The following is a 63266-nucleotide window of genomic DNA, read 5'->3' as shown; positions in this document are numbered from 1 at the left end:
TCTCTCCTACAAGTAAAGAGATGGCCATAGCAGGCTGTTGCAGTCATGGCTTGGAACTGCTATAAACTGGATATGGTAGCAACTCCCTTTAGTGTTGCCAGACTAGATGGCTGGCACCATATAGTTGCAAGACTGACAATCACACACTTTGGTGGGACAAGACTATAAATAAATAGGCAACTGGGACCCAAGTAGGTCTCATAGAAGAAGAGCAATTTCATGTCTTTCTCAAAACAAAGTTCTTCTGAAACAGAACTATGATATCAAATTGGACTTAAATGTCAACATAAATAGAAAAACTAGCATGAGTAAAGTATCATGTTGATTTTGTATGTTATATTCTTGTTGTTCTAATAAAACCTCTTGCTTATGCAAAGAGAGACGGGGTTGTTTTCATCTTAAGAAATCCTTAAGGAGCAAAATTGATCCACATGGATCAGATGGAGGAAGTCCCTATATAAGACATACACTGAAGCTCACAGTTCATTTTCTAACAGCTATAAGCTAAGGAAGTATCCTAGCATGGATTGTCTCACCCCTCAACTTGAGCCTCAGTCTAGGACACAATTGGAAATAAGACTCTATCTGGGGCTGAGATACAGAGGGGAGGTGTCCTTGAGCCTAAAGAGGAAGTAGTGGGTTCTGAGAAGTCCTGCATCTCAACACACCTACCAGTCCAGTATCCTGACTATCCAGATGCTATTTACAATTTGCTGTATTGTCTGTATTAGTTTCTAGATGTCCCTTTTTCTCTTGAGGTCCCTACTTTTACCAAAAGGCAAGCAGGTATACCTTCTCTAACAATTTTGGTATCTGTGGCTTTCAGATCTCTGAAGGCTCTGGAATTACTTTTCATCACACATGTCATCCCTGGGGGTAGTTTTTCAACGGAAGACCATGCATGAGATGTTCCTGTTTTAACAAGTTAAACACCTTTAATGAAGGCTCTAGCCTCCTTTATTAATTTGATTTACTTTTACTTTAAAATTATAATTAGGTGTAATTCATCATTAATTTCTCATTGTTTTTTTTCCTTTTGGTGTTCAGCATGTGTCCTTTAAAAAAATTTGAAAGTATTTTTAAGTGAAATATGTTTGATGTATAACATTGTGTTAATGTGTACAACATATTGATTTGATACCTTTATATATTGTGACATGATTGCCTTTGTAGCAATAGTTAACACCTCTATCACATCACATAATTATCATTTCTTATTTGTGGTGGGAATAATTAAGATCTATCTTTCAGCAAGTTTGAATATTATAATATAATATCGTTGTCTACAGTCATTATAATTTACTTTAGATCTCTAGGACTTATTTACTTCTAGTTGCAAGTTTGTACCCTTAAACATCTCCCTTATTCCTCCACCCTCATGCTGTGGCAATCATCATTTTACTCTCTGTTTTTATGAGTTTGGGTTTTTCAGATTCCACATATAATTGATATTATACAGTATTTGCCTTTCTCTACCTGTCTTATCTCACTTATCAGAATGCCCTCAAGATTCACTCATGTTGTCTCAAATAGCATGATTTCCCTCTTTCTCATGGCAGAATAATATTCCATCGTATACATACATATGTATATACATATATATATCCATTGTGTATATATATATACCACTTCTTCTTTATTCATTCATGCATTGATGAACACTTAGGTTGTTTCTATATCTTGGCTATTGTGAATAATGCTGCAGTGAACATGGGTATGCAGATATCTCTTTGATGTCCTGCTTGAATTTCCTTTTAGTGTATACCCAGAATTGGGATTGATGGATCATATTGTAGATCTATTTTTAATTTTTGAGGAACCTCCATATTGTTTTCCTTAGTGGCTGAACCAATTTACAATCCCATCAACAGTATGTAAGGATACCTTTTTCTCCACATCCATGCCAACACTTGTTATCTCTTCTTGTCTTGATGATAGCCATTCTAATAGGTGTGGTGATATCTCCTTGTGGTTTTGATTTGCATTTCTCTGATGATTAGTGATGTTTAACATCTCTTCATGTACCTGTTGACCAGTTGGATGTCTTCAGCCTGTTTCCATAAAGCTGAGTTTGATAGTATCTTTCCTCCACCCTCAGAGGGTAACCTGCCTCTTATAAGAGTTTTAGCAGGATTCAGAGTAGGATGGGGAGGAGTCTCAATTCAGTAAATCTTTCTGTGACATTATCTGCCTGTCTATTTTGGGTTCCACAGAGAGAGGGGAAGATTGTTTTACAGCATACTCTTAGTTTTCTTGATTTCTATCACTTACGTTAACAGGACCTTCAATGATCTACTATCTGAATAACGCCTGGCACATTGTATGTGCTTAATCAATATTTGTGGAATGAATTAACTTTTGTATTTTAGTAAAAATCTTCATATTTGGTTCTTACTAAGTCAAAATTATTATTCATGGGGCCAGCCAAGTGGTGCAGCAGTTAAGTGTGCACGTTCTACTTCGGCAGCCTGGGGTTCACTGGTTTGGATCCCGGGTGCGGACATGGCACCACTTGTCAAGCCATGCTGTGGTTGATGTTGCACATATAAAGTAGAGGAAGATGGGCATGGATGTTAGCTCAGGGCCAGCCTTCCTCAGCAAAAAGAGGAGGATTGACAGCAGTTAGCTCAGGGCTAATCTGCCTCAAAAAAAAAAAAAAAACACTAAAAAAATTATTATTCAGCACTGTAATTCAGGAACTTAGCTTCAGGAAAGTTCCTGAAAGTGTTTAACAAAAAATTATATAATTCATGGGACAGGTAAGTTCTCAGTAGAGTTCTTCTGAGGTAAATATGGTCATCATGAATATTTAACTTCTGGGCTCTATTACGTTGTAATAATATACATTACTTTTTTTGTTTTAAAAAGAATTGGCCTTTTAGGGTAAAATTAATCAAATTGTGTTTCAACAAAATTGTTTTTCAGATCAATTAAAATGTATAATTAAAATTATTTTGGATTTTGTTCATGGGATACAGAATTTCTCAGCTTTTCAGTCAACTCCGATATACTGCAATTTAAATTTTTAAACTATAGGCTAATTATAGTTTTGGAACAAAAGAAAAATGTGGTTTTATTCTGTCTTAACTATATGTACATTTATGTATGTGTATGTATTTGTTACTCAGATATAAGACTTTGGGAACATTAAAAAATGTGGTTGTGAGTAATCACCAGGTTATAGATATTAGTAAGATAACAGTGTAAGCTAATTACATTTTTATGAGTAGAGGTGAAACATTTGGATGAAATTGATTGAAAATATATAAACATACAAACAAAACATTTCATTTGAACGGTAATAAAGGAAAATTCAAACAATTTCTCTACCTAAGGAAATATCAGTAAAAAAAGAAATGATGGGCCAGCCGGGTAGTGTAATGATTAAGTCTGTGTGCTGTGCTTCAGTGGCCCAGGGTTTGTGGGTTTGGATCCCTGGAACAGACCCACACATCACTTATTAAGCCATGCTGTGGCAGCATCCCACATACAAAAAGTAGAGGAAGATTGGCACAGATATTAGCTCAGGGCAATCTTCCTTACCAAAAACTTAAAAAGTTAAAATAATTAAAAAATTATATTTTCATGGGCCGGCCTGGTGATGCAGCAGTTAAGTTCACACGTTCCGCTTCTTGGCGGCCGGGGGCTCGCCAGTTCAGATCCCGGGTGCGGACATGGCACCTCTTGGCACCCCATGCTGTGGTAGGCATCCCACATATAAAGTAGAGGAAGATGGGCATGATGTTAGCTCAGGACCAGGCGTCCTCAGCAAAAAGAGGAGGACTGGTAGTAGTTAGCTTAGGGCTAATCTTCCTCAAAAAAAATTATATTTTCTCAATGTTGGGGAAAATACAATGAACAATGTTATATAATTGCTTATTTCTGGTGAAGATATAAAACGGTTTAAGGAATTTGAAAATATAGTTATGATATTTTGTTAGACATCATGGGCTGAATCCACACATTTGTCTTTATTCCTTCCTGAAGCCCAACTAAAATGACAATAACAATTTAAAAAAAAACCAAACAAATTATAAAATCACCAAGATATGGATAACAAAAGAAATGACAACAATAGTTGCACCCTGTACAGCAGAGGTTTGAAGAATAATCAACAGACTCAAGAAATCAGGAAGTTATGGGTCCTGAGTAAAGCGATGAAGAAAAACCAAGAAAAAGCAAGTTGATTCCCATTGCAAGACCCCAAAAAGGATCAGAATTGAAGGCACAAGGCACTTGTATAGTGGGTGGGCTTAAAACTTTAGATTTTGTTGAAAAATATATTAAGAACAACTGGACTCCTAGACCAGCCCCTCCCCTCCTCTAGCATCGTGGAAACTCCTCCTCTTCCCCCATTATCCCTTCCTCACTCTAATAGAAGACTGGAGGTTTATTCTCTGGAGAACTGGCCCAAGAAGTATCGGCTCAGTCTCATCAGACATATCTAAGGGGAAATGCTAAACATAGAGGAATTAAGATAATATCAACATAGTGAAAAGGGAGATTCTCCCTCCACCACACACCTACTCCATTCATTCATTCAACTCTCAGAACACTCCCAGCTGGGTTGGCATCTCCTGGGCAGGAGACTGGAGAATTCCTGTGTGGAGAAAAACCTGCTCAAGAGAAAACACCTTCTGATGCTTTCAGAAAGGGTTCATCAGAACAACTGTGAAGTCCTCCCCAGATGACCTAGCAGAAAGCCCACAAGGAGACAATATCTGGCCATAAACACCAAGCTTCAAATCTTGCTTTTCAGTGCCTCACTTTGCAAAAGGAAAAGACAGCCAAAAATCACCAGACAGAGGCTCTAAAATAAACAAAGAGGAAAAAGAAAAGACAACAATAAGGTGATAAAAAGATAAGGCAGGAAGCATTAGAATATGTAAAAAAAAAAAAAAACCCAAACCTCCAAAATTAATACCCTCAGTTAAAGAAGATATTGTGGAAGAAACTAGACATTTATAACATTATTTGAGCCACTGGATCAAATTTTCTCTGACTACTTCAGTTTTATGAGCTAGTAAATTCACTTGATTGTTTCAGCCAGTTTCAGTTCTTTTCTTCTGTCATTAAAGATGAAAGATCCCTAATTCTGAAAATAATTTTGTAATATATACCAAGAATCACAAAAATTTGACTCTTCTTGAGTAAGTGGTATCTATTCATAGTATATTAATTAGCTATTGTTGAGCAAGAAATTACTACAAAACTTTGTGGCTTCAAACAAAAATAGACATTTATTACCTTGTACAGCTTCTGTGGGTCAGTTATTCAGGAGTAACTTGGCTGCGTGGTTCTGGCTCAGGGGGTTCTCATGAGGTTGCACTCAAGTAGTTGGTCAATGCTTGAGTCCTCTGAAGCTAGACCAAGACTAAAGGGTCCACTTCCAAAATAGATCTCTCATGCAGCTGTCACGGTGGTGCTGGCTGAGAGCAGGAGGCCAATATCCTTGGTTACATGGGTTAGCCATATTAAACATAGGAGAGTTCTACACAAGCCCATGGATACCAGGAAGCCAGGGTCATTAGAGACCATCTTGGAGGCTGCCTATCACACTCAAATGTAAAAAATGCTTCAGAGTAAATATATTCAAAACATTCATCAAAAATTTGGAAACAACCTATATGCTACATGGAGAAAATGGTTAAACACATTAAGATGTAGCCAATTGGTCTATTATAATACACTTGAAGGAAAATAGTACTTATAATGCACACATGAGGTTTTGACAATCAATCTACAAATTCAGGTATTCAAGAAACACAATTTTCACTATCTTTCCATAATGCTGTTTCTACTTTGTACTCTCCTTATTTCTCCACTGAGGAAAATACTTAGTCAATTCAAGAGTCCTTTCCTCTTTTCCCTAGGTTTGTGTCTAAGTTCTAGAGGGCTGAATAATGCCATGACAATGGGGGCATCTGGTGCTTGTCCTCTCTCTATAGCAGCATCTCCTGAAATATCTATTGCCTCAACAGATCCCCATCTGTCAGATGGCAAATGAATTGCTGCTGAATTTCATTTATCCCCATCCTCAAGACCTGCTAGGTCTGATGACTCTGCTATTGACAGCCATTCTTGGTTAAATGGGAATTGGTCTGTTGCTCTCAAACTCAACTACGGCACAGGAAATTCTCTAGAGCTCAAGCTTTCAGTGCCCAGTGGCTGTCTCCCTGGACCCCTATGACCACGTTTTCTTAAGTTTCTGCCTACCAATCCAGGCCCTAACTATCTTTTGGTTAGGGCCCCTCTGTTCTTGGTGTCTCTAAACTTATTTGATAGTTGTGCTGTCTCTGAGACATTCTGAAGACTCACTTATGTTTTTGGCCACATCACCTCTGTTTCAACTGCTTTTAGCTGTTATATCCCTTCTTTGAGGCTTGAGAACCTAACAACTTACCTGCTTGAAAGAAGAGAATGGTCAGAGATGAGAGGAAGGAAATATTATGTAAAAGGCTGGATAACATTTTGAAATATTTTCTATTAGCTGTTCCATACAGCTAAGTGAAAAATTTAAAAGGAGGGTTGGATGGGGATAAAAGAAGACATTAAAGACATGTTAGAAGAATGAGCAGACTTTACTTTCTAATATATGGTAACTGTCTGTTTGGCCTTCTGCATAACCTGGCCTCTTCTTTCCCGTCTAAGATGTCCTTCTCATGTAGTGTCTAGAGAAAGAAAAGTCAGACCTTGAGGACCAAACACAAGGACTTAGTGTCTGGGACTGCAAAACAAGAATTGCTTCTATCAACATATGAATGGATAAAGAAGAAGTGATACACACACACACATATATATAATACAATACTACTCAACCATAAAAAAGACAAAATTGTGCCATATGCAACAACATGGATGGACCTTGAGGGAATTACGCTCAGCAAAATGGAGAAAGACAATTACTGATTGACTTCACTCATATGTGGAAGATGAACAAACAAACACACACACAGATATGGAGGATAGATTGGCGGTTACCAGAGGGGAAGATCGAAAGTGGAAAAAAGGCACATATGTCTGGTGAGCTAGACTTCTGGTGGTGAATGTGATGCAGTCTATACAGAAGTTGAAATGCAGTGATGTATACTTGAAATTTATATAATGTTATAAACCAAAGTGATCTCAACAAAATAAATTTAAAAACAAAGAATTGCATCTCTTTTTGTACACTTGGAGAGAGAGGATAGCAAACTGGAGTGGAGGGAGGGGAAAGGGTTCCATCTTGGTGTATGTTTTGGGAAGACTGAACATTATTTATCTTTTCAAAGTTTCTTACACACTGTGCCCAGTTGTCCCTCTTTTCCTCCCTGTCTCTGCCCTTCTTCAAACAGTTCTTCTCTCCTACTCTCATTCTTTCTCTTCTACCTATTTTTTCCTTTAATCCAAGAAGCTGGAGCCATGGGGCATAAGCAGAGAGCTATTTATGTTTCTTCTTCTCGACTTCAAATCTCTATAAGGTCTTTATGAACATGACCCATCCATTCAGTCCGATATAAAAGCAAAAAAAAAAAAAAAAAAAAAAGCAAAAAACTAGACAAAAATAAGAAGATAGAGAGTTGAGATTCCCTATACCACAGAGAACGTGACTCAGCATTGCTGGAGGTTCACTATTTCCTGGTGTGTTTCCCAGATGGAGATCTCTGATGATTGTTGCTATGTTTTTGTGCCATAATTTATTTTTTGGATAATAATGATGGAAGTGATCTCTAAATCAGCCCCATGATTCTTCCAGGGTGAATGAAAGGACCTTCATATAAAAATATCTCAAAAGATGAACACCCTGAAGGGAGAATCGGGAGTCTAAACAAAGGACCAATTAACAGAGTTGGTCTCCCTTCTATGACCCAGGAGGGAGGTTATTTACATTTTGCAGTGTTTTAATTGCTCCTTCTTTGTTGGGAGTTGTGCTCCCAAGTTCTCTCTAGATGTGAGAGAAGGCTCATAAGCTTTCAAGGTCCTTTTCTCCCACAGGTGGATCATTTCTGAGGGAGGCTGAGTGAACCAAACATTACTAACAAAAGACCATGAGCTCATCTCAGAGTGCTGATGGAGTAGGATACTCTCAGAAGCTGGAAATTGAAATATCTGTTGGCTATCATTGAATACCTGGGTACACCATGAAGAAAAAAGAGTTAGAGCATAGCAGAGTAAAGCTTTACAAAACTCTTGGGTGAATCCTTAGGAGCTCTGCTCTAAGGAATATGAGGGCCTAGGACCCAGGAAGAATTTTAAAGATTTGAAAATAGCTCAATATCATTGTACTTGAGGTCTAAGTTTTATAAAGGGTCATCTTCCATGGCAGCTCATTTAGTGTGAAAAACAAATCTGTAGAGGGATGATCTAAATATATAGGCTGTGTCAATACACTTTGGCATAAAATGGGGATCTGGAAAACCTCTGAGACCTTTGATTAGTGTTAAAAAGGAGAAAACACAGGCCCAGAGGAAAAGTTGTGAGTGAATTTTGAGGAGCCTATACTACTTGATTTGTTGTGTTTAAAAAGTCAAATGTCAGCATTCTATGGAAGACTCCAAAATGGAGTGGATATAATGCAACTTTGATGAACATGACAGTTCTCGAGGAAGTGAGGGACCACTAGTTGAGAATAAAGGTAACACCTGATCTTCTGAGAGTGATCCTGTCCACGTTGTTTCTGATAAACAAAGCTCTTCAGATTTTGTTTCCTGCCCTACAAATATGCTGAACTTTTCCAAGGTCAACTAAGTAAACATTAGGAAGGATAATTGATAAAATATCTTTTAAAAAAGAGGCGTGTCCAAGGGGCCACTTTTTCATGTTCTCTTTCCATTTCCTTCTTTTTTTCATTTGCTAAGCAGGGTCAAATGGAGGTAAGTATGGGGATGGGGAATATCTGATGCCAAGAATGGTGTGAGAGAAACTGAAGGCAGGGAGCCCAAATAAACCTTATTTCAAGATAAACTTTATCCAAAAGAAAAAAATAAAGCTTAGGAGTCCTTGATAAATAAGAGTCAAGTAAAAATAAAGTTGAATTAGAAATGATAGAATCTGGGCGGGGGAGAAAAATAACGTGGGAATTAGACAGTGCTCTGGGATTAAGAATAACATCAGTGGCCTAACAGTTCTCTGTGTACAGTAGGGTTTGCTGTGCATTAGGGTTAATTTTGTCTCTTAGGCACCTATGGGCAAAAGCTTTTCAGTGGTTCCCATCTAAAGGCTGAGATTTCCCTTTCCCTGAGTTACATCAGCATGTATTGCAAAACATTTTATTATCTCCTTGTTTCTTACTCCTGAAAGAAGATAAATTCTCCGCGAGTTAGTCTCACTTACTTATCAAGCAGTCAGCATTACAGCTTTTCTGTTCATTTCCTGAAAGAGCATCTATGTGAAAAGATGTGGTGATCATGTTATTGACAGCATCTTCAATTATGCTGTCATTGCCCTTTTCAGTTGTACAATAATGCATTGAGATGATCTCTGCCATTCTAGAGATCTTCTATGAGAAATTCTTGCAAAGAATATGCAGAGGCCTTCCCCAATCTCTAACTTCTTGCTCACATCCAGCTGGTGATCACCCACTAGAATTTATCTCTCTTTCCCATGCCACACATCATCTCTTGCTTTGTATTATGTCTCTATGGGCACATTATTCATCTCCCTTTCTGAGCTATAGGCCTTTATTGGATCATTTACATCATCCAAACACCAAGTATAATGCTTTGCACTCTATAGTGTTCAGAAACAAGACTAATGCAGAAATTAACATATTTTAGTGAACGATTCAATTCAGATATTTAAGATGTGACTCTGGAGCTAGACTACCTGGATTCAAATATCAGTAGGTCCTTCTGACCTACTTGTGCAACCTTGAGCTATTTACTGCTCTGACACACAGTCTCCTCATTTGTAAAATGGGCATAATAAGAGTACATATCTCATAAAACTGCTGAAAATGAAAATAAGGTAAAACATAAAAGTACTCAGAATAGCACCTGGAACATAGCACACACTCAATAAATATTAGCTACTTAATACCATGCCTTGAGTTTCCAGGAAAATTTAGTCATATTAGAAGCAAAAATAAATAAATAAGCAGATCCAGTAGCTAGGCATTTTAGAGAAAAAATGGCCAGCGATAAGCTGGAGTAACCAAGACCTTCATGGAAATATTATTTATAAAGGTGTTTATAGTACTATGGTGGCTGTTATATACCAAGAAACCAAGAATGCTAGATAAAACCTAAAACGCATTTTTTTCATGGCTGAGCCAGTGAGAAAGCAAATAAGTTTATCAAGGTTCAGAAATGACAAGAAAAAGCACAAAACTCAGAGGGTAGTGGGCTGCGGCCAGCATTTTCCCAGGAGGATCTACTAATCTCTGGTAGCCTCACCCTGGGTTTTAGTGGGCAAATGTATGAGGGGCAGGAGAAAAAGACAATGTGTGAGATTGCCTTACAGATAACACCCCTTCCGCCCAATGCCACTGAAAATGGTGACTCTCAAGGGGTGACATTCTTAGAAGACAAACTAGAAAAAAACCTTCTTCACAAAATGAGACAGTGATATGCACACCTCTCTGAGTTTTAGTTTGAGAGAAAGAGAGAAAGCAAAAATGCCTTCCCTGATAACACTTTTTCTGAAGTTTAATTTTATTGAGGTAAAATTAACATATAACACTGTGTAAGTTTAAGGTGTTTGATGTGTTGATTTGATACATTTACATATTGCAATACGCTTACTGTCCTAGCATTAGCTAACACCTCTATCATGTCACATAAGTAGATTTCTTTTTTTGTGGTGGGAAAGATTGAGATCTAGCTTATATAGAATTGGAAATATAATGGTGTACATCTGAAATTTATATAATGTTATAAACCAATGTTACCTCAATAAAAAAATTAAAAGATCTAGTCTCTTAGGAACTTTGAAGTTTATAATGCAGCATTGTTGTCTATAATCACTATGCTGCACATTAGATGTCTAGGATTTATCTGGTAGTTACAAGTTTGTACCTTTTAACAACATATTTTCAATTCCCCCACCCTGCAGCATCTGGTAACTACCATTCTGTTTGCTGTTTTTACATTTGGCTTCTTTAGAATCCACATATAAGTGATGTAACACAGTTTTGTCTTACTGTGTCTGATTTATCCCACGTAGTGTAATTCCCTCAACGTCCATCCATGTTGCTGCAAATGGCAGGATTTCCTTCTTTCTCTTGACTAATACTCTGCTGTGTGTGTGTGCACGCGCGTGTGTGTGTGTGTATAAATATGTATACCACCTTCTTTATCCATTCATGCATTGATGGACACTTAGGTTATTTCCATATCTTGGTTATTGTGAATAATGCTGCAATAAACATGGGAGTACAGATTTCTTTTTGATATCCTTTTTTCATTTCATTTGGATATATACCCAGAGATGGAATTGCTAGATCATATGGTAGTTCTATTCCTAAGTTTTTTCAGGAAACTCCATACTTTTTTCCACAGTAGCTAAACCAGTTTACATTCCCATGACAATGTATGAGGATTCCCTTATCTCTACATCCTCTCCAACCACTTGTTGTCTTATGTCTTCTTGATGATAGCAATTCTAACAGGTGTGAGATGATATCTCATTGTGGTTTTGATTTTCATTCCCCTGATGATTAGTGCTATTGAGCATCTTTTTATGTACCTGTTGGCCATTGAATGCCTTCTTTGGAAAATGTCTATTTAGTTCCATTGCTCATTTTTAAAGATTTTATTTTTTTCCTTTTTCTCCCCAAAGCCCCCCAGTACATAGTTATATATTCTTCGTTGTGGGTTCTTCTAGTTGTGGTATGTGGGACGCTGCCTCAGCGTGGTTTGATGAGCAGTGCCATGTCCGCGCCCAGGATTCGAACCAACAAAACACTGGGCCACCTGCAGCAGAGCACTCGAACTTAACCACTCGGCCACGGGGCCAGCCCCCCATTGCTCATTTTTAAATCAGATAGTTTTATATTCATCATTGTATGAGTTGTATGAGTTCTTTAACTATATTGGATAATAACCCCTCATCCGATATACAGATGACAAATATTTTTTTCATTCTGCAGGTTGCCTTTCATTCTTTTGATCATTTCTTTTGCTGTGTAGAGGCTTTTTAGTTTGATGTAGTCTCACTTGTTGAGTTTTGCTCATCCTGCTTGTGCTTTTGGTGTCATGCCCAAAAAAATCATTCCCAAGATCAATGTCAAGGAGCTTTTCCTAGAATTTTCTTCTAAGAGTTCCACAGTTTTAGGTCTGATGTTTAAATCTTTAAGTCATTTCAAGTTAAGTTTTGTGAGTAGTGTAAGTAAGGGATCTGGAGTTTTCTTTGCTTTTGTGGGTACACCTGCTCCACTTTTTTTTGGTGCTTTTAAAAAAAAATTTATTGAGATTATGATAGTTTACAACCTTGTGAAATTTCAGTTGTACATTATTGTTTGTCAGTCATGTTGTAGGTGACCACTTCACCCTTTGTGCCCACCCCCACCCCCCCTTTCCCCTGATAGTCACTAATCTGTTCTCTTTGTCTACATGTTTAACTTCCACATGTAAGTGGAGTCATACAGAGATTCTCTTTGTCTATCTGGCTTATTTCACTTAACATAATTCCCTGAAGATCCAGACATTTCTCCAAAGAAGATATACAGATGGCCAACAGGCACAAAAAACGATGCTCATCATCACTGATCATCAGGGAAGTGCAAATCAAAACTACACTGAGATATCACCTTACATCCATTAGAATGGCAAAAATAACCAAAACAAACTAAAATATGTTGGAGAGGTTGTGGAGAAAAAGAAACCCTCATACACTGCTGGTGGGAATGCAAACTGGTGCAGCCACTATGGAAAACAGCATGGAGATTTCTCAAAAAATTAAAAATAGAGATACCATATGACCCAGACATCCCACTGTTGGGAATCTATCCAAAGAATTTGAAGTCAGCAATTCCAAAAGTCCCATGCACCCCTATGTTCATTGCAGCATTATATACAATAGCCAAGACGTGGAAGCAACCTAAGTGCCCATCAACTGATAATTGCATAAAGAAGATAGGGTATATATATATACACATATATATATATATATATGTGTATATATATATACATATGCAATGGAATACTACTCAGCCACCTGCTCCCCTCTTATTACTCCCTCTTGTGGCTGAATTCTTAAGCTACTGTTTCTTCTCTAGTTGTTACCTCTCTCCAGGCTGGCTACTGGAAATCTCTTTTTTGTTTTCCAGAAGGTGACATTCCAGTGTGGTTTGTGGTTTCTCCTGTGTCCACAGACTGGTCCTGTTTTTCTGAGAGCAGTCCATTTACTAGAGTTGCTCTCACTGCTACACTCAGGAATGTGCACAAAGAGCCAATTGCAGAGTGAGGAGAAGTGTGGGTTTAGCACTGGGAGGTTGAGATTTCCTGTGGATCTTGAGGGGAGATCCTCTGATGAGGTACTCCTAGAGCCTCACAGGTGGACTTCCTGTGAAATCCCGAGCCCCTGTCCTCCCTTAACTCCCCTTGATATTCCTGTCTGTCTTTTACTTGATTTCCCTTCACCCTCCACTTGCGATCTAGTCACCTCAGTAGTCTACATACCTCTTTAGAGAAAGGAGTTCCCCAACTGAGTCCAGCACTGCTGTGGTAGCTGGGAGCTTGCTCATTGCTCTTTTTCCTTCACAGGAGGGTTTGCCACTACTGAGTGGTTCCACCTGTGCAGTGTTGTCTTCAAATGGGTGGTAATGGGGAAGCTCCTTTCACTGTTTCCACTGCAACCAAATCACACCTTTTTTTCTGCTTCAGTTGTGCACTGGAATCAACTCTCAGGAACCTGGGCTTCCACAAAGTCTGTCTCATTCACTATTTTCTGCTCTAGTTAGCACTCTCCAGGCTTTACCTGACCATGGCCGAGATAGATTGAGGCAAGTACTTAGCTCCTGTTGGTTCTGCAGCCCATACCAAAAGTCTGTCTGCCTATTACTGGATGCACAGGTGGGTGAGATTCCTCCTGGGTCCCTTGGAAGTTAGTGCTGTATACTGCAACTCCCACAAAGGCTCTTATGTTCATGGATGTCACTTCATTGTTACGAAAGTGGAAGAAAACGGAGAACGCCTTTTCGCATTATGATGCTGATGTCACTCCTTCCTCCTATAAGTTTTAGTCTCATCCATCTACTTATGTGGATATGCAGCCTAAATATTATCACTATTGTGACACCAAAACACAGCAAGTCATATATTTTTTTAAAAGAGATTCTGGTTTGGTGTTATCCACAAGATATCTGACAGAATACCTTGAAGAAACAAATTTTAAATACAAGCATCAATGATTTCCACAAATTTTAAAGAAACATGAACTTAAGATTAAAAAAAAACTAAGCACATAAATAAAGAGGGCACTTTGAATAAGAGTCAGCCATATCATTAAACTATGAAATCAGACTTACAAACCGTGTATTGAAATTATTAGATAGCAGTAATTTCAGTAAGTATGTTTAATATGTTAAATAAGGATACTATTGAAAATATGATGAAACAATAAGAGACTGTCAAAGCTGACCATTTGATCAAAAAACCAAGTGAAACTTAAAGAGAGAAAACAAAATATTATGATTGAAATTTGAAATTAATGGATGAGTTAAACAGCGAATTAGCACAACATGGTAGAATGAATTTACTGGGAGAGAGATCTGTAAAAGTTAAACAGAACACAGTAGAGAGAAAGAAATAATTAATGCTTCAGTGGTGTAGAAGGTAAAACAAGAAGATTCAACATATGCCTAATTCTAATTGGGGTTCCAGAGGCATATAATAGAAATACAGAGGCAATTTTCAGAGGAGTATCTCTATTTGTGGTCATCGCTTTCCCACTTAAATAAGCCCCTTCAGCATTTCTTCTAGAACTGGTTTCTTGGTGATAAACTCTTTTAATTTTTGCTTTTCTGGGAAGCTCTTCATCTCTCCTTTCATTCTGAATGAAAACCTTGATGGATAGAGTATTCTTAGCTATAGGTTTTTTCCTTCTAGCACGTTATAAATACGTTGTGCCATTCTCTTCTTGCCTGTAGGGTCGTGGCTGAGAAGTCCCCTGACAGCCTTATGGGCTTTCCTTTGTATGTCACTTGTGGCCTTTCTCTTGCTGCTTTTAGGATCTTCTCTTTAATTTTGGACATTTTAATTATAATACGTCTTGGTGTGGACCTCTTTGGGCTTCTCTTGTTTGGATCTCTCTGTGCTTCCTGTACTTGGATGTCTGTTTCCTTCCTTAGGTTAGGAAAATTTTCCTCTATTATTTCTTCAAATAAAATTTCTGCCCCTTTGTCTCTCTATTCTCCTTCTGGGACACCTATAATCCGAATGTTGGCATGCTTGATATTGTCCCAGAGTTCCCTTAGACTGTTCTCATTCTGTCTAATTCTTTTTTCTTTTTTCTGTTTAGCTTGGGTGATTTCCTCTAGTCTTCCACCTAGCTCTCTGATCCATTCTTCTGCATCCTCTATTCTGCTACTGAGTCCCTCTAGTGAATTTTTCATTTCCAGTATTGTATTCTTCATTTCTGATTGGTTCTTTTTTATAGTTTCCAGTTCTTTGCTGATGAGCTCACTGTGTTCATCCAGTCTTCTCCCAACATCTGTGAGCATCATTATGAGATTTTGTTTGAACTCTTTGTCAAGTAGGTCACTTGTTTCTGTTTCATTTAGTCCTTTTTCTGGGGTTTTGTCCTGTTCCCTTGCTCAGAAAGCGTTCCTTTGTCTCCTCATTATGCCTCTTTCTCTGTGCTTATTTCTATGTATTAGGTGAGTCCACTATGTCTCCTGATCTTGGAAAAGTGGCCTTATATATGAGATGCCTTATGAAGCCCAGCACTGTGCTTCCCTCTCATCAGCAGTCCAAATGATCCAGGAGTGACCCCTTTGTGGGCTACTTGTGTCTTTCTACTGTGGCAGAGTTGCTCTTACTGCAGGTACCCAGGGAGTCTAGTCTTTCCTTCCCTGGCCAGCTGTTTGTAAATCCGGTTTGGGGAGCCTCAGCATCATTGGCTACATAGTCTATCAGTACACTCCTATTGCAGTTTTCCTCTTAATTGGGTTGGTACCCAGTGTAGCTGGTTGCTAGGCTCAGGGACTTACAGTTGCCATAGGCTTCAGGCCTGCAAAGCTGTTGTCAGTTCTCTTAGGAGTGCAGCTGAGTGGGGCTGACCCTAGGCATGGGAGCACCCAATTGTTTCAGACCTTGGAAGGTGGGGCTGATCCTTTTTATGGCTATTTGTGAAACACAGGTCTTCTGCCACTGATAAGCCTCACCCTTCACAGGACCACAAACACCATCAACACAGTCCTGGTCCATGCACATTTCCCAACCCCCTGGAGTGTACCCAAATGCCACACTGCAGAGGTCCCCACCTCTCCACCAATGCCCCCCACAGTTCATCTGGTCCTCACACAGGCCCTGCCCCACAGAGGTAGACACACTTGCGTGCCTGTAGAGGATCCAGGCACCCAGTGAATGCTTAAAAGTAGCCTGGGGGCTTGCTGTGGGGTGGGGCCAGTCCCTAGGGCAGGCTACCTGCCCTGGCTGAACTGAATTAAATCTGTACGCTAGTGGGCATGGCAGACCACTGGGCTAACAGGCCAAGGGAAGAACCTCAATGGCTCCCACCAAGGTCTGTGTCAGCATGCCTGGACCAGGTCAGAACAATGGCCCCCACCAATGTCTCAGTCTCCAGTGAGGTCCCTCCTCTCACCAAGATGCCCCAAGAGTCCAACACTAGAGTCTTGTTTCACCAAAGGACTGTCAGCCTTCTCTCTGGTGATTTTAGGTTGCTGCAATGAGCGAGTTTGTGCATAAGCCCTTTAAGACCCGGGTCTTTTCGGCTTTCAGCTGATAGCTTTTCTAGGGGTATCTTCATTGCAGTTAATAGCCAGCGAAGCCAGACCGTAAGACACTCATCTCAGTTGTGCTGAGTCTGAAGGATGCTCCAGTATTGGCCTTGCTCCAGACCTCATTCCTCCAGCAAGGGCTGTGTACCTTATGATGTCTCCCGCCTGGCCAGCTAAGAAGCTCTGCTGCTCCCAAAGGTGGCTCTTTTCCTCTCCATCAGGAATTTCTGGCTCTTCTGCCTTATTCAGGACTGTCCCTTGTTGTGAGGGTTCTTTATATCCAGTTTTCAGTTTTCTATCCAGGGTGATTTTCCCAAAAATAGTTTTAACATGTTTGTGTTTGTGGGAGGAGATGAGTTCAGAGTCTGCTTACACCACCATCTTGACAAGATCTCAGGACTGGGATCCTGCTTTTGCTTTGCATTTCCCAAATGACTAGTCATGTTGAACATCTTTTCAGGTGTCTGCTGGCCATTTGGATGTCTTCAGCATGTTTCCGTAAAGCTGTTTGACAGTATCTTTTCTCCACCCTCAAAGGGTAATTTGCCTCTAATAGGAGTTGATAGCAGGGTTCAGAGTAGGATGAGGACGAGTATCAGTTCAGAAAAACTTTTGGTTACATTATCTACTGTTCATCTTTGATTCTGAAGAAAGAGGGAAGATTGTTTCACACCACACTCTCAGTTATCTTGGCTTCTGTCACTTACATTAATGGGACTCTCAGTGTTCCAGTATCTGAATATTGTCTGGCACACTGTAAGCACTTAGTCAATATTTGCCAAATGAATGAACATTAGCATTTAATACAAATCTTAATGTTTTGGTTCTTACTAAGTCAAAATTATTTTTCAGCACTGTAAGTTAGGAACTTACCTACAGTAAATTTCCTGAAAGTGTTTAACAAAAATTAAAATGAATAATGCATGTGTCAGGTAAGTTCTCTGTAGACTTCTTATAGCCAATCTTGCTTAAATGTGGATTGTTCTGTTGTTCTCATCCTCAATAGGGCACAGGAAATTCTGTAGAGCTCAAGCCCTCAGTGTCCAGTGGCTGTCTACCTGGACCCCTATGACGACAGTTTCTTAAGTTTCTGCTTGCAAACTCAGGCCCTATCCATCTTTTGGTTAGGGCCCCTCTGTTCTTGGTATCTCTAAACTTAGTTGATAGTTGTGCTGTCTGTAAGTCATTCTGAAGGCTCACTCATGTTTTTGGCCACATCACCTCTGCTTCAACTTCTTTTAGCTATCACATCCCTTCTCTGAGGCTTGAAAACCTAACAGCTTACCTGCCTGAAAGAAGGGAACGGTCAGAGATGTGGAGACATAAATATTAGGTAAAAAGCTAGATAATATTTCAAAAATATTATCCATAAGTTGTTCCACACTGCTAAGTCAAAAATTTAAATGGAATTTTGGTTGGGGCTAAAAGAAGATAATAAAGATGTTTTAGAAGCATGAGCAGACATCATTTTTTAATATATGGCAATTTACTGTTTGGCTTTCTCCATAGCCTGATCTCTTCTATTCTCTCTAAGATGTCCTTTCCATGGAGTGTCTAGAGAAAGAAAACCAGACCTTATGGACCAAAGGACAAGGACTTAGTGTCTTGGGATGCAATATAAGAATGGATTCTTTCAATGGATAAGAAGATAAAGAAGATGTAGCACACATATATACAATGAAATACTACTCAGCCATAAAAAGATGAAATCATTTCCTGCAACAACGAGGATCGACCTTGAGGGTATTATGCTAAGCAAAATAGGTCAGATGGAGAAAGAAAATTACTGTATAACCTTACTCATAAACAAACACATAGATGCATATAACAGATTGGTAGTTAACAGAAGGAAAGGGCAAAAGAGGTGAAGGAGCACATATGTATAGTGAGCTAGATTTCTGGTGGTAAACTCGATGCAGCCTATACAGAAGTTGAAATGCAATGATGTACACGTGAAATTTATATAACATTATAAACAGTGTGACCTCGGTAAAGTAAATTTTAAGAAAACACCAAAAAGATGAAGAATTGCTTCTCCTGTACATTTGGAGAGAGAAGAAATCAAAGCGGGGTGGAGGGAGGCGGAAGGATTCCTTCTTGGTGTGTGTTTTGAGAATTATGAATATTATTTATCTTTTCAAATTTTATTACACACCTTGCTCAGTCTTCCCCCTTTTTATTCCCATCTCTGCCCTTCTTCATACAATCATTTTATCCTTCTCTTTTTCTCCCTCCTCTACTAATCTTTTCCTTGAAACAAAGCAGCTGGAACCATGAGAGAGAAGAAGAGATCTATTCATGTTTCTTCTTCCCTGCTCCAAATGTCTGGAAAGTCTTTCCAAATATGAACAATCCATGGAGTCCCACATAAAAGCGAGAAAAAAAAATGTCAAAAATAAGAAGTTAGAGAGTCAAGATTCCCTCTACTGTCAAGAGTCTGACTCAGCATAGCTGGATGCTCACTACTTCCTGGTGTGTTTCCCAGACAGAGGTCATGATGATTATTCCTCTGCTTTGGTGACATAATTTATTTTATAAAGAAAAAAGTTGAAATTGTTTGTTAAATCGGCCCCATGATTTTTCCAGGCTGAATGTAGGGTTGTTGATGTAAAAGTGTCTCAAAAGATGAACACCCCAAACAAGGGACCAATTAACAGAGTTAGTCTCCCTTCCATCACCCAGGAGAGAAGTTATTCACCTCTTGCACTATTTTAATTGTTCCCTCTTTGTGGGGAGTTGTGCTCTGAAGACCTTTCTTATTTATGAGAGAAGGCTCATAAGCTTTTAAGCTCCTCTTCTCCCACAGCTGGATCATTTTTAAGGAAGGCTGAGTGAGCCCAACATTACTAACAAAAGACCATGAGTTCGTCTCAGAGCACTGATGGAGTGGGATAATCTCAAAATCTGGAAGTTGAAATATTTGTTGGCTGTTGCTGAATACCTGGGTACACCACGAAGAAAAAAGAGTTGGAACACAGGAGACTAAAGCTTTATACAACACTTGGGTGAGTCATTAGGAGCTCTGCTCTAGGGAATGTGAAGGCCTAAGACCCAGGAAGAATTTCAAAGATTTATAGATAGCTCAATATCATTGTACTTGAAGTCTAAGTTATAAGGGTCCTTATCCATGGCAGCTGATGTATCCTGAAAAGCAAATCTATGGAAGGATCAGCTAAATATATAGGCTGTGTCAATATACTTTGGCATAAAATGAGGAGCTGGAAAACCTCTGAGACCTTTGATTAGTGTTTAAAAGCAGAAAACACAGACCCAGAGGAAAAATTGTGGGTAATTTTTGAGGGGCTTATACTACCTGATTTGTCCCATTTAAAAAGTCAAATTTGACCAGTCTACAGAAGACTCCCAAACTGAGTGTATCCAAAGCATCTTTGATGAACATGTTGGGTCTTGAGGAGGTGAAAACATAAAAGTAATACTTGGTCTTCTGAGAATAATCCTGTCCACACTGTTCCTGATAAACAAAGCTCTTCAGATTTTGTTTCCTACCTTTCAAATATGTTGAATTTATCCAATGGCAAGTAAATAATTATTAGGAATGATGATTGATGAACTATCTTAAAGAAGAGAGGTTTGTCAAGGGGCACTTTTTTGGTGTGTTTGTGAGGAAGATTGGCCCTGAGCTAACATCTGTGCCAATATTCCTCTACTTTGTATATGGGACACTGCCAAAGCATGACCTGATGAGTGGTGTGTAGGTCCATGCTGATGATTGGAACCTGTGAACCTGCCAAACTGGAGCATGCATACTTAACCACTACCCCAGCACCCAAAGGGGCAACTTTTTCATGTTCTCTTTCATTTTTCTTCTTTTTTCCATTTGCTAAGCAGGGTCAAATGGAGGTTAGCAGGGGCTAGGGAAATATCTGATGCCAAGAATAATGCGAAAAAATACTGAAGGAAGAGAGCCAAGATAAACTTTATCCCAAGATAAACTTTATACAAAACAAGAGAAGAAAGCTTAGGAGTCCTTGATACAGAAGAGACAACTGAAAATAAGATTGATTAGAAATGATAGGATCTGGGGTGCTTGAGGGAAACAATGTGGCAATTAAAAGGTGCTCTGGGACTAAGAACAGCATCACAAATTTAACAAAGTCTCTGTGTACAGTAGAGTTTGCTGTGGTAATTTTGTCTCTCAGGCAACTGTGGGCAAAAGCTTTGCAGCGGTCACCATCTAAAGGCTGCGATTTCCCTTTCCCTCAGTTACATCAGCATGTATTGCAAAACATCTTCATTTCTCCTTATTTCTTCCTCTTGAAAGAAGATAAATTCTCCTCCTGTTTGTCTCACTTATTTGGCAAGCAGTCAGCATTACAGCCTTTCTGTTCATTTCCTGAAAGAGAATCTATGTGGAAAGATGTGGTGATCATGTTATCGACAGCATCTTCAATTACATTGTCATTACTATGTCCACCTGTACAATAATGTGTCTTAAGTGGTCTCTGCCATTCTAGAGATCTTTTGTGAGAACTTCTTGCAAAGCATATTAAGGGGCCTTCCCCACTCTGAAACTTCTTGCCGACATCCAGCTGGTGATCACCCACAAGAATTTATCTGTCTTTCTCACGCCATACATCATATCTTGTTTTGTATTATGTCTCTATGGGCTTTCTCACCTCTCTTTCTGGTCATAGGCTCCTTATTGGGTCATTTACATCATCCAAACACCAACTATATTGCTCTGTACTCTATAGCTATTTAGAAATAAGATTAATGTAACAATTAACACATTTTAGTGAGCAGTTCAGTGGAGATATTTAAGATGTGGCTCTGGAGCTATACTGCCTGAATTTGAATCCCAGTTCTGCCCGTCATGGGTTGTGTGACCTTGAGCTATTTAATGCTCTGACCCAGGGTGTCCTCAACTGTAAAATTGGAATAATAAATGTCTTATAAATTTGTTGAAAATTAAAATAAGGTTAAACGTAAAAGTATATTCAGAATAGCACCTGGAACACAGAACACACTCAATAAATATATCATGCCTTGATTTTCAGGAAAATTCAATCATATTAGAAGCAAAGAAAAAATTAATCAAATCTAGTAGTTTGGGGTTTTAGAAAAAAAGTGATAATTTGGATTAACCAATTCTTTCATAGAAATATTATTTGTAAAGGTGTTTCTGGTAATATGGTGGATGATATGTTCAAGGAAACCAATAATGCTAGATACAATCTAAAACACTTTATTTCATGGCTAAGCCAGTACTTTATCAGTACCTTGATAAAATAAATTTATCAAGGTACAGAAAAGAAAAGAAAAGCACACACCTCACAGGGTGGTGGGCTGAGACCAGTATTTTCCCAGGAGGGATCTACTAATGGCTGGCATCCCCAGGCCTGAGTTTTAATGAGCAAAGTATGAAGGGTAGGAGAAAAAGACAATGTGTGAGAATGGCCCAGAGACCATTCCTCCCCCATAATGCCACTTAAAATAGGGACTCTCAAAGGGTGATATTCTCAAGGGCAAACTAGAAAAAAACTACACAAAATGAGAGTGATATGCTCACCTTTCTCAGCTTTAGTTTGAGAGAGAGAGAAAATGTAAAAAAGTCTTCCCTGGTTCTTTTTTTTTAAATTTATTTTTTGAGATAAAATTGACTTATAACATTGTGAAGGTTTAAATTGTTGAACAGATTGATTTCATACATTTGATATTGCAATATGCTTACCATCCTAGCATTAGCTAACACCTCTACCACATTACACAAGTATGTTTCTTCTTTTGAGGTGGGAACAATCAAAGTCTAGCTTATACAGATTTTGAGATGTAATGATGTACATTTGAAAATTATATGTTAGAAGCCAATGTTACCTCAATGAACAAAGATGTAGTCTCTTAGGAACTGTGAAGTTTATAACAGAGTATTGTTGTCTATAATCACTAGGCCGTGCATTGTATCTCTAGGATGTATTTGGTAGTTACAAGTTTGTACCCTTACAGAATGTATCTCCAATTCCCCCACCCCTAGTATCTGGTAACCACCATTCTATTTGCTGTTTTTACAAGTTCAGCTCTTTTAAAATCCGCACATAAGTGATATCATACAGTTTTCTCTTACTCTATCTGACTGATCTCACTTAGGATAATGCCTTTATGTTCCTTCCATGTTCCTGCAAATGGCAGGGTTGCCTTCTTTCTCATGAATCAGTAATATTACATTGTGTGTGTGTGTGTGTGTGTGTGTGTGTGTGTAACATCTTCTTTATCCATTCATGCATTGACGGACACTTAGGGTGTTTGCATATCTTGGCTTTTCTGAATAATGCTGCAATAAACATGAGATATCTGTTGTTTATTTCATTTATATATACCCAGCAGTGCAATTGCTGGATTATAAGGTAGTTCTATTGCTATTTTTTTGAGGAAACTCCATATTTTATTCCACAGTGGCTGAACCAGGTTACATTCCCACAACAATGTGTGATGGTTCCCTTATCTCCACATCCTTGCCTACACTTGTTCTCTCTTGTCTTCTTGATGATAGCCATTCTAACAGGTGTGAGTTGATATATCATCATGGTTTGGATTTGTATTTCCATGATGATTAATGATATTGAGCATCTTTATATGTTCCTTTTGGCTATTGAACGTCTTCTTTAGAAAAGATGTCAATTTAGTTCCACTGCTTATTTTTTAATCAGGTTGCTTGATATTTGTTACGGAGTTGAAAAATTTCTCTAAATGTATTAAATAATAACCTCATATCTGATATATGGATTGCAACTGTTTTCTCTCATTCTGTAGGTTGCCTTTCAGTTTTTCGGTTGTTTCTTTTGCTTTGTAGAAACTTTTTACTTTGATGTAGTCCCACTTGGTGATTTTTGCTTGTGTTGCTTGTCCTTTTGGTGTCAAATCCAAAAAATCATTGCAAGATAGATGTCAAGGAGCTTTTCCTATATTTCTTCTTCTAAGTGTTTTATGGTTTTAGGTCTGATGTTTAAATCTTTAATTCAGTTCAAGTTAAGTTTTCTGAGTAGTGTAAGTAAGGGGTCTCCAGTCTTCTCTGCCTTTGTATGGGGTCATCTGCTCCACTCTTCTTCCTCCCTCTTGTGGCCAAATTCTTAAGATACTGTGTTTTTAGTTGTTACCATTTACCAGGTGGTACTGGAAACTTTTTTTTTGTTTTCCAGAAGGTGGCACTCCGGCTCATGTTTGTGGTTTCTCCCTTGTCCACAAAACAGATCTGTTTTTTTTGAGATGACTCAATTTACCAGATTTGCTCTCACAGGAATGTGCACAAAGAGCTAGTTGCAGAGTGTAGGGGGATATGGGTTTAACACTGGGTGGTTGGGGGTTCCAGTGGATCTGGAGGGGAGATCCTTTGCTGAGGTACCCCTTGAGGCTCATGGGTAGACTTCCTGCTGAAATTCTGAGCCCCTGTGCCCCTCTAATTCCCTTTGATATTAGTATCTTCCTCTTACCTGATGTCAGTTCTCCCTCCACTCGTGATCTATCCACCACTGTAGTCGACATACCTCTAGAGAGAACCGGGTTCTCCAGCTGTGTCCAGCCCTGCTGGAGTAGCCTGGGCACTAACTCACTGCTGTTTTTCTCTGGCAGGACAGTTTGCCACTGCTGAGTAGTTCATCTTCTGCAGTGTTGCCTTGAAGCTGGTGGTGCCAGGAAATCTCCTTTGCCTATCTTTACTGTGACCAAACTCACACGTTTTTTCTGCTCCAGTAATGTGCTGGAATCACATCTCCAGAAGACTTGCCTTACACAAATTCTCTCTCATTCACACTTGTCTGCCCAAGTGTGCACTCTCCAGGCTTACCTGACCACGGCCAAGATGGTTTGGGGCAGGTTTGTGGGCTCCTGCTGGCTCTCTAGCCCATACCAAAGTCTGTCTGTTTATTACTGGATGCACAGGTGGGTGAGATTCCTCCTGGATCCCTTTGCATTTGGTGCTGGTTACTACAACTTCCACACAGGCTCTTTTGTTCATGGTTGGACGTCCAATTCTTTATTACTAAAGCAGGACAATAATGGGAGACGTCTTTAGTCACTGTAATGCTGCTATCAGCCCTTGTCTTTATAATTTTTACTCTCATCCATCTAATTATGTAGATTGCAGCCTAAATATTATCACTATTCTGTTGTCAAAAAAACACCAAGTCAGGGGCTGGCCCTGTGGCCGAGTGGTTAAGTTCGCGCGCTCCGCTGCAGGTGGCCCAGTGTTTCGTTGGTTCGAATCCTGGGCGCAGACACGGCACTGCTCATCAAACCACGCTGAGGTGGTATCCCACATGCCACGGCTGGAAGGACCCACAACTAAGAATATACAACTATGTACTGGGGGGCTTTGGGGAGAAAAAAGGAAAAAAAAAATCTTTCAAAAAAAAAAAAACAACACCAAGTCAAAATTTTTGTTTCAAGGGATTCTGGATTGATATTTTACCCCTGGAATCTGACAGAAGTGATATAAACCATTTCTGAAGAAACAAATTTTAAACACAAGCATCAATGATTCCTACAGATAAATTTTAAAGAAATATGAACTTAAGATAAAAAATTCACTAAGCCTACTAATAAACAGGGCGCCTTTGGTAAGAGTCAGAAATATCCTTAAACCATGGAATCAGATTTGCAAATATATGTATTTAAATTATTAGATAATAACTTCAATAAGTATGTTGAATACATTTAAATAAAGGATGCTATGGAAAGTATGAAGAAACAACAAGAGACTATCAAAACTGACCATTTGGGAAGAACAAAATGGAAAATCTCAAGAGAAAAAAAATGCGATTGAAATTTGAAATTAATGAGTGAGTTAAATAGCCAATCAGCACAACTTATGATAGAATGAATTTATTGGAAGAAAGATTTGTAAAAATCAAACAGCACAGAGTAGAGCAATACAAATAATGAATGTTTCAGTGATGTAGCGGGTAGAGCAAGTAGATCCAATGGTGTACATCTAATTGGGGTTCCAGAGACATATAATAGAAATGTAGAGGCAATTTTCAGAGGAGTATCTGTGTTTAGTAGACAGCATATGAGGGTTATGGTTACCATGTTGAACGAATGGACATTAGAGGAAGCTGTGAATACATCTGTGAGTACAAAGAGAAGAACAGCACATGCTGTAGCTGCTCAATAAATCATTTTGTTGTCATGATTATGGGTTAGGTTGATGACGAAGAATGCAATTTTCTGCTCTGTTCTCACAAAATTCTCCTTCCATTCAGTTTCCATGTGGACAGAATCACACCTAAGTCTGAGATGGTAAACGCATAGTTTGTCTGCTACCATTTCTCCTTCTGTACTGATGGCAGACTTCTTGACTTTCTTTTCTAATTAATGTCTTCATTCCTTCAGATTTCTTCTCGAAACAGTGCCCCCAGAAGCAATGATTGATCTGATTTTGGGAAATGAACACTTTTACATTGTTTCTCAGGCTATACCTCATGCTTCCATGGTGATTTTGTCTTTCCATTCACTTTTGCAACTAGGAGGCTGGTAAATGGCTGGGAGGGAGGAAGACATTCTGGACGGCTAATGCTATATTTATTTGTAGTTCATACACATAGCTTATTCCATTAATATCATAGCCTTTCTCCAGGGAAGTCTCCAAGACTTCTACTTTTACCTGTATATGGAAAATCCGGGCTACATTTAACATCTCTTTTCTACCTTTCATGGCCCCCATGATTTTATTTCTAGTGTAGTTCATCTGAATAAAAAATGTGTTTGCATTGGGACATGTCCTAACGACCATCTAGAGAGAAGACAGCTGTTTCATCTTGAAGAGGGCATACAGAGCCTAGTGCAAAAATATTGTTTTGCTTATTTACCATTTTGCCTGAAGACTTAGTTCTTGCCTTCCTTGAACTGGCTCCAAAGAGAAAAAGAGAAAGAACTTCCAGAAATCCTGCCTCTGTTTCCTAGTCCCCATGCCCATTGCCTAAGCGTTCTAACCCTTACATGAGTTCAAGTTACTCTACTTCATAGGAGAAGACTCGAACCTAGGAATCAATAATAAAATCCAGGATGATTGAGAATCCAACAAAACCATATGCAAGGTGTTAAGTGGTTGTAATTTGCTGTGTAAAGGTTCCAGAGTTTCCAACAGATTTTTAAAGTATCACTGACTCAAAGATGATCCAGAATCATTGCTCTAGACAGTTTAACTCATAAGTATCTCTGATTTGAGGTAATAAAAATCTGCACCGGCAAGGATGGGCATATAATGACCAGGCTTTTACAACCTGGTCTTGTCTAACTTCTCAGGAGACTTCATAGAGCCATTAAGTTTAAGTCACATCGAGCTCCAAGCTATTTCTTGGTGCATGACTCTTCCTACCATCCCATTGCATTATTCTTATTTCTCTCCAGGCTCTATGAAACCAGAAATGCAGTTATAGAATTGTCTACCCTCTCTGACTGCAGATTAATTGAATATTAGTTCCCAAAGGGATTTTAAAGAGTATCTATTTTACTATCCTCAATTGACCATGAGGTCCAGCATGATTCAGGGGTTTTTTCAAGCACTGAATTAATTTCACAGGCGTGGCTGATCAGAATCATTCTGTTTTACCATATAGAGGGAGGACAGTATTTTCCTAATTTAATCTATTTCCACTTCTCATATATTTGTAAAACCTGAAATGGTAAAACATGAAATTAAGACATTTTAGGAGATAACGTACCAATGATGTTCATTACTGTCTTTTGCCCCAAAGAGAATGACTGTACTTATGAAAGAAAATTTTTCAGTTAAGTTTGGTGATTATACATGGAACAAAAAGATTAACCCAACATTGATGATTTAAGATGTATATCTAGTCAGCTGCATGACTGGAAAGAAATGAAGAGTATTTCTTTGTGCTTTTTGAGAATAAAACCATTTCCTTCTCTCATCGTTTTCTCAGCAGCTGTCACCAAGCAGGTCCATGGAAGGGGATAGAAATCGTACCTCTGTGGACATGTTTGCTCTCCTGGGACTCTCAGATGAAAAAGGTGTGCAGCCTATCCTCTTTCCAATCTTCCTAGGGATCTACCTTGTGACTCTCATCTGGAACATGGGTCTTATCATCCTAATCAGGATGGACTCCCACCTGCGCACACCTATGTACTTTTTTCTCAGTTTCCTGTCATTTATAGACATCTGCTATTCTTCTTCCACCAGCCCAAGGATGCTTTCAGACTTCTTAAAAGAAGAAAAAATGATTTCATTCATTGCTTGTGCCACCCAGTATTTTGTTGGGTGCTGGATGTGTCTGATGGAGTGCTGTCTCTTGGCTGCCATGGCCTATGACAGATATGTTGCTATTGGTAGGCCTCTGCAGTACTCAGCGGTCATGGCTCCTGGCCTCTGTCAGAAGATGATTGCTGGGGCCTATGGGAGTGGTTTCCTTAGTAGCTTAGCTGAAATAATCCCTTGCTTTCATCTCTACTACTGTGGGCCCAATATCATTCCAAATTTCTTCTGTGACATAACCCACATCATATCCTTGTCTTGTTCCAATCCCTTCATCAGTCAAATGATTCTTTTTCTCATAACTTTTTTTGTTGGATTTGGTTCTTTCCTTGTTATACTCTTATCCTATGGTTTCATTGCAGCTTCCATCCTGAAAATATCCTCTATCAAAGGTAGTGCCAAGGCCTTCAATACCTGTGCCTCTCACCTGTTAGTAGTAACAATCTTCTATGGCACAGGCCTCTCGGTGTACACGCATCCTAGTTCTACTCACTCCAAGAAGCAGAACAAGGTTCTGTCAGTGTTCTATGTTATCCTTATCCCCATGTTAAACCCTCTTATCTATAGTCTGAGGAACAAGGAGATCAAAGAGGCCTTCCAGAGGGTGATAAAGAGGACCACACATTTACTTCAGTAAGAACAATATTTGTGCAGGTGTTATTTTCCCTATAAGGAAAAGAGGGATAAGAATATGTAAATAACATTTTGTATGTCGCAAGAATAGCTAAGTAGAGAGAAGATGTGACAACCTGGCTTCTGGGTCCCTGGTGCCATTATGTTTAGCTGCCACCACCAAGTGATCTGTCTGAGGCAGTGTCATCAGCATTGAACTGCATTTAAAAGGCTTGTTTACATAACTAGGCTCAGGTAGATAAAATCTGATGTTTGGACAACAGAGGTTCTGATAGATATTATATGTAGATAAATGACAAGACCTAGGAAGTCATGCATGGTTCTTCCCTCTACAATTTTTAAAATGTCGTTTATTTATTTTTGGTTGTTAAGCACTTTTTATATTTAAATAGAAATAAAATTACTTATAAAATCACATATGTATAAGTTAACAATAATTTAAAAAAGAATACCTTATCATCTGAGTTCCAAACACAGAGCGAGAAAGTCAGTGTGAGAAAGAGGAACACAGAAAGAGATAGGTAGAAAGAGAAATAGAGAGAGACACAAACACACAGAGGGAAAAGAAAGAGAGAGTGAAAAAGTGAACAGAGAGAAGGGAAGGGGAAGGGAGGAGAGGAGACAAAAGAAGAGGAGAGGGGAAAAGATTGATCTGTCTTTATTCCAAAATAACTTTGTTCCCTCCATCTTACTCCTTGAAACTCCTTATGAAGTGAGTTGTGAAAAACAGATGGGAGAAAGGAATAGTAGAAAGGAGGGGCACTTTTCAGGTTAAGAGTTGGGGAGATTCTCAGAGGCTAGAAAGAAGTCAAAGTCATCAATTTCTGGGCACAGGTGGCCTGAAGCATGCTCCATGGTAGCTTCCCAGGGACAGCGAAAGACTCAGAAACAAAGGCTGTCATGTTATGTCTAGGGACTCACAGTCTGAGTCCCAGAGATGTGAGCCCCCTAGGAATTCCAAGTCCTTAAGTATGATCAGCAAGCAGTAGAAACAGTCTGTATGAGGGTACCATGGAGACTCAAAGTCTAACCAAGAGAATTTAAAGAAAATTTTAAAAAGAGATATTTTTCAGACAAGAGTTTATAGACTAAGCTTCATACATACTACAGTAGTGTATACACAACATACTACACTTCACTAGTTACATTGCATAGATGTGATTTTTGTTCTATTATTATGTGCACTTGGCAAGTGGGAAATTATCCCCATTTTACAGATAGAACTTTTGGGTATATTGTGGTCTGCCTTGTTCTTCCCAGGGTAGCAAGAATCCGTCTTGAAGCTCACTAAGTATCAGATGTGGAACATAAATGGTTTTTACTGATCAGAAACGTCATTTATTGCTTTGCCATGGTGCCCAATTTCTATACCTTAGGTGTTATATATTTAAAACTATCTTACGAATCTGTTCATTGAAAATATTCACAACACAGTTTTTATCAGAGTGAATACATAACTATTAACCAATTGGTAAGAGTTAAATCAAATAATTAACTCATTATCCCATCCATCCCTTTCTCCTTAGAAGTAAGATTAGCTGAAGTAGATCCAACATGAATGGGGACCTTTCTAAAACATCTCTGTATCCCTAGTAATGGCAGGGTAGATGAGCTCCATTAAAAAACCAAAAACCAAAACACTAAAACCAAAAGTTCGTGGGAATGATCTTAAGTAGATATTTTTTTCTTTTGTGAGGAAGATTAGCCCTGAGCTAACATCTGCTGCCAATCCTCCTCTTTTTTGCCAAGGAAGACTGGCCCTGAACTAAATTCATGCCCATCTTCCTCTACTTTATACGTGGGATGCCTGCCACAGCATGGCTTGCCAAGTGGTGCATATGTCCACACCCGGGATCTGAACTGGCGAACCCCAGGCTGCCGAAGTGGAATGTGCGAACTTAACCGCTGCAAAACAGGGCCAGCCCCAGTAGATATTTTTAATGAAGAATTAGTAATGCAGCATAATATATTGGAAAGAACTCCAATTCAGAACACATAAATTTCACCTACTTTTTTTTTTTTTGGTGAAGATTAGCCCTGAGCTAACATCCTCCTCTAATCTTCCTCTTTTTCCCTGAGGAGGATTGGCCCTGAGCTAACATCTGTGTCCATCTTCCTCTATTTTATATGTGGGATGCCTGCCACAGCATGGCTTGATAAACTGTGTGTGTGTCTGCACCCAGGTTCTGGGTCTGCAAACCCCAGGCTGCCAAAGAGGAGCACATGAACTTACCCACTGCAGCACCATGCCAGCCCCTAAATTGCACCTACTTAAAGTGAAGGCATGCTGTTTACTTCACACTCTGATAAGTGCTTCATAAGCATTGTATAATTTGATTTTATGAAGAGCTGCTCCATCAAGTAGCTCATACTATAAGCCCCATTTTTAAGGTGATAATAGTGAGGTTTGAAGAGGTTAATTTGCTCAGGAACACACAGCAAGGATGTGGAAAGCTGGAATTCAACCAATTAGCTGATACCAGTGCCCATGGTATTAACCTCAATGATCTGTGACTCTGTCATGAATTAGTTTCATTGTATTCCTTGTTGCTCCTATATCCTCACTTATGCATAGGAAATCATGCTGTGTCAGCCACCCAGGGCTGCTGTGATAACTGATTCAGGTCAGGGAGTTGAGAAAGTGTGCATATTTAAAATGGAATCAATTTGTGAACAGGGAAGTGTCCAAATATCTAATTTATTGTTTTTAAGCTGTATTGTCAGCCAGTTGTGTCATCTTTGGTAAATGTCTTAGCACCTCTGGCTTCAATCCTCACCTTGAAAATGATGGTCTTAAACTAGGTGCTCTCTCGGTCCCTTCCAGCTCAAAGAAATCTAAGTTCATTAAAAGAAAAGCTATAATTACGAGGTCATAATAGGACCATGGGGAAGTGGGGAATTGAGTCAGAAGGGACATGGCAAAGTGGGATGTGAAATTAGCAGGGAAATCATCTTGATGACAACCATGACACCAGAAGGCAGGTACCTGGAGAGTTTTCTCCCTATAATTGTCTTTTCTCCTTTCACTTCTGCCTTAATAATACATTTAAGAGGATCTCCAGTTGTGGGCATCTCTTTGGCTGTGAGTGGACAACCAATGTCATGGCCAAAAGCGCCCATCCTGGAGTGCAATAGGGCACACCTGAATAATTCTTTTGAAAAGAATAAGGAATTTCAACTTTGTCAAGAACTCTTGTTATCCTGAGGGATCTAGGTCAAGGTGAGAGGGCAAGATTTATAGAAAACAGTGGATTCTGTGTTATCCAAATATCCATGTGATTCTTCCAGTAAGACCAACATGGAGTAAGATTTATGGTCCTCATAAGTTTTATGAGGTTTATGTTATCTCTCATTCTTAACCTCTTCTCATATTTCTTTATCTAGCCTTTTTGTTCTGGTTAAGACTGTCAGTACTATGTTGAATGAGAGTGGTGAGAGTGAGCATCCTTGTCTTGTTCCTGATGTTAGAGGAAAAAGTTTGTTTTTCACATTGAGTATAACATTAGCTGTGGGTTTGTTTTTGATGGCATTTGTTATGTTAAGGTATTGTCTTTCTATTTCTAGTTTTTTTGGGTTTTAATCATGAAAGGATGTTGTATTTTATCCTATGCTTTTTCTGCATCTATGAGATGACCACGTGATTTCTAGCTTTCATTCTAGTAATGTGGTGTGTCACATTTATTGATTTGTGCATGTTGAACTATCCTTCCATCCCAGTTGGTCATAGTATATAATCCTTTTCCTGTGTGGTTGAATTTGATTTGCTAATATTTCCTGACTATTTTTGCATCTATATTTAGGATGGATATTGGCCTATAGTTTTTTTTTTTTTTTTCCTGTGGTGTCCTTATCTGGCTTTGGTGTCAGGGTGATATTGACCTCCTAAAATTCCATTAGAAGTATTCCTTCCTGTTTTTGAAAGTGTTTGAGAAGGATTGGCACTAATTATTCTGTAAATGTTTGGTATAATTTGCCAGGGAAGATATCTGCTTCTGTGGGTTTCTGTGTTAGGAGGTTTTTGATTACTGATTCAATCTCCTTATTTGTCTTTGTTCTATTCAAATTTTCTGTGTCTTCCTGATTCATTCTTGATAGCTTGTATATTTCTAGGAAGTTCTCCATTTCTTCTAGATTATTCAATTTGTTGGCATATGATTGTTCATAGTAGTTCCTTATAATCTTACGTATTTCTGCAGTATTGCTTGTAATGTCTCCTATTTCATTTCTGATTTTGAGACTTTTGACTTTATTTCTTAGTCTAAAGATTTGTCAATTCTTTTTGTCATATGGAAAACTAGCTCTTAACTTCATTGATTGATTCTATTGTTTTTTTGGTATGTAACTTATTTACTTCCACTCTGACCTTTGTTATTTCCTTCCTTCTACTCACTTTGGGCTTAGTTTGTTCTTTTTTAGTCCCTGAGACATAATGTTAGGTTGTTATTAGAGATTCTTCTATATGCTTAATATATGCATTTATCACTATAAAATTCCCTCTCAGAAATGCTTTTGTAGCATCCCATTGGTTGTGGTGTATTATGTTTCCATTTCAGTTAGTTTCAAGATGTTTTTTGATTTCCTGTTTGATTTCTCATTTGACTCAATGATTGTTCAGGAGTGTGTTGTTTAGTTTACACATATGTATACATTTTGCAGTTTTCTTCTTCTTTATTTCTAGTTTCATATCAATGTTGTCAGAAGAGATACTTGGTATGATTTCAATCTTAAATTTTGTAAGACATATTTTGTGTCCTATCATATGATGTATTCTGGAAATATTCTGTGTGAACTTGAGGAGTGCATGTATTCTGCTGCTATTGGATGGAATGTTCTATAAATGTCTTAGGTCCATTTCATCTAATGTGTGTTTTAAGTCCAACATTTCCTTTGTTGATTTTCTGTCTGGATGAACTACCCATTGCTAAAAGATGGGTATTAAAATCCCTATAATTATTGTATGGTGTCTAAATCTCTTTTCAGGTCTGTTCATATTTGATTAATATACTTTATTGCTCTGATTTTGAATGCATATATATTTACATTTATCATCTTGATGACTTGCCCTCTGTATTGTTATATAATGATCTTTTTTGTCTCTTGTTTCTGTGTTTGGCTTAAAGTGTTTTTGTCTGATATGAATGTAGCTATTTCTGCTTCATTTTGCTTTCTCCTTGCATAAAGTGTCTTTTCCATCCCTTCACTGTGAGTCTATGTGTGTCTTAAAGCTGTAGTGAGTCTCTTGTAGGCAGCATATAGTTGGGTCTTGCTTTTTAATCCATCCAGTACTCTGCCTGTTGATTGGTGAATTCAATCCATTTACATTTGGAGTGATTATTGATATTTGAGGACTTACTAATGCAATCTTATTCATAGTTTTCTGGTTGGTTTTTATTTTAGTTGTTTCTTTTCCCCTCTGTTTCTGTGTACCATAGTACATTGGTGATTTTCTTGGGTCGTATGCTCTATTTTCTCTTTCTTTGTGTTTTGGGAATCTACTCCAAGTTTTTGCTTTGTGCTTATCATAAGTCTTATATAAACATCTCATAGGGAGGGCAGTCCATTTTTAGCTTATAGTAATTTAACTTAGTCTACAAAAGCCGTACCTGTCTATTCTCCCCTTTTATGTTGTGTATGCCATTATTTCTTTTCACATGTATTGTTTAACAAATCATAGTAGCTACAATTATTTTAACACTCTTCACTTTTAACATTTTAAAGTATAGTTAAGTGGTTTACACACCACCCAAGTACAGAATAAGAATCTTTTTAAGCCTGATAGTGTATTTCCCTTTATTACTGTGTTGTATACTTTCAGATGTTTTAATGTCACTGACTAATGTCTTTTTGTTTCAGCTGAAAAAACTTCTTACAGCATTTTTTCCAAGGCAGGTCTAGTGGTGATGAACAGCCTCAGCTTTTGTGTTTCTAGGAAAGTCTTTATTCATACTCATTTCTGAAGTGTAACTTTGTGGGATAGAGTATTCTTGGCTTTCAGTTTTTCTTTCAGTACTGACTGTGTCATTTTACTCTCTCCTGACCTGTAGGATGTGTGCTTGAAAACTGCTGATAGCTTAGTGAAGATTCATTTTTAGGTTATAATCTCTCTCTCTTTTTTTTAAGGATTCTCTCTTTATCTTTGATTTTTGATAGCATTATTATAATGTGTCTTGGAGAAGCTCTTTTTTCATGAGATAATGGAGTTATCTGTTAGCTTTCTGAACTTAGATGTTTAAATCTCTCCCAGGTTTTGGAAGTTCTCAGGATTATTTATTTAAATAAAATTTTTGCCACCTTCTCTGTCTTTTCTAATTTATAACGTCTATTATTCTAATTTGGTTTTGATGGAATCCCATAGATTACGTAGGCTTTCTTTGTTATTTCTCATTCTTTTTTCTTTGCTCAGCACTGACTGGGTTATTTCAAACTCCCTGTCCTGTAGCTCACTTTTTCATTTTTCATCTGCTCTACTCTACTGCAGATGCTCTCTATTGCATTTTTCATTTCATTCATTGAACGCCTCAGATCCTGAATTACTGTTTGGTTCCTTTTTATAATTTTTATCTCTTTGGTGAGTATCTCATTTTGTTCATTTTTCCTCCCTTATGTCATTCAATTGTTTTTCCGAGTTTTCTTGTGGTTGTTTTAAACAGCTGTTTTAAAAATCTTTATCAGCCAGGTTGCAAAATTCTGTGCCTTTCAGCTTTGTACTTTGAGAATTATTGTTCTCTTTAGGTGGTGACATATTTTCTTGATAATTCATGTTTCTTGTAGGTTTGTATTGCTGCTTTAGTATTTGAAGTAGCAGACATCTCCTTAAACCTTTACTAATTGCCTCAGATGGGGTATGCCATCTTTTGTGATTTTATAGGTGAGTTTTCCTCTGCCTTTGTATGGGTACACATGTTCCACTCTTCTCGTTCCCTCTTGTTGTAGAATTCTTAAGCTATTGTATTTTCTCTCGTTCTTACCACCTAACCAGTCTGGCTATTGGAAACCTCTATTTAGTTTTCAAGAATGTGGCTCTAGAGCTCCTGTTTGTGGTTTGTCCCTCGCCCAGAGACCCTGATCTCTCTTTCTGAGAGAACTCAGTTTACTAGAGTTGCTCTCACTGCTGCTCTCAAGAATATGCACAAGAAGCTAGTGGCAGGGTGGGGAGAGGCGTGGGTTTAAGACTGGGAGGCTGGGGTTTCTCGTGCATCTGGTCAGGAGATCTTCTGTTGTGGTACTCTTAGTGGCTCATTGGTGGACTTCCTGCTGAAATAGGGAACTATACTTCATTAATACCTTTGATATATGTTTTTTTGATCCCTTTCCTGATCTCCTCTCTCTCTCCAGTCATGGATTACTTGTTCAGTAGTCTAGGTACTTCTAGGGATAAAGAGGTTTCTGAATGCATCTAGCACAACTGTGGTATCCTGGGTACTCAGTGACTGTTCTTTTTCCCCTGCAGGAGAGTTTGCCACAACGAATTGTTTAACTTCTGCAGTGTTGCCTTGGGAAAGGTGGTGCTGAGAAATCTCCTTTCATTGTCTTCACTGTAAACAAATTCGTATTTTTCTTCAGCTCCAATTGTGTGCTGGAATCCTCTCTCAGGAAGTGCGACCTTCTGCAAAGTCTCTCTCATTCATGGGTGGCTGCTCAAATCATCTCTAGCCTTTGCTCAACCCTGACCAAGATGGGTTGGGGCAGGCTCACACTGATCCTGCTGGATTTGTAGCCCATACTGAAGTCTGTTTGCCTGTTACTGGTTCACAGGTGGGCAGATTCCTCCTGGTCTCTTGGCATTTGGTGCTGGATACTACAACTCCCACAAAGGTACTTTTGTTTGTGGATGACTTCTAATTCATTGTTACTAAAGCAGGAGAAAAAGGAGGAATGTCTTTTCAGTGCTAAGATGCTGATATCACTCCTTTCCCTGATAATTTTTAATCTTATCTATCTACTTATGTAGATATGCAGTCTATTTGATGTGAATATTATAACATCAAAAAACATCAAGTCAAAATTTTTGTTTAAAGGAATGCTGGCTTGGTGTTGTCCCTAAGGTATCTGACAGAAGTAATGTAAATCATTTCTGAGGGAACACATTTTAAACTGAAGCATCAATGTTTCCCACAGATAAATTTTAAGGGAACATTGTTTAAGATAAAAAAAATTACTCATCATGCAATTAAACAAGGCACTTGAGCAAGAGTAAGAAACAATATCAAACTATGGAGTGCAATTTGGAAAACTATGTATTTATATTATTAGCTAATAATTATTTCAATAAGTACGTTTTAAAAGTTTAAATAAAGGATATTATTGAAAGTAAGATAAAACAATATGAGACTTTCCAAGCTGACCAAGTGGATAAAGAACAATGTGAAACCTTTAGAGAGAAAACAAAATGTTATGATTGAAATTTGAAATTCAATGGAGGAGTTAAACAGCCCACAAGCACAATTTACGAGAGAACTAATTTACTGGAATAGAGATCTTTAAAAATTAAACAGAGCACAGTAGAGGAAGCCAAACAATGGATGTTTCAGTGATGTGGAAAGTAGAGCAAGAAGATTCAAGATACAGCTAACTGGGGTTCCAGAGGCATATAATAGAAATATTAATAGAAATATAGAGACAATGTTAAGAGTATTAGCTTTGTTTAGTAGGAGCACACCAGACTTAGGCTACCATATTGATTGAATGAACATTAGAGGAAGCTGTGAATGTCTCCGTGATTGCAAGAAGAACAGTATATATTGCAGTTGCTCAATAAATCTTTTTGTTGTCATGATTATTGGTCATGATGATGATGGTAACGATAATGAAGAATGTGATTGTCTCCTCTGTTCTCGCAAAATTCTCTCCCCATTCAGTCTTACTGTGGACATAACGACATCTAAGTCTGGGATGAATTACACATATCTGTCTGTTACCATTTCTCCTTCCGTATTGACTACTAATCTTAAATTTCTTCTCTAATTAATAACTTCATTCCTTCAGAATTATTTTCAAAACAGTGCATAAATCAACTGTTTTCAAAACATGTTCAAGGGACTATGAAGCAATGATTAGTCTGATTTTGGGGAATGAAACTGTCCACCTTACTTCTCAGGCTATAGTCTTATGCTTCTATGGGTATTTTCTCTTTTCATTCATTTTTGGAATTAGGAGGCTGAGAAATAGTTGGGGAAAAGAAAGACACTCTGAGTAGCTAATACTGACAAATATTTGTTGTTCACAAACGCAGTTTATTCCATTAATGTCACAGCCTACTTCCAGGGAAATCTCCAAGACTTCTACTTTTAACCATATACAACTCTTAGGCTGTATTTGGCATCTATTTTCTACCTTTCACAGCTTTCTATTATTTTCTTTCTAGTTTGAGTTCATCTAAATAAAAATGGGTTTGTGTTGGTAGTTGTTGTATGACCATCTGGAGAGATGACAACTACAGCATCTTGAAGAGGGCATTCAGTACCTAAGGCAAAAACATTATTTTGGTTATTTACCATTTGGCCTGAGGACTTAGTGCTTACTTTCCCTGGACTGGCTCCAAAGACAAAAGGAGGAAGAACTTCCAGAAATCCTGCCTCAGTTTCCTAATCCCCATATCCACTGCCTAAGCATCCTAACCTTTACATGAGTTAAAGTCAGTTTATTTTGTAGAAGTCTTTAACCTAGGAACCATGAATAGAATGGAGGGTGACTGAGAATCTAACAAAACCATGTGCAAAGGCGGTAAGTAGCTGCAGTTTGCTTGGTAGATGGTCCAGAATTTCCAAAAGAGTTTCAAAAGTATCACTGACTCAAAGAAGATCAGAAATCACTGTCCTAGATAATTTAACTCATAAGTATTTCTATACTGAGGAAAGAAAAAATACGCCTCTGAGGAAAGGAGCATAATGGCTCTTTCAATCTTTCTTACCTAATTTCTCAGTATCTTTCTTAGCATCGTTAATAAGAGTAAGTCACATCCATTTCCAAGCTGCTTCTTGGTGTGTGACTCGTCCCACCATCCCATTGCATTATTCTTATATCTTTCAAGGCTGTATGAGTGCAGAAAGACAGCTATAGAAATGTCCACACTCCCTGATTACAGATTAATTGAACATTAGTTCTCAAGGAGATTTTAAAGAGCATGTATTTCATCATCCTTATTTGATGTATGAGGCTCACAGGATTCAGTGGCTTCTTCAATCACTGAATAAATGTCAGAGCCATGCCTTGGCAGAATCGTTCTGTTTCACCATATAGAGAGATGACAGTGTTTTTCTGGTTTACTATATGTCTAAGTCTCCTATTTTTTTTGAGGAAGATTAGCCCTGAGCTAACTACTGCCAATCCTCCTTTTTTTGCTGAGGAAGACTGGCCCTGAGCTAACATCCATGCCTATCTTCCTCCACTTTATACGTGGGACGCCTACCACAGCATGGCTTTTGCCAAACGCTGCCGTGTCCACACCTGGGATCTGAACCGGCGAACCCTGGGCCGCTGAAGCTGAATGTGCGAACTTAACCGCTGCACCACCGGGCTGACCCCTCCTATATTTTAAAAATCTGGAACAGAAAAACATGAAATCAAGACATTTTAGTAGATAATGTACTAATGGTGCCTGTTTACTGTCTTTTGTCCCCAAAGAGAATGACAATATTTAACTAAGAGAAGTTTTTAGTTAAGTTTCATGATTATACATGAAACACAGATTAACTTGACATTCATGATTGAAGATGTATACACAGTCAGTAGCATCACTGGAAAAAAATAGTGTCTTCTTTTGTTTTTTGAGGATGAAAACATTTTCTTCTCTCATCTTTTTCTCAGCAGATAGTACTGAGCAGGTCCATGAAAGAGGATAGAAATCATACTTCTGTGGCCATGTTTGTTCTCCTGGGACTGTCAGATGAAAAAGAGCTGCAACTTATCCTCTTTCCAATCTTCCTAGGGATCTACCTTCTGACCATAATCTGGAACCTTGGTCTCATCCTCCTTATCAGGATGGACTCCCACCTGCACACACCTATGTACTTTTTTCTCAGTTTCCTGTCATTTATAGACATCTGCTATTCTTCTTCCATCAGCCCAAGGATGCTTTCAGACTTCTTAAAAGATGAAAAAACAATTTCGTTCATTGCTTGTGCCACCCAGTATTTTGTTGGGTCCTGGATGGCTCAGGCTGAGTGCTGCCTGTTGGCCGTAATGGCCTATGACAGATATATTGCTATTGGTAGGCCTCTGCAGTACTCAGCCATCATGGATCCTGACCTCTGTCAGAAGATGGTTGCTGGAGCCTATGGGAGTGGTTTCCTTGGTAGCTTAATTCAAACAGTTTCTTGCTTTCATCTCTACTTTTGTGGGCACAATATCATTCCAAATTTCTTCTGTGACATAACCCAGATTATTTCCTTGTCTTGCTCCAATCCCTTTATGAGCCAAATGATTCTTTTTCTGGAATCTATTTTTGTTGGATTCACTTCCTTCCTTGTCATCCTCTTATCCTATGGTTTTATTGCAACTTCCATCCTGAAAATATCCTCCATAAAAGGTAGTGCCAAGGCCTTCAATACCTGTGCCTCCCACCTGGCTGTTGTGACAATATTCTATGGCATGGGCTTCTCTGTGTACCTGCATCCTAGCTCTAGCCACTCCAAAAAGCAGAACAAGGTTCTGTCAGTGTTCTATGTTATCCTCATCCCAATGTTAAACCCTTTTATCTATAGCCTGAGGAACAAGGAGATCAAAGAGGCCTTGATGAGGGTAGTAAAGAAGGCAACATATTTATCTCAGTAAGAATAATATTTGAGCAAATATTATTTCCTCCATAAGGAAGACAAGGGCAAAAATATGCAAGTGACCTTTTATAGGTTACAAGAAAGCTAGGTAGAGAGAAGAAGTGAAAACTTGGCTTCTCATGTCTTAATGCCATTATGTTTAGCTGCCACCACCAAGTGATCTGCCTAATGCAGTGTCAGCAACATTGAATTCAGTTTAAAAGGTCTTTTTCCATGATTAGACCTAGGCAGGTAAAACAGTGTTTCGAGATTAGAAGTTCCGATTGATATTATATGTAGATAAATGAGAAGACCTAGGAAGCCACTCAAATAGGTCTTTCCTCTACAATTCTTAAAATGTCTTTTATTTATTTTTAACTAGGTATTTATTTATGTTTTGATTACAATAAAACAAAATCATGTATAAAATTATAGATGTGAAAATTAAGAGTAATTTTTAAATGAATACTTTTATAATTTCATCCCAAAGGCAGAGGGTGTGAGAGGGAGGGACACAGAAAAAAGAGAAATGGAAAGAGAGAAAAAGTCAGAGAGAGAAAGAGAGAGAGGAGATGAGAGGAGAGAAGAAGGAGAAAGATAATCTAGCTTTATTCTCAAATAATCTTATTCCCTCTATCCTACTCCTTGAGTGTCCTTGTGAAGTGAATTATGAAAAAAAAATTGGAGAAAGGAATGGTAGATAGAAGGGGCACTTTTCAGGTCAAGAGTTGGGGAGATTCTCAGAGACTAGAAAGAAGTCAAAGTCATCAACTTCTGGGCATAGGTGGCCTGGAGCATACTCCAAGGTAGCTTCCCAGAGACCATATAAGACCTCAGAAATGAAGGCTTTCATCGTGAGTGTGGGCGACAGGGTCTAAGTCCCAGTGCCCTGAGCCTCTCAGAGATTCCCAGGCCTTAAGTTTGACCAGGGAGCAGCAGAGACACCAGACTTGAGGGGACCATGGAAACTCAGAGTCCAACCAAGAGAACTTAAAGAAAATTTAAGAAGAAATATTTTTTTCAGGAAAGAGTTTAAGTACTAATCTTCATACGTATTATATTAGTATTTATACAATACTTTCAACTTCATACGGTTACATTGCATAGAAGTGATTCTTTTCTATTAACACGTGCAGTTGGTTGATGAGGAATTATTCCCCTTTTACAGATAGAACCTTTGGGCATATTGTGGTCTGCCACATTCTTCTCAGTGTAGCAACAATCCATCTTGAATCTCATGAAGTGTCATGTGTGGAGCACAAATGGTTCTTAGCGACATAAAGATGTCCTCCATTGCTTATCCATGGCAGCCAAATTCTACACTTTGATGTTGTATTTTTAAAACCATCTTAAGGGCCTGTTCAATTTAAAAGATTAAATTATTACAGTTCTTACCCGGGGGATATATGACTACTAACCTATTAGCAAGAATTAAATAATTAACTCATTGCCCCACCCACTCCTCTCTCTAGAATTAATGATAGCTGAAGTAGATGAAACAAAGAATGAGACATTCCAAAAACATCTCTGTATCCCTAGTAATGGCAAGGTAGATGAGTTCCATCTAAACAAAAAAATACAAACAAGTTTGTGGGAATGATCTTAAATAGATATTCTTAATGAATGCTTAATAATGCAGCATAATATGTTGAAAGGAATTCCAATTCAGAACACATAAATTAAGCCTATTCTTAATAGAAGACATGCTGTGTACTTCACATTCTGATAAGTGATTTATAAGCATTATCTAATTTGATTCTATAAAAAGCTACTCTGTGAAGTAGCAACTATGATCAGCCCCATTTAATAGGTGATAATGCTGTGGCTTCGAGAGGTTAATTTGCTCAACCAGTAAGTGGAAACCTGGAATTCCACCCAGATTGGCTGATAACAGTGCCCAAGGCATTAATCACAATAAGTCATGACTCTGATACGAATTAGTTTTATCATATTCCTTATTGTCTTGATTTCCTCACCTATGCATAGGAAATCATGCCATATCTGCCTCATGGACCTGCTAAGATGATTGATTCAGGTCAAATATTTGAGAATATGTATGTATGTATCTATCTGAAATCAAAGAGTTTTGTAAACAAGGAAGTGTCCACATACCTAACTTATTATTAGGCTCTATTGCCAGCCAGTTGTGTCACCTTGGACAAATCCTTTAGATAAATTGGCTTCAAATCCTCACCTGGAAATTGATGATATTAGACTATGTTATCACTATGTCCTTTCCTACTCAAATGACTCCTGGGTTGTTAAAAAAAAAAAAAAAAAAGCTACGTCAATCTTGAGACCATAAGAGGACCATGGGGAAGTGCTGAATTGAATCTGAAGGGACATGGCAAAGTGGGGCATGAAATTAGCACAGAAAAAACTCCGTGATAACCATAACTCCAGAGAGCAGGTATCTGGAGGGTTTTCTCCCTATAATTGTCTTCTCCTTTCATCTCTCACCTAACAACACATTGAGAGGAACCCCAGTGGTGGGCATCTCTTTGGCTCTGAGTGGACAGCCAATTTCATGGCCCAAATCACTCATCTTTGAATGCAATCTGGTCCGCCTGGAAAATTCCTATGGATAATAAATAAGTGACTTCACCCTTTGGCAAGAACTCTGTCTTCCTGGGAGATCTATGTCAAGATGAGAGGACAAGATTTACAGAAAACAGTGAATTCTGTGCTATTTCAATAGCCGTGTAATAATTCCAGTAGGACATTTGTGGAGCAAGGGTTATGGTCCTCAGTCTCTTTCATTCTCCAATTCTTCCCTCTCCCTCATTTATGCACCCTCCACTTTGGGCCCTTTCTCAGGTTCTCTTTTTCCTTACCCAATTTCCCTGACCCTCAATCAAAATAATAACTTCAAAACAAAGATATTAGGTATTACTCTGGTGAGGAGTGGATGTTCAGTTCTAGTTCTCAAATTCTTAAGTATATGATCTTGAAATCTGTTAATTTCTGTTTGCTACTTATAAATTGGGGACAATAGAATCATCTAGAATCCAATGAGATAATGTCTATAAAGCCTACACACTACAGAAGTTAATAATTGAGCACTCAATCAAAATATTAAATTGTGAATTACAGGGGACTTAACTAAGGTAAAACATATTTGTCTGTTTCCCAACTTTATCTATTCCATGAATCTTTTTAATTTAATTTTCCCTTGGGGATTGTGCTTTTGCATAATTATTAATTTGGTTTCTATTTCAGTATATAACTTTGATTCATAATTTCTGAGTAGCAGCAAAAGCCAAGCTGGTCATTTCATGATGATATGACAAAGTTTTCACGTACAATTCTATTCGTCTTTTGAAATACTCCAAATAACCATCCATTGTCATCTTTGAAGACCCTATGGGTCTGGAGACACTAGCACTGGTGACCCAGATATTAGAGATGACCCACCAGATGAACAGGTAGTGTTGGTGGGACTGTTTCTTTTATCCTTCTTTACTATGTTGTTCGTCATTCAGCAACATTCCTGGCTTTCTTAACCTGATTTTATATACTGCACAAAATTGCAAATTGTCGTGTCCTTAGTAGATCATATTTAGAAGGAGTTTTGGTTAGCTGTATCCCCACAGTAATATCTCCAACCAAAATTTACATCAATCATCTTTTCTTCTACAAACTGCCTTGGCAGATGGTGAACACACGCAAAAAATTAACCAGAGAGAGTGAGTATATTCAGAATGTTTTTTTTCTTTTCCTCTAGCTTACCAAATTATAAAATCATACACTTTTAGGATCAATTTTCTCATGAACAAGTGAAACAATCCACAACTCCTCACAGTTTTCTGTGAATGATGAGCTACATGGAATACATTTAGTCATGGCTGCCTTTGTTACCAGAATGTTAGTAAGAAAGTGAAGAATTTTAGTACAATTATTTGATCAAAAGTTTGACTTATTTTCACCAAATTGATCAATTATGTTGTTGTTTCAGGGATGTTGTGCATGAGAGTTTATACTTTCAAAATGTTTTCATTGAATGTAATGCATCTGGGATAAATAGCTGATAAATTATATTAGCAACAGTCTATTTAAGAGTAAACAGAAAAATTTTGACACTCATAAAACCATAGCGCAAATGAAACAAAAATCTTTCTCGACATCAAAGCTCATCATAGCTTGATGGTAGTTGTCAACTGACTCAAGTGTACATGAATCAAAGCAAACTAAATAGAAATCATTTATGTGGTTTGTGTCTGCATGGCTCCAGGTGGTTTAGCTTGCCTGCGCACTAGGTCTGAATCTATACCTGACCAGAGGTAATGATGTCCGATTGTCTACAGAGCTGATGATGTCTCAGAAATTTCCCCAAATTAACCCGTACAACTCTATCGCACCTGGCATTCCTATTCACGGATATAGCCATCATTCATGGTTATCTGTAAGCAGTCAATGATAATAACAGCCAACATCTATTGAAAAATTAATGTGTACCAGATTATGTGCTGAACATTGGCACGAATTTCCTAATAAAAGCCTCCCATTAACCTTATAGTTTAGAGGCTCTTGTCGTCCTCACTTTGTTAAAAGTAAATCATACCTAGTGTGTTTAAGTGACTAGGACCAGTTCATAGAGTGAGAGAGTATCAGAACTAAATTTTTTTTCCAGTTTTAGTGAGATGTAATTGATATATAACGTTGCATAAGTTTAAGGTGTACAACACAATGATTTGATATATGTAAATATCGTAAAATGATTACCACAATAAGATTAGTTAACACCCGTCACCCCACATAGTCACAGTATTCTTCCCTGTGATGAGAACTTTTGTCATCTATTCTCTTAGCACTTTCAAATATACAATACAATATTGTTAACCAAGTCATCTTGCTGTATGTTATATTGTCAGAAATTATTTGTCTTATAACTGGAGATATGTACCTTTAGGCCACATTCACTCAATTCCCCCACTTTCTACCCTCTGCGTCTGGCAACCACAAATCTTATCTTTGCTTCTATGAGGTTATTTTTTTTAATACTCCACATTCAAATAGATCATATGGTACTTGTCTTTCTCTGTCTGATTAATCTCAGCACAATTCCTTCAATGTCTATCCAGATTGTTGCAAATGCCAGGATTTCCTTCTTTTTTATGCCTGAATAATATTCTCTTATTATACATATTATTTATGTTACTTATACATAATTATACATACACATGTTGTTTATATTATTTTTACATTTATTATATGATTTCTTTGTCCATTCATCTGTTGATGGACACTTAGAGTGTATCCACGTCCTGGCTATTATAGATAATACTGCATTGAACATGGGAGTTCAGGTATCTTTTTGGGACAGTGATTTCATTTCCGTTGGATATATACCCAGGATGGAATTGCTGGATCATATGATAGGTTTTTTTTTAATTTTTTGAGGAAAATCCACATTATTTTCCACAGTAACTATACTAGTTTACATTCTCACAGCAGTTCATACGGTTCCTTTTTCTCCACATTCTTACCTGTAGTTTTATCTCTTGTCTTTTTTGATGATAGCCACTCTAACAGATGTGAGTTGATATCTTATTGTGGTTTTGATTTCAATTCCTTGATGATTAGTGATGCTGAACACATTTTCACATATCTGTTGTTAGTTTGGATGTCTTCTTCATAAAAATATCTATTCAGGTCCTATACCAAAATTTTAATTGGATTATTTATTTGCTGTTGAATTGTATGAGTTCCTTATGCATTGTGGATATTAACCCCTTATGAGATACGTGATTACAAATATTTTCTCCCATTCTGTAGATTACCTTTTCATTAGCTTATCGTTTCTTTTGCTGTGCAGATGTTTTTTTATTTTGATATAATCCTTCTTGATTATTTTTAATTTTTTTGCTTGTGCTTTAGGCGTAATATTGAAAAAAGTCTTTTCCAATACATGATCAGAAGAATTTTCTCTATGTTTTCTTCTAGAAGTTTTATGGTTACTGGTCTGACATTTAAGTCTTTAATTCTTTTTGAGTTTATTTTTGTGAGTGGTGTAAGATTGGTGTCTAGTTTCATTGTGTGCATGTGAATATCCAATTTTCCCAAACCCGTTTATTGAAGAGACTGTATTTTTTCCATTGAGTATTTCATGCTCTCTTTTCAAATGTTAGTTGATCATATACCCACAGTTTTATTTCCGGGCTCTTGATTCTGTTCCATTGGTCTAAGTGTCTGTTTCTATGCTAGTACCATACTGCTTTGATTACTATGGCTTTGTAATATAGTTTGAAATCAGGAAGCGTAATGCCTCTTTGACAGCTTTATTCTTCTTTCTCAGGATTGCTTTGTCTGTTCAGGGCCTTTTGTATTTCAACAAAAATTTTAGGATTGTATGTTCTATTTCTGTGAAAAATGTCACTGGAATCTTGGTAGAGACTGCATTGAATATATCGATGGCTTTGGGTAGTATGGATATTTTAATAATATTAATTCTTCAAATCCATGAACATGGGATACCTTTCCATTACTTGTGTCTTTTTCAATTTCTTTTGTCAATGTCTTATAGTGTTCAGTGAAGAGAACTTTAACCTTCTTGGTTAAATTTATTGCTAAGTATTTTGTTTTTTGATGCTGTCGTGAATGAGATTATCTTATTTATTTCTTTTTCAGACAATTTGTGTTAATATCTAGAATGCTTAGTTTGTATCCTGCAACTTTACTAAATTGATGGATTAGATCTAACAGGTTTTCGGTGAAGTTTTTATGATTTTCTGTAGGTAAAATCATGTCATCTGCTTATAGACACAATTTCAATTCTTTATTTCCAATTCTGATGACTTTTATTATTATTTTTTGACCCAGTTGCACTGGCTCTGACCAAGTACTATCTTGAATAGGAATCTTGAGAATGGCCAACTTTGTCTTCTTCCTGATCTTAGAAAAATGCTTTTGATCATTCACTATTTAGTATGATGTTAGATGTTGGCTTGTTGATAGGGCCTTAATTATGTTGCATTTAGTTCCTTGTATACCTAATTTATTGAGAGTTTTTATCATTTAGTATTTTTTGAGAATTTTGAAATCTGTATTCATCAGGAATATTGGCCTGTAGTTTTCTTTTCTTGCAGTGTCCTTATCTGGCTTTGGTGTCAGTGCTGGTCTTATAAGTGAATTTAGAAGTGGTTCTTCATCTTCAGTTTTTTGGAAGAGTTTGAGAAAGACTGGTCTTAATTCTTCTTTAAATATTTGACAGACTCACCATAAAACCATCTGGTCCTGGGTTTTTCTTTGTTGGGAGGCTGTTGATTAATAATTCAATCTCCTTAATTGTTATTTGTCTGTTCAGATTTTCTGTTTCTTCCTGATTCAGTTTTTCTGGGTTGTATGTTTCTTGTAATTTATCTATGTCTTCTAGGTTGTTTAGCTTGCTGAAGAAACCATAGGACAAGAGAGTATTCTTGGTGTGGCACTGTGCCAGCAGGGTGAGGGGCAATGGAGTCAGAGTACGGCTTCTCCTTTACCCTTTTAATGTGGTTCTTCTTGTTCTCTGTGGTTAGTGGAGGTGCTTCAGCCTCATCCTCATGTTTTAGGATTTTTGCAATGATGTCCTGTCTGTGAATAGTTGGTAATTGTTCTTATGAGGGTTACCAAAGTCAGGAATGACCTATTTTGCCATCTTGATGATGCCACTCAGAACAGAAACTCTAAAGTCTGAACCCTAACCACAGTACTATGCTATTTCCTAAGTTGAAAAATATCCTACATTTGAGACAATATTTGATTGTAATTGTGAGTTTTACTAGCCTCCTTTTAAGACTGGCTCCTATGAAGACTTCCCTAAGAAGACATTTCATAACTTTATTAGCATACATGCTGTACACCAAGAAAATATCAGGATTATAAATTATGATACAATTATCCAGGCCATTTTGAAGATATTATATTAAATATATTTGTAAAAAGGTTTGAGAAGTTATTATAAACAGGATAATTTTTCTTATAGGTGAAAGAAGAAATTTTTAAAAATCTATCTAGATGACTGTCTGGGAAAGAAGAGCTATTACAAGTTTATTCTGGAATGATGCCACTTATGCTTTACTATTATAAAACCACAATTATATTTTTAATTTTTAAAAGTCTTTTAAAAATTGATTTTAGTCAATGATATCTATCATAGATAATTCACTGAATTTCTATTGCTTTTTAAAAAGTTATCTATCAACTTTTTAAATATTATTTATTTATTTATTTATTTTTGAGAAAGATTGGCCTTGTGCTAACATCCGTGGCCATCTTCCTCTACTTTATCTGTGGAACACCTGCCACAGCATTGCTTAATAAGCAGTGCACAGGTCCTTGCCTGAGATCTGACCTAGGAAACTCCGAGCTGGTGAAGTGGAGAGTGAAAGCTTAACCACTATGCCACCAGGCCAGCCCCAGATCTCTTCTAATTTTCTTGAGACCTCATGAAGTAATTGAGAACCTGAAACACTGAGAAGGTATTTCTTGACAATTGGAGAAGAAAACTGGGGTCTTTCCACCAGGACAATAAAGTGTTTTCCCTTTTTCAGTGCTCAATGAACGAAAAGAAATGGCATCTATGAGCATTGTAATGCTATTGTTTCGCCTGCGTCTGCAATCCATTCTTTTGTCTCTTTTCTGATTTTAGGAGCACGAAGCCAATGGTTTGGGGAGGAAATATTACAGATATCACCCATTTCATCCTCTTGAGATTCTCGTATTTCTCTCCAGAATCATAGGAGTGCTCTTTGTTGTATTCCTGTTGATCTACATTATGACTCTGACTTGGAACCCGTGCCTCCTCATCTTAATAAGGATAGATTACCCACATCCACACATCCATGAACTTCTTCCTCAGTTATCTTTCTCTCATTGATATCTGCTATGTGACCTCCACCTTCCCCAAGATGCTCTCCAATTTCTTCCAGGAACAGAAAGGTATCACCTTTGTGGGTTGTATTATTTAGGACTTTGTCTCAACCATGGGACTGAGTGAGTCTTGTCTCATGACAGCCATGTTTTATGACTGATATGTTGCCATTTGTAACCTACTTCTCTAGTCATCCATCATATCACCAACCCTCTGTGTTCAGATAGTGCTTGTGTCCTATATGGTTGGACTCTCTGGTTCTATATCCAAATTATGTGTCATGCTTCAATCCTACTTCTGTGGGCCTGACGTCATCAACCACTTCTTCTGTGACATGCCCCAACTGTTAGTCCTGTTCTGCTCTGACACTTTCTCTGTAGAACTCATGATTGCTATATTTACAATGGTCTTTGGGATAATGTCTTAGTTATTATGATATCCTATGGCTATATTATCACTTTCGCTAAAGGCAAGTTCAAAGGTTTCAACCCCTGTGCTTCTCACTTGACAGCAGTGACCCTCTTGTGTACCTCAGGTAGATTTGTCTACTTGAGTTCCAGTTGTGGTGGTTCCTCCAGCTTTGACAGTTTCACATCAGTCTTCTACACTGTGGTGATTCCCATGTTGAATCCCTTGATTTACAGTCTGAGGAACAAGGAAATCAAAGGTGCCTTGAAGATGTTGCAAAATAAGTTAGAGTATTGCTGAGGTCACAGATTATGAGATTTCTGACCAATTTGTCTTGTCAGAATCACTTTCACCCACAGCAATATGCACACTAATACACTATAACAAAATTCATACTATCTTTGGACAAAGAAGGCTTGTTTGACCCAGATAATATGCCAAAATGAGCCAATAGCTTACTCAATGCCACACAGACACAATATCTTTAAGTCCTGGAGGTTCATTACTTTCACTCTACATGAGGAGTGGCCTTATCATTTATTAATCTATCTGCAAGTATTTGTGAAACATCAGGGTTTAGAAACGTTTTGCTTCTTCTTGCTTCTGAGATTAAGCTCTGTCCAATTGCAAGCTTCTGACCTTAAAGGAGAGATAATTGACAGAGGTCCCCAGGAGTGTACAAACCTTGTCTGCCAAATATTTTGATGTAGCATTATCCAGACATCATGGTGACAAATGCTTGTTCTGTGTTTCTGACCAGAGTGGGAATGAACACAGAGTGGTAATGTGCCTTTGGACAGAAACAAAGCTATGCTATTGGCCTGATTGTGTCTCCTGGGGAGACCAGTCTGAGACAGCTAATGTCTAATGTCTATCTAAGGTCTCTTCAATGCTAATCATCTAATAAATTTTTAGTCACATCCTAGTCTCCATAGTTGTAGCCTAAGGAGGGAAGAGGTGATTTGAATCATATAAAGAATGGAATGAAGTATTGGCTCCCTTCACTGCCATTTATTTATGAGTCTGATGAGTTAATTTCCTGCATCTATTGTCCAGTGGGGATTTCTGATTGGAGATGATATTCAAAATCCATGTCACAGCCAATAGCAGCTTCTGATATTGTGGGACTCAAACATCTCTTTCTCTCCCCCATCAAATCTGGAAAACTTTACCCTTGGTTCACATAGCCAATGGGATGGCACTGCCCAATCATTTCTGGTATTTCAAGCATCTGAACATCTTTTCTGTGAGAAGTCCTCTGTGAGAGTTCATTGTAATAATAGAGTTATTGAATATTCAATACTGCAGGAACAAAGAACAAATATGAAAAGCTGGTATACAATATTTCTTATTGTTCATGTTGAACACATTTTATGTCTTAGAGATTTATGGTTGTTTGGGGTGATATAATAGATGGAATAGAATGGTTTAAATTACTTTAATGCTCATATTTTCCAGGAAACCTCAAGGGCCAGGAAAGGAAATAGATAGTGGAAGAGGCAGGGTTCTCAAGTCTGGCCAGTTTTTCTTGTCTGAAGTAGGACATAAAGTGCAGTCCTTGTGTGCTGGTTAAAAAAAAGAACAAAATGTATAGCAACACTGACTATTGATTTGTGAGATTACTCAGACCAAACTAACTAGTATCAAACAGATGTCTTTACATTTACATATTACCCTTGGAGATTCCATTGGATCCCTTTTTTCTTTTTGCTTCTTTATTTTTTATTGAGGTAACATTGATTAATAACATTATAACAGTTTCAGAGGTACATGACTATATTTCGGTTTCTGTGTAAATTACATAATGTTCACCACCCAAAGATTAATTACAATCTGTCCCCATATACACACCCTTTTACTCTTTTCACTATTTCCCTCCATCATATCCCCTCTGATACCCACAAATCTAATCTCTATCTCTCTGTATTTTTTGTTGCTGTTATTGTTTTTATCTTCTACCTATGAATGAAATCATATGATATTTGGCTTTCTCTGTTGGACATACTTAACTTACGTTATACCCTTAAGGTCCACCCATGTTGTCACAAATAACAGGATTTCATTTTTTTTTATGAGTGAGTAGGATTCCATTGTGTGTATATACCACATCTTTTTTATCCATTCATCCATTGATGGGCAGTTGGGTTCTTCTACATCTTGGCTACTGTGAATAATGCTGTGGTGCACAAAGGGATGCATAAATCTCTTTGAATTGCTGATTTCGAATTCTCTGGATAAATACCCAGTAGTGGAATAGCTGGATCATATGGTATTTCTATTTTTAATTTTTTGAGAAATCTCAATACTGTTTTCCATAGTTGCTGTAGCAGTTTGCATTCCCATTGACAGTGTATGAGGGTTCCCTTTTCTCCACATCCTCTCCAACACTTGTTATTTATTATCCTGTTAATTGTGGCCATTGTGACAGGTGTGAGGTGATATCTCAGTGAAGTTTTGACTTGCATTTCTCTAAAAATTATTGATGTTGAATATCTTTTCAAGTGCCTGTTGGCCGTATGTATATCTTCTTTGGAAAATTTTTTCCTATCTTCTGCCTATTATTTGATTGGGTTGTTCATTTTTTGTTGTTGAATTGTATGAGTTCTTTTTATATTTTGGAAATTAACCTCTTGGTGGATATATGATCTATAAATCTTTTCGCCAGCTGGTAGGTGGATTTTTTTCCTTTTGTTGGTGGTTTCCTTGGCTTTGCATGAGTTTTTTGGTTTGAAGTAGTCCCATTTGTTTATGTTTTCTTTTGTTTCCCTTGACTGAGAAGACATGATATTCAAGAAGATACTGCTAAGACCAGTGTCAAAAGGTGTACTGCCTATGTTTTATCCAAAGAGTTTTATGGTTTCAGGTCTTCTATTCAAGGCTTTAACCCATTTTGTGTTAATTTTTCTGTAGGGTGTAAGAAGATCTACTTTCATTCTTTTGCACATGGCTATCCAGTTTTCTCTACAGTATTTATTGAAGAGACTTTCTTTTCTCCATTGTATGTTCTTGGCTCCATTTTCAAAGATTAGCTATACATAGATATGTGGTTTAATTTCTAGGCTCTCAATTCAGTTTCATTGATCTGAGTGTCTATTTTTGTGCCATAACCATGCTGTTTTGATTACTATAGCTTTACAGTATATTTTGAATTCAGGGAGTGTGATTTTTCAGCTTTTTTCATTTTTCTCAGGATTGCTTTAGTTATTCAGGGTCTTTTGTTGTTTCATATAAATGTTAAGATTCTTTCTTCTGTTTTTGTGAATAATGTCATTGGGTTCAGATTGAGATTCCATTGAATCTGTAGGTTGGTTTAGGTAATATGGACATTTTAACTACGTCTATTCTTCCACTCCAAGAGCATGGAATATCTTTCCATTTTTTTATATTTTCTTTGATTTCTTTTAATAATGTCTTAGAATGTTTGGCGTATAGCTCTTTCACCTCCTTGGTTAAATTTATTCCAAGATATTTTATTCTTTTTGTTGTGGTCGTAAAAGGTATTGTATTTTTGAGTTCTTATTCTGCTAGTTCATTAATGTAGATAAATGAAACTGATTTTTATAAGTTGATTTTGTACCCTGCAACTGTGCTGTAGTTGTTCCTTATTTCTAATAGTTTTCAGGTGGATTCGTTAGGTTTTCTATAATGGGATCATGCCATCTGCAAACAGAGAGAGTTTCTCTTCTTCTTTTCCTATTTGGATACCTTTTATTTCTTTTTCTTGCCTAATTGCTCTGGCCCAAACCTCCAGTTCTATGTTGAAAAGGAGTGGTGAGAGTGGGCACCCTTGTCTTGTTCCTCTTCTCAAGGGATGGCTTTCAGTTTTTAACCATTAAGTTTGATGTTGGCTGTGTGTTTGTCACATAAGACCTTAATTGTGTTGAGGTACTTTCCTTCTATACCCATTTTATTGAGAATTTGTATTGTAAATGGATGTTGGATTTTGTCAAACGCTTTCTCTGCATTTATTGAGATTATCATGTGACTTTTATTCCTCTTTTTGTTAATATGGTGTGATTGATTTGCAGATGTTGAATCATCCCTGCGTCCCTGGTATAAATCCCACTTGATCCTGGTGTATGACTCTTTTCACGTATTGCTGTATTTGGTCTGGCAATATTTTGTGGAGGATTTTAGAATCTACGTTCATCAGTGATATTGGCCCGTAATTTTCCTTCTTTGTGTTGTCCTTGTCTGATTTTGGTATCAGGGTAATGTTGGCCTCATAGAATGAGTTGGGAAGTGCTCCATCTTCTTCAAATATTTGGAATTGTTTGAGAATGGTAGGTATTAAATCTTTGAATATTTGGTAGAATTCTCCAGAGAAGCCATCTGATCCTGGACTTTTGTTTTTTGAGAGGTTTTTGATTACTGTTTCAATGTCTTTACTTGTGATTACTCTATTCAGATTCTCTATTTCTTATTGATCCAGTTTTGGGAGGTTGTATGAGTCTAAGAATTTATTCATTTCTTCTAGATTATCCAATTTGTTGACATATAGTTTTTCATAGTATTCTCCTATAATCCTTTCCATTTCTGTAATATCCATTGTAATTTCTTCTCTTTCATTTCTAATTTTATTTATTTGAGACTTCTCTCTTTTCCTTAATGAGTCTGGCTGAGGGCTTGTCAATTTTGTTTATCTTCTCAAAGAACCAGTTCTTAGTTTTATTGATTCTTTCTACGTTTTTTTTTTTTTTGGTCTCTATTTCATCTATTTCTGCTCTAATTTTTGTTTCTTCCCTCCTTCTGTTGACTTTGTACTTTGTTACTGGGATTGTAATCTCCTGTAACTTCAAGTTTGATTTCTAGAGGGTTGTTATTCTCTTTCTCTTCTTCCGTGTTACTTAGTTCTTCATGGTAACTGATTCTTTGCTGGCACATTTGTGGTAGTAACCACATTTCCTATTGGGTATGGGTTTGGTTACTTTGGTTCTGAGTTGCTTTTGTTTGTATTTGATACCCTGCACTTTCCACCCTCTACTACCTCTGCTGGTGGTGTAGTCAGTGCCCTCCTTGTGCTACTTTAGCCTCTGAGGTTGCTAGTGACTTGCTGCTTATGATGTCACTGCAGTCTCAGGTGTCACCAGTGGGGTCACCAGGCTTCATACACTTCTGCTGCTTCTGGGGTCTCCTGGGTGTCATGCTTCTCCACTGCTTCTCCTTGGGCTCTCCATGGGAGAGGATACTGCTGCATTATATACCATCTACACTGCTGCTCCAAGGTTGTCTAGGGTTACTGTTTGCACCAATGCCTGGGTGCTGGGTTCATGAGTGTCACTGTCACTTCTGGGGCCTCTGGTACTTGAAGATTGTATGCAGCCCCTGCTGCTGGTGGACCTGATATTGGGGGTTCTGCCACTGGGGGCTGGGTAACTAGTTCCATTGTATTTCCTGAAGCCTCTGGTTACAGGTTCCACCTGCCACCACTGGGGGTTTGGAGGGGCTAAGCAGAGAGAGGTTGTTGCTTGTGCAGCCTCTGGTTTCTAGAGCTAGTTGGTTTGTTTTGCAAACTGAGGTTAGGGTCCCCTGCCCTACCTGGGAAAATATGAGTTTTGTATACTGCTCCCAATGTTGGAAAGACCTGTCCAATGCAGGTAGAGGGGGAGGGATCTGCTGAGAGACAGGCAGGGAGCAAGCTGCCCCTGTTTTCTCTGTCCCCCAGTGACCACTTACAGACACGTGGGGCAGATCCACTTGGGGACAGGCGGGGACACCTATTGGTTTTGCTCCTGCCATGACCATTCACAGTTACATGAGCTCCAGTGCCTGCTGTTTCTGTTTCCGTTGTGTCTGCCCAGAGTTATGTAAGTCATGGCACCTACTGTTTCCACTCACATGACAGTAGTGATGTATGGCACCTGCTTTTCTGCTCTTGAAGCAACTGCTTGCAGGCACATACACTGGTGTGAGGATCTACACCCTGGATAACTGCTGTTGGAGGAGGTGGAGGGGGCTGCTCCCCTAGTTCCACTGCACCCTGGGGGTCCATTCCACCCACCTTCAGATATATATGCGTGGATCTCTTATGTGTCTTGTTGTGCACTTTGGCATAAAATGGGGAACTGCAAAACCTTTGAGAACTATTTTAGTGTTTAAAAGGAGAAAACACAGGCCCAGAGGAAAAGTTGTGGATCATTTTTGAGGGGCCTATACTATCTTATTTGATCCATTCAGAAAGTCATATATGAGCAGTCTACAGAAGGCTCCTGAGTTGAGTGGTTCCCATGTAACTTTGTTGAACATGCCAGGTCTTGAGGAAGTGAGGGGCCACCAGTCAAGAATAATTGTAATACTTGGTCTTCTGAGAGTGATCCTGTCCATATTCTTCCTAATAAACATATCTCTTCAGATTTCATTCCTTGCCCTATAATTACACTGAACTTTTCCAAAGTCATCTAAGAAAATATAAGGAAGGCTTATACATAAATATCATAAAGAAGAGGGGCATGCCAAAAGGGTTACTTTTTCATTTACTTTTTCCATTTCTTTCTTTTTTTTTCACTTTCTAAGCAGGATCAAATGGAGATAAGTATGGGGAGGGAGAGTATCTGATGCCAAGAACGACATCTGAAAAAACCAAAGGAAGGGAGCCCAGATAAACTTTATCCAAAACAAAAGAAGAAAGCTTAGGAGTCCTTGATAAATAAGAAGCAGCTAAAAACAAGGTTGAATTAGAAATGATAGACTCTAGGGTGATTGAGTAAAACCATGTGACAATTAAAGGTGCTCGGGGATTAGAGACAGTATCACTGGTTTAGCATCTTTCTCTGTGTACAGTAGGATCTTCTGGGGTAATTTTGTCTCTTAGGCATCAGCGGGCAAAAGCTTTGCAGTGGTCACCATCCAAACACTGAGATTTCCCTTCCCTCAATTACAACAGCATATATTGCAAAACACTTTAATATCTCCTTATTTCTTCCTCCTAAAAGATGAATTCTCTTCATTTTGTCTCACTTATTTGTCAAGCAATCAGCATTACCTCCTTTCTGTTCAATTCCTGAAAGAGTATGTCAAAAGATGTGGTGATCATGTTATTTACAGCATGTTCAATTACACTGTCATTGCCCTGTCCATTTGTACAATAATGTGTCTGACATGGTCTCTGCCAGTTTAGAGATCTTTTGTGATCTGTTATTGCAAAAAATATGAAGAGGTCTTCCCTAATCTCTAACTTCCTACCTACATCCAGCTGGTGATCACCCATAAGAATTTATCTCTGCCTTTCTCATACCACATATCATCTCTCATTTTGTATTATATTTCTATGGGCTCATTTCTCTCTCTTCCAGGCCTATAGGCTCGTTATTGGATAATTTACATCATCCAAAATACCAAGTATAGTACTCTTCACTCTATAGTTTTTTAGAAATAAGATTAATGTAGCAGTGAACACGTTTTAGTGAGCGGTTCAGTGGAGATACTTAAGATACGGCTCTGGAGCTAGACTGCCTGGATTTGAATCTCAGTTCTTCCCTTCATGGTTTGTGTGACCTTATTTCCTCCTCTGATCCAAGTCTCCTTATCTGAAAAATGGGAATGATAAGAGTACATATCTCATGAAGTTGTTAAAAGTTAAAATAAGATGAAACATAAAAGCATGCAGAATAACACCTGGAACATAGTACACACTGAATAAATATTAGCTACCTAATAAGATGCCTTGATTTTCAGGAAAATTCAATCATATTAGAAGCAAAGACAATTAAGTAAATCAAGTAGCTTGGGGTTTTGGAAAAAATGGCCAGTGAGAAGCCAGAATACCCAATAATGTCTTAGAAATATTGTTTGTAAAGGTGTTTCTAGTAATATCTTGGGCTATATGGTCAAAGAAACCAATAATACTAGATAAAAACTAAAACACTTTTTTCATTGCTGAGCCAGTGAGAAAAGTACAGAAATGACATGAAAAGCACAAACCAAAGAGGGTATTGGGCTGGATCCATCATTTTGCCAGGATGGACCTACAAATCTCTGGTAGGCTCAGTCCTGGGTTTTAATGAGCAAATCTATGTGGGGTAGGAGAAAAAGACAATGTGTGAGATTGTCTTAGAGACAGTACCCCTTCTCTCTAAGGCCACTGAAAACAGGGACTCTCAATGGGTGACATTCTCAGAGGGCACACCAGAAAAAAAAACTACTTCACAAAATGAGACAATTATCCACACACCTTTCTCAGCTTTAGTTTGAGAGAAAGACAAGCAGTAAAAAAAAAGTCTTTCCTGATAATTTTTTTTTTCCTAAGGAAGATTTGCCCTGAACTAAAATCCATTGCCAATATTCCTCTTTTTGCTTGGGGAAGATTCACCCTGAGCTAACATCTGCACCAGTTTTCCTCTATTTTGTATGTGGGTGGCTGCCAAGTATGGCAGCCAATGAGAGGTATAGATCCATGCCCAGGAACTGAACCCCGGCCGCCAAAGCAGAGTGCGCCAAACTTAACAACTAGGCCATGGGGCCGGCCCCTTAAATTTATTTTTATTGGTGTAAATTGACCTTATATTGTGTAAGTTTCAGGTGTTCAGTGTATTGATTTGATACATTTACATTTTGCAGTATGCTTGCTACCCTAGCATTAGCTAACACCTCTATCATGTCACATAAGTAGATTTCTTTTTTTGTGGTGAGAACAATTAAGTTCTGGCTTATTCAGATTTTGAAATATAATGCTGTATAACTGAAATTGATATACTATTATAAACCAATATTGCTTCAATAAATAAAAGATATCTAGTCTCTTAGGAACTTTGAAGTTTATAATAGAACATTGTTGTCTATAATCACAATGCTGTGCATTAGATCTCTAGGATTTATCTAGTAGTTACAAGTTTGTACCCTTAAATAACGTATCTCCAATTCCACCACCCGCCAGTCTCTGGTAACCACCATTCTGTTTGCTGTTTTTATGAGTTTGGCTTTTTTAGAACCCACATATAAGTGATATCATCCAGTTTTCTCATACTGTATCTGACTTATCTCACTTAGTGTAACACCCTCAGGTCTGTCCATGTTGCGGCAAATGGCAGGATTTCATTCTTTCTCATGACTCAGTGATATGCCAGTGTGTGTGTGTGTGTGTGTGTGTGTATAATGTCTACTTTATCCATTCAAGTATTGACAGACTCTTAGGTTGTTTCCATATCTTTGCTATTGTGAATAATGCTGCAATAAGCATGGGCATGAGGATATCTTTTTGATATATATTTTTTCATTTTCTTTGGATATATATCCAGAGGAGGAATTGCTGGATAAAACGGTAGTTCTATTTTTAATTTTTTTAGGAAATTTAATACTTTTTTCCATAGTGGCTGAACCTTTTACATTCCCATGACAGCGTATGAGGGTTCCCATATCTCCACATCCTTGCCAACAGTTTCTCTCTTCTCTTCTTGATAATAAACATTCTGAGAGGTGTGAGATGATATCTCATTGTGGTTTTGATTTGCATTTCCTTGATGATTAACTACATTGAGCATCTTTTTATGTTCCTTTTGGCCATTGAATGTCTTCTTTAGAAAAAATGTCCATTTAGTTCCACTGCCCATTTTTAAATCAGGTTCCTTGATATTTGTTATGAAGTTGCAAGCGCTCATTAAATACATTAGATCATAACTTCTTATCTGATGAATGGATTGGAAATATTTTCTCCCATTCTGTAGGCTTCTTTTCATTTTTTTTAATTGTTTTTTGCTGTATAGAAGCTTTTTACTTTAATGTATTCCCGCTTGTTGATTTTTGTTTCTGTTGCTTGTGCTTGTGGTGTCATATCAAAAAAATCATTGCCAAGATCAGTGTCAAGGAGCTTTGCCTCTATTTTTTCTTCTAAGAGTTTTATGAGTTTAGTTCTTATGTTTAAATCTTTAACTCATTTCGGGTTAAGTTTTGTGAGCAGTGTAAGTAACGGGTCTGGAGTTTTCTCTGCTTTTGTGGGTAGATCTGCTGCACTCTTCTTGCTCCCTCTTGTGGCTGAAATCCTAAACTATTCTGTGTTCTCTGGTTTTTGTCGCTCACCAGGCTGGCTACTGGAAATCTCTTTTTTGTTTTCCAGAAGGTGGCACTACTGCTCACGTTTGTGGTTTCTCCCTTTTCCATAGGCTGTTTCCTTTTTTTCTGAGAGCACTCAGTTTACCAGATTTTCTCTCCCTGCTACATTCAGGAATGTACACAAGGAGCCAGCTGCAGATGAGGAGGAGGTGTGGATTTAACAATGGGAGCTTGTTGGTTCGCATGGATCTGGAGGGGAGATGCTCTGGTGAGATACTCCTAGAGGCTCATGAGTGGGCTTCCTACTGAAATCCTGAGCCCCTGTGCCCCTTTAACTCCCTTTGGTATTTCTCTCTATCTCTTACCTGATTTCCCTTCTCCCTACACTCATGGTCTACCTGGTCAGTAGTCTACATAACCCTAGAGAGAAAGGATTTCCTCATCTGTGTCTTGCACTGCCAGGGTAGCTGGGTGCTCATTCACGGCTCTTTCCCTGTGCAGGAGTGTTTGCCACTGCTGAGTAGTTCAGCCCATGCAGTGTTATCTTGAAGAGGGTGGTGCTGGGGAAGCTCCTTTTAGTGTCTCCACTGTGACCAGCTCACACTTTTTTTCTGCTCCAGTTGTGAACTGGCTTTCCATTTCAGGAAGACTGGGCTTCAACAAAGTCTCTCTCATTCATGGTTGTCATCACACTCTCCAGGCGTTATGTGGCCATAATCAAGATGGTTTTAGGAAGGTTTATTGGCTCCTTCTGGTTCTGCATCCCATACAAAGATCTGTCTGCCTATTACTGGATGCACAGGTGGGTGAGATTCCTCCTGGACCCGTGGCATTTAGTGCTAGATATTACAACTTCCACAAAGGCATTTGTTGGTGGATGGATGTCAAATTCATTGTTACAAAAATGGAACAAAAAGAAGGACAATAACAGGACAATAAATAACAAGTGTTGGATTACTATTGCCACTCCTTCCCCTCATAAATTTTAATCTCATCCATCTACTTATGTGGATTTGCAGCCTACATATTGTCATTATTGTGACTTCAAAAAACACCAAGTCAACATTTTTATCAAAGGAGATTCTGGGTTGGTGTCACCCCCAAAGTGTTTGACAGATGTCATATGAATCATTTCTGAAGCAATACATTTTAAACATAAGAATCATAGATTCCTAGAGATAACTTTTAAAGAAACACGAACTTAAGATGAAAAATATCACTGGGCACACAAATAAACAGGGCGCTTGAATAAGAGGCAGCGATATCATTAAACTATGGAATCAGACTTGCAAAACTATGTATTTGAATTATAGATAATAATAATTTAAATAAGTATGTTGAATATGTTTAAATAAAGGATGCTATGGAAAGTATGATGAAACAATAAAGGACTAACCAAACTGACTCTTTGGGAAAGGAACAAAATGGAAACTCTTGAGAGAAAATCAAATATTATAATTGAAATTTGAAATTAATGGATGAATTAAACAGCCAATTAGCACAACTTATGATAGAATGAATTTACTAGAAGAGACATCTATTAAAAATTAAACTGAATGCAGTAGAGAAACAAAAATAATGAATGTTTCACTGATGTGGAGAGCAGAGCAAGAATACATCTAATTGGTATTCCAGAGACATAGAACAGAAATATAGAGGCAATTTTCAGAATGCTATCGTTGTTTAGTACATAGCACACAAGGCTTATGGTTACCATATTGAATGAATGGACCTTAGAGGAAGCGGTGAATATGTCCACAAGTAGAGGGAGAATAACAGTATACACCGAAGCTGCTCAATAAATCTTTTCATTGTCTTGATTTTTGGTTATGATGAGGAAGAATGCAATTTTCTTCACTGTTCTCACAAGATTATGCCTCCACTCAGTCTCATTGCGGAGAGCCACACCTAGGTCTGAGATGGTGAATGCATAGTCTGTCTGCTACCAGCTCTCCTTCTGTACTGATGGCAGACATCTTGAATTTATTTTCTAATGAATCTCTTCCTTACTTCAGAATTCTTCTCAAAACAGTGCACCATGAAGCAATGAGTGATCAGATTTTGGGAAATGATCCCTTTTAACTTATTTCTCAGACTTACCTTATGCTTCTATGGGAATTTTCTCTTTGCACTCATTTTTGGAACTAGGAGACTGGGAAATGGTTAGAAATAAGGAAAATATTCTTGTCGGCTAATGCTGACAAATATTTATAGTGCATAGACATAGACATAAGTTACTTCATTAATTCCACAGCCCGTTTTAAGGGAAATCTCCAAGACTTCTACATTTACCTGTATACACAACTCTCACACTACATTTGACATCTATTTTCTAGCTTTCACAGCTTCCCATGATTTTCTTTGTAGTTTGAGTTCATCTGAACAAAAATGTGTTTGTGGTGGGAGGTGTTCTAATGACCATCTGGAGAGATGCCAGCTATAGCATCTCGAAGGGGGCAAACAGTGCCCAATGAAAAATATTGGTTTTGTTATTTACCATTTGGCCTGAACACTTAGTGTTTACCTTCCCTAGACTGGCTTCAATGAGAAAACAGAAAGAACTTCCAGAAATCCCGCCTGAGTCTCTTAATCCCCATGTCCATTGCCTAAACATCCAAACTCCTACTTGAGTTCAAGTCATTTTACTATGTAGGAGAAGCCATGAACCTAGGAACTGTGAATAGAATCAAGGGTGATTGAGAATCTAATAAAACCACACGCGACAGTGGAAGTGGTGGCTGTTTGCAGGGTAGAGGGTCAAGAGTTTCCAATAGATTTTCAAAAGTATCCATGACCCAAAGAATATCAAGAATCATTGTCCTAGACAGTTTGACTCATGAATATCTCTGATTCACAGAAACAAAAATTGGCACTTGCAAGAAAGGGAGCATAATGGCTCTTACAGCGTTGTCGTGTCTAACTTCTCAGAAGCCTTCCTAGAGTCAAAAGTTGGTTAAGTCACATCCATTTCCAACGTGCTTCTTGGTTTGTGTCTATACCCACCAACCCATTGCACTATTCTTATATCTCTCCAAGAGTTATGAAAGCAGAAAGACAGTTATGGAATTGTCCACCTTCCCTAATTATAGATTATTTGAATATTAATTCCCAAGGAAATTTTAAAGAGCATCTACTCCATCATCCTCCTTTGACATATGAGGCCCAGGATGATTCAGGGGCTTCTTGAGGCATTGAGTTAATATTAGAGTGATTCCTGAGCAGAATCATTCTGTTTCACCATATAGAGTGATGACAGTATTTTCTTAATTTAGGCTATTTCCAATTTTCATATACTACTTAAATATGAAATGGAAAAACATGAAATTCAGACATTTTAGGAGACAATGTACAAATGATGTCCATTACTCTCCTTTGAGCCCAAAGAGAGAATGATAGTATTTATCCAAAAGAAGTTTTCTATTAAGGATGGTGATTATACATGGACATATGCAGAGATTACACAAGGTTAGCTCAACTTTATGATTCAAGGTTGTATAGCTAGTCACCTGCTTTCCTGGAAAAATGAAGAGTATT

At 37.9% G+C, this 63266-nt stretch overlaps 2 protein-coding genes across 2 annotated transcripts; both read left to right on the top strand.

The window, feature by feature from the left end:
* The first annotated feature begins 25919 nt into the window (after nucleotides 1–25919).
* Nucleotides 25920–28743, top strand: LOC138916544 (olfactory receptor 5A1-like). Its single transcript, XM_070229168.1, has 2 exons — nucleotides 25920–25961; nucleotides 27778–28743. Exons 1-2 carry the CDS (start codon nucleotides 25920–25922, stop codon nucleotides 28741–28743), a joined length of 1008 nt encoding a protein of 335 aa, XP_070085269.1.
* Nucleotides 28744–39566: 10823 nt separating this feature from the next.
* LOC138916916 (olfactory receptor 5AN6-like) lies at nucleotides 39567–40511 on the top strand. Its single transcript, XM_070230525.1, has one exon. The coding sequence runs from the start codon at nucleotides 39567–39569 to the stop codon at nucleotides 40509–40511; it is 945 nt and encodes a 314-aa protein (XP_070086626.1).
* The last annotated feature ends 22755 nt before the right edge of the window (nucleotides 40512–63266 follow it).

This window comes from Equus caballus, chromosome 12, assembly GCF_041296265.1.
Source record: "Equus caballus isolate H_3958 breed thoroughbred chromosome 12, TB-T2T, whole genome shotgun sequence".
Classification (NCBI taxonomy): Eukaryota; Metazoa; Chordata; class Mammalia; order Perissodactyla; family Equidae; genus Equus; species Equus caballus.
This window is presented reverse-complemented; position numbering and strand designations above follow the sequence as displayed.

Coding starts and splice junctions, on each gene's coding strand:
- LOC138916544 (XM_070229168.1), top strand. CDS start 25,920: ATGTTGAACGAATGGACATTAGAGGAAGCTGTGAATACATCT. Junction 25,962..27,777: donor AGGAAGCTGTGAATACATCT/GTGAGTACAAAG, acceptor TCGTTTTCTCAG/CAGCTGTCACCAAGCAGGTC.
- LOC138916916 (XM_070230525.1), top strand. CDS start 39,567: ATGAAAGAGGATAGAAATCATACTTCTGTGGCCATGTTTGTTCTCCTG.